The sequence below is a fragment of the Ammospiza nelsoni genome, chromosome 2 (genome assembly GCF_027579445.1).
Source record: "Ammospiza nelsoni isolate bAmmNel1 chromosome 2, bAmmNel1.pri, whole genome shotgun sequence".
NCBI classification, from domain to species: Eukaryota; Metazoa; Chordata; class Aves; order Passeriformes; family Passerellidae; genus Ammospiza; species Ammospiza nelsoni.
In genome coordinates, this window is record NC_080634.1 from 108,765,862 (window position 1) to 108,837,950 (window position 72,089).

General features: G+C 39.3%; 2 protein-coding genes across 5 annotated transcripts in view; one reads left to right on the forward strand and one right to left on the reverse strand.

Moving 5' to 3' along the window:
* The window catches only part of TASL (TLR adaptor interacting with endolysosomal SLC15A4), an 8,681-nt gene extending 4,004 nt beyond the window's left edge, over positions 1-4,677 (reverse strand). Inside the window, exon 1 of one of the 2 annotated variants that reach the window (XM_059466798.1) lies at positions 4,481-4,677. The gene's annotated coding sequence lies outside the window, so the exon portion shown is untranslated. The remainder of the gene's footprint in view (positions 1-4,480) is intronic. The other variant, XM_059466797.1, reaches the window with a different exon arrangement.
* Positions 4,678-25,720: 21,043 nt separating this feature from the next.
* Positions 25,721-59,959, forward strand: GK (glycerol kinase). 3 transcript variants are annotated; one of them, XM_059493620.1, is made up of 21 exons: positions 25,721-25,853; positions 33,457-33,530; positions 34,122-34,228; positions 34,775-34,852; positions 35,815-35,894; positions 36,874-37,011; positions 37,285-37,394; positions 38,033-38,099; positions 38,700-38,717; positions 40,567-40,602; positions 41,183-41,250; positions 42,590-42,632; positions 43,310-43,390; positions 45,225-45,303; positions 47,174-47,270; positions 48,814-48,898; positions 52,158-52,278; positions 52,467-52,610; positions 53,259-53,336; positions 54,756-54,842; positions 57,534-59,959. In XM_059493620.1, exons 1-21 carry the CDS (start codon positions 25,788-25,790, stop codon positions 57,539-57,541), a joined length of 1,665 nt encoding a protein of 554 aa, XP_059349603.1. In that variant the 5' UTR covers positions 25,721-25,787; the 3' UTR covers positions 57,542-59,959. The 3 variants fall into 3 exon arrangements, with proteins under 3 accessions (XP_059349603.1, XP_059349605.1, XP_059349604.1); XM_059493622.1 differs by lacking the exon at positions 54,756-54,842 and having other exon boundaries at positions 25,744-25,853; XM_059493621.1 differs by lacking the exon at positions 38,700-38,717 and having other exon boundaries at positions 25,744-25,853.
* The last annotated feature ends 12,130 nt before the right edge of the window (positions 59,960-72,089 follow it).

The following is a 72,089-nucleotide window of genomic DNA, read 5'->3' on the forward strand; positions in this document are numbered from 1 at the left end:
TGTGGCTGCAAATTTGTTAGGTTGTGGTGCTTGTAGACAGTGCCAATGTTTGCATCAAGAACTCAAATTACACTCTGAGAGCAGGAAAACAGAATGGGAGTTCTTGGCTCAGGATAAGCAAACACTTACAGAAAGCCTGAGAAGTGTGCACAGAGATATGATAAATTGTGTTCTGTTCAAAAACCTAAGCAAGATGAAAAGTTGCTAGAGAGAATGGAAAGAACATCATGCCCACTGGGATCACAGCTCAGTGGGGAAAGGGACATTCTTCTGCATTGCAAAAGGAAGGGATGGAAACTCATAGACGAGACAAGCTTGTGCTGCATATGTCTGGCTTTCAGATCCCTGAACTGGGCTCTGAATGGCATTAAAGTTGTGCTGCTGGGGACTGGAGCTCGGCTCTCATCACAGGGTATACATTGAGTTCTAGCTAATTTACTAGATAGGGTCCCCAATAACAGTCTCCCTGTCTTGAGGGAACTCAAATCCCATAGATCTGTCTGATTTTTTCCCTACTTTATGAGACATTTTTCCAGTTTGTGGAGATACAGACAAATCCCCTCAGTGAGGTATGGGATCCTGCTCAGATTGCCAGACACACATTCAAGAGTCCTGGCAAGCAGGATAGTCTGTAGAGCAAGCTTACAAATATTGCAGGACCCATATCTCACCTTTCCCCGGGGCTGGTGTGGAACAGCTCCCAGGAAGCCTCAGTGCTGCCAACGTGGGGAAACCAGGACAGTGAAGAAGGCAGTATAATGAGCTTTGCACATGGGTAAGCAGAGCCTCTCCTTAATGCCTGAAACCTACAGATCTTTGTTATCTGGACCTCATTTGGCTTGGGTAGAGGTAATGCTAATGACATCAAATTGTGTGGTGAGATGGACACATTTTACAGAAGGACCTGCACAGACTGGAAGGTGGGCCAGCAATAACAGCATCTGGATAACAAAGGCAAGTGGCAGCTCCTGCCCTGGATGACACAACCAAAGAGCCCAGCACAGGATCTGGGTGCCTGGGGAGCCTTGCTGAGAGGGACATGGAGCACAACAAGGGGACCCTGAGCCAGCAGAGCAGGGCTGCAGCAGTGAGGAAAATCAGATCCTGGGCTGCACCCACGGGGGCACAGCTGGCTGAGATAGAGACAGGATCTTCCCACTCAGCATTTGTCAGGCTTCCCTGGAGCATCCAGATCTGGTCCCAAAAAATTCAAACAAGATGTAGACAGACTGGAGACAGTCGAATGGAGGGCCAAGAAGATGATCAAAGGGCTGGAAGAGCTGCCTTGTGAGGAAAGTTTGAAGGAGGTAGGACTCTTCTCCCTGGAGAAAAGAAGACATGGGGAAGGGGACAACTCATCATAGTATTCCAGTGTCTACAGCTGCAAAGAATACAGACGCTCTCTCTTCACAAACAGCCACATGGAAAAGAAAAGTGGCAATGAGCACAAGTGGCATTGGAATAGAATCACAGAATCACATAGGGTGGAAAAGGTCTGTAAGATCACGAAGTGCAACTATTAACCCAGCGCCACCACGTTCACTGCTAAGCCATGTCCCCAGTGCTCCCAGGGATAAGAGGGAAGAGAAGGAAATTTTTACAGTGAGAACAATCAATGACTGGAACAACCTCACCAGAGACATGGGGGAGTCCCCTTCACTGGATTTGCAAGGTGGGATTGGACAAAGTTCTACATTGTGGGTGCCATGGGACAGAGAAAGAGAAACGGCAAGCGTTTCTCATAGCAGCTGGTGAGAATTTTTAGGGAGTTGTAAGGATGTGATAACTTGTTAAGTATAAACAATCTGCAGGTGGTGTTTTTCTACTTCGTCTGTCTGTTCTTCTCAAGGACAGTGTGTGAGGAAGATGTTTTTGTTAGTTAGCCAGTCAAATAGAATCTGTCCTATCACTCTATAAAATCTGTGCGGTTCTCTTGAATAAAGCTTTCTTTGCTCTTTCTACAATACTGCTTCCCACCTGTTCCTGTGTCATTCTCGGCACAAGAGTGACACTACATGATCTCATCTAGGCTTCCTTCCCTGTCGGGAGTTTAGTTCAAGCATGGCTTAAAGAAAAAGGCCACGAAGCCATGCAGCTGAGAGAAAAGTAACAGGTAGCTGTGAAGCAGTTTCAAAGCAGTTTCCAGCCTGACTTCTATAAACAATTAGTCTCTCTCAGGCATCCTTGCATAAACAATAAAGTTCTCAGGCAGTCTTCCCATAACAAAGGTAACATCCTCTCTGGGAAAAGATGGCACCCTGGGAACAGTTATGGAAGTTTTGAGAACCATTCGTATCACAGTGAGAACACTGATTTTGTTTGATGTAAACAATCAACGGTATTGTAGAACAAAAGGAGTGGTTAGAGTTTTCTCTGTTAGCCTATCATAAAGCTGTATTTTGGAATATGCATGAAGTTCGTTAACACTATTATTTAAGGTGACTGATCGATCAATAAAGTTGGAGTTCGATGCATTATAGGATGGTCGTTCTCCCCCTCACTTCAACACTTCCCCATGAAATGTTGGACCACATGATATTTCAAGGTCCTTTTCAACTTATGCTTCTCTCTGACTATAATTCTACAATAGCAGGGGCTGCTCTTTGATGTAGGAGTGGCTCACTTTGCCCACAGCAGAGGAGAAGATGAATATCCAGAGGGTGGTTTTGCACAAATATCAGAATGCTGCCCACTACATTTGTCATTTCCTCTCCCTGCTGCTGCTGCTCTGGAAGATCTGGGGCCCAGGAGATGCACCAACAAGCTCTTTAAGGAGTCACTGTGAGCCAAACCACTCTTGTCCCCTCCCCTCGTCTCTCTTGACTCTGATCTTTTGTTCTTCCCACAGGAGAAAACATAAGCCCTGTGCATCTTCTTTATTTACACATCAACAGTTGAAGATGCAGAAAAGCTGGACTACCTCACCCAGGGGGGAGGGTGGGCTGGTTTCAGGGGAACAAGTAGGTTTGGAAGAATAATAATCCTGTATATCAAGAGTATGAGGGAATCTGCTGGAAGGAAAAGCTAAATGAAGCAAGAAGGGAGATGTCTTCCCCAAGAAGCGCACTATACTGCTGAATGCTCTTGTAATACAAACGCCTACCAATTTTTGATCATGCTAAATGGATGGCAATGAGTTTCAGGAGCATTCAGCTTCTTTAATTTAGAAACAAATATGTTCTTAGTGCATTTTTGAGCACTGTTTATCTTTAAGTTGAGTTAGGAGGGACATAATTTCATAAAAATATAAAAAACTGTATGTTGGTAAATATAGCTTCTTGAGCTCTCAAAGTTTTCCACCCAAGTTTGTTTTCCACTCAGTTCAAGTTTCTTGAAACATCATACAGACCAAGCCTGGTTCATAATTTTTCCATTCTTTTCTTCATCATCTATGCCTGTACAAAGTTGGTTTAGAACCCCATGAATCTGGTTGGATAGCATTTTACATCTCATACCCACAGCTGTAAACAACAGCATGAAATCGGAGGCAGGAAAGAATCAGGCTCCACATTCATAAGGAAGACTTGACTACATAATATTTCTACCCTGTGCTTTTATCATTTTCTTCCTGGTGTGGAAATAATTTCATGTCTCTGGATATCTGTGTTAATTTTAATGGGTTGTTAGCTGTTATGACTGAACTACGTGTACTGCAACATTTTGAATCTAAGCATTTGAAGTAAAGAGGCAATAAATCGACATGAACTCTTACAGAAGAGAATACACTTTCTAGAAATTAAAATAATAAATGGTAAAGCAAGAAAGACAGAAAAGGAGGAGAATGTTTCCCAGAGGGAGTGAAGGAGTGGAGGAGGCATGTTGTGCATGTATACCCTTGCCGAGCTGTGAATTTGCAGAAAACCAGGAAATTCACTGAGAATTGGAAAAAATGCTTTTCTTTGTTTATATTTTTTAACATCATCGTGTTCTCAGACAAGTCTCATCTTTCTTCTTATGAACTTTTTTTTTTAATACGATGCCCATATTCATCTATTTTGGTGCCTATTTTTATTTATAATCTACAAATAGAGTACTCCAGTTGGAGGACATTACTTAGACAGTACAGTAACATGCACAGAAAATTCAATAACAATATCTTAATTATGATAAAAGCAAAACAGCTAGTAAGGCTCACTTTAAAAATATTCTGAAAAACCCGTTTAGTCTGATTTTACGAAAATCTTTAGAAGTATCAGAGGAAAATTTTTGTTTCCATTTTGAAGTCTCATTGCAACCTCAGTTGGTCATGGCTGTGAAGATGGCACCTTAGAAATGTTCTCCTCACTTTTAAGGCAGCAGTAAGTGTCTGTGGGCAGAAGCTGAGACTCTACAAACACATTTGCATTCAAAACAGAAAAATGTGCATTCTCATTCTACCAGCCATCAGCTGTGGTGCCACACAAACAGAACCAAGCCACTTTGATAAGCAAGGGAAACTGTTCACACATTTATAGAATGTACAGTATATTTTAGTTCTTACCTCCAAAGATACAGCAGCTGGCCAGGTACAGAATAATTGATGTCTTCTAACTAGTTTGAAGCTTCCTCTGAGTCTGTCCTACCCCAAAATGCAATGTTCTGTTTTTATTTCCTTTTTAATTACACTTCGAAGATAACATCTGTTTTACTTCTAATCCTCTATACCAAAGAAGTATAGAAAGAAAGTCCCTGAGGAGATAAGGGGGTTTTATAACTGACTGAACTGCAACACGCTGAACTTGCTTCCTCTTTTATGTCCAAATAAAACTTCATTGTGAAACTGTGTACTGTTAAAATAGCTGATTGCAAAACTCTCAGTCCAGGCAGATGGACTGTTGTAAGAAGAAAAAGCCCTGGTGAGTCAAACGCTCAGAACAATCTTAGAGAAACTGTTCATCTGTTGGCAGCCCACAGTGCACCCCATTTCAGCCATCAGTCTCCTTCTAGCTGACATGGCGAGACATCTTGATAGATCAAGATTGTCAGGCCAAATAGGTTGGAAGAGTGAGGTGCCAAAGCAGAAACGCACCTCACTCTTGCACAGCAGGCCTACTTTGTTGTCTGCAGACCCTTGTACATATAATTTTCCACCAAGCAGCACAGCACAGCTGCTTTCTCAGGTTTTGCTTTGGCAAACTTGACAACACTTGTCAGGACAAAAATTAGATCTAAAAGTTAGGCCTGATCTGTTTTAGCACTCGGTACCATACCCAAGAAGTTTGTCTCGGGAGGGACAGTGGATGAAAATACCTGGGGCAAGCAGGAATTCATCCAGCAAGTGTGAGGTGTGGGAGCAGTGAATATGCCTTTGAGATTGGTGTTGGAATATTCCTTATGGGCAGAAGACAAATACTGTTTGAAAAAAATAACTGGACTGTTTGAATTGATCCCAATAGGATAGACAGAATTTGCTTTAAAAGGCATCATTGTGCATCCACACATTGCAATAATAAGAGAAATATATTAGAAATATATTTTAATTCTCACTGAATTTTTACTTCCTCATTCAGTACCATGTGTTTTTCTCAGAAGCCTCCAACTCTGCCAGCCAGAAACAATACTTCTGTTAATGTCATTTTCCTAAATATTCACTATGATGCAACATGTGACTGGGGCTAATATCAGAGACTTCTTCCAAAGTCTTCTTAGACATAGGCATGAAAAAAGTACAAGTGTCATTCTGTCCCTACCTACATATTTGTAGCTAATTCATACAGCAGTTTAACAAGTGATATTGTACCCAGTCATATGCCATGCTGGGGCCAACAGCATCTAAAACTGGACCAGCACAAAAACTGGACAACACTGGCAGTTTAATGCAAGTCTCATCAGATATCTTTGCTGTAAATGTTCTCCCTGTGTGTCCTAGATTGCATGGCAATATGTATTCTATTTACCATCTCTTAGAGCTGTGGCAGTTTTCTTCTGTTAATTGGGCAGTTTTCTTTATCTCTTCCACAAATCAATCCTCCCTCTGGGGAGATATCTTCTCTTAATGGGCCATTGATCTCACTGCATGACTGATAAAATTACATCATCCCATTGGGAGAACCTCTGCCCAGAGAGAGGAACCAAGCATTCCTAACTGGATATAATCTGAGATTTTGGGAACAGCCTTTCCACCAGATTCCCCAAGGAAGAGCTGCCTTTTCCACTGGATCTTCACAGGAAGATGTCTTGGTTTGGAAAGACAGGAGTCTGCTAAAGAAGGCAGGAGCCTCCCCTGAAATGGAGTATGTAAACTTTCCCCACCCCTCTGAATTGCTATAAATTTTAAATTAAGGGGCTCTCAGGCAAAAATATGGGAGCAGAAAATAACAGTTCTTTAATAGGGAAAAGAAAAAAAATAAAGGATAAAATAAACGATGCAGTACACTAGAACAACACTGACAGAGTCAGAACCCAACCTGATACCCTGTTGGGTGTTGGTGGCAGTCCAATTGGAAATGTGGCTGCAGCCCTCCTGAAGTATCACATGTTGTTCTGTTGGAGCGAGGGGGATCTGTAGAGAAGGATGTATTCTTCCTCTGAAGATCCAGTGGAAGAAGAGACAGCAGCTCTTCCTCCAGGGAATCCCATGGAGAAAGCTGTGCTGGTGTCTCAAAACCTCTGGATTATATCTGGGTAGCAATGCTTGGCTCCTCCCTCTGGGCAGAGCATCTCACAATGGGATGTTATAGTTCTTATCAGTCATGCAGTGACATTCAACAGTCTGTTATCAGCAAAGTCCCCTCCAAGGGAGGTGTGAATGTGGTCACTCAGAGAGATAAAGCAAACTGCCCACTTGACAAAGGTAATCTGCCATACAGATGGTAATTGAAAACAACTTGCATTGCATTGCAATCTTCAACAGAAGACTACACCCTTCTACAGGATCACTGCTCCAACAGAACCACACCTGACACTCCTGGAGGGCTGCAGCCACCATTCCAATTGGACTGCTACCAACACCCTGACCCACAGGGTGTCAGGTCATATTCTGACTCTGTCTGTGTTGTTTTGTATTACTGCATTGTTTATTAATATTTTCTCTAATTTTTTTTCTTCCCTAATAAAGAACTGTTATTCCTGCTCCCATATCTTTGCCTGAGAGCCCCTCTTAATTTCAAATTTATAAGAATTTGGAGGGAGGGTGTTTACAGTTTCCAGTTCAGGGGAGGCTGCTGCCTTCCTTAGCAGACACTTGTCTTTTCAAACCAAGACACTGTGGAAACAAAGCTACTGTCGTAACAGACCACCCCTTTTATGCTTAACATTAGCATTAATATTAAACATTATTGTAATTTTTTCTCTGATCTCTCATTTGTACTGTAGACCAATCTCAGGCCTTGTCACACTTATACTGGCTCAACACTTCTTTTCAATGTTTTCTTACCTGGATGAAATGCATCAAGGAAAGCAATAAATAAATCTCTGTGAGGTTTTACCTCTTCTGTAGATCTAGGGAGCTTTATATTCACTGAAGCTCAATATTTCTAATTAGACTGTTGGGGAAAAGCTTTGATAGTATAAAAAAGCATTTCTGTAATGGCCCTCAGAGAGTTTTCAAAATATTTTTTTAATAATCTAAATCCATACAAACCCAGGAAGATACAAATGGACAGATATTTTAAAGTGCTTCTACTGCCAGAATAGCACAGCTATCCAGAAACACTGTAAAATCAATCTACTATCATAGATTTATGTAAGTATGGATTTAAAACTTATCTTCAGACACCTAGATTTGCATAAAATGACTTTTTTTGTCATGCATGTGGAATGTTTTCAGTTCTCTAGAAGAACTCAAACATTGTCTGCATTTCTGCACAGTACCTATGGAAGTGAGATATAAAACTGTAATTTGTTGTGTCACTGAAATTGCACATTAACATCCTGACAGTCTAGGCTCTCAGGACACCCACTTATTCTAATGACCTTTTCCACATTCACTCCTGACCTTGGAAGAGTTGACCTCAGCTAACAAGCACTGTCCTGTATGAATTTTTGCCATGTGGCTTATAAACTGCTCTGAGTGCAGAACTCTGAGGGGCAGATCCAGATCTGAACGGGCTGGGTACAACACACCAGCACCTGACCCCTTTTGCAGAGATCCCCACGTGGGCTGTGCCTTCTCATGCCCAGTGAAACAGATGTGAGAGAGAAGGAAGCTTCAGCACCTCAGGGAATCTTTCAGTCAGTCTCTTCATCTGTAAATGTAGCTCAGATTGTGAGGCCATGCCAAATTATTTTTGTCAGTGTAATTCACTACAGCAAACCCAAAATATCAAGACTCTGTAACCCTATGCCCTCCCCCCTCCAAAAAAAAAAAAAAAAAGGAAAAACATTTCAAGTAAATTACCATGTCTCCTTCTCTACCACATTATTCTACTCATAAGGAATTTCCTTGAGGAAATTGCTTTAATTTTGATCCTAAGCAGTTCTGATCCTTAGTTTTTTAATACAGTTCAGGAGTTTATCTTCAAGACAAATGTGCCAGTTGTTTGCCCTCACTCTGCTTTGGTTGGCCTCTGTTTAGGCTGGGCCTGTTGGGTCAGAGAGTGCAAAGACAGCTGCCTGTCATTTGCAGGTGAAATGTTTATATTCTAGAAGTGATAAATTGGGATCTTTTGCTAAGACAATATTCCACAGCTTTTTTTTTTAATTCAATAGTAGGAATAAGTGCATAAAATAAATCAATTTGCCTGTACATATAGTCAGGCAGGTATGTACACAGTAAGCTCTCTCTGGTTATCAAACTATTTTAGCTCTATTCTTAATTGGCATGTCTGTACCTTTACCCATAAATTTTGAAATTTAAAAGGTTAAAGAAACCACCTTAACATTATGACCTAGTTTATAAGTAGGTCCTATTTGTGCAATAGGACAAAGTGGATATTTTCAAACCTTTTGATCTTTGGAAGGAAAGATTTTATGGGAAGGAGATAAGCATGTTACCCAGTACTCCATCATAAAAACAATAATGAATGATTTACATTCCTTACAGCAGCAAAATCAGACATATTTCAAGCTTTCCAGGAAGTTTAACTTGATTTGAATTGAAAACACAGTTTTCAATGCATTCATTGCACCAGCATAATCAATTATTTGAGTAAATCAGCATTCTTTTAACAGGGAAGAACCTTCATCATTCACAGTTATTTTTCATTTTCCTTTATTGCTGGTAGTAGAAAATAGATCAGTAGAATTTTCTAGATAAAATGTGAGGATTCCTATCTTACAAATGAGTGTCAGGCAAGTCTGGTTTTGACATATCTCAGGCCAAAGGGAGTCTCCTGAATTAGTTACTCCAACCCTTTACTTGCTGTGTGGAAAAAAAAGTGGTTGTGACATCGTTCTCTTGGCCATGCATTTCCAAGGAGGAAAAAAAGACCTGTATCTCTCTGGATACACAGAGAGCCCTCCCATTCTAGAAAAGGTGAAGGAGTTTTGGTGCCCAGCCATATTTACTGTTTCCAGCTGTCCATGGCCAGTGATTGCCCACACAGCAATGAGAAGTTTGGCTGTCCTTGGGGCCCAGAGCCTCAACTCAGGAACTCAAGGAGCACAGCACCTTCCATGTAGTTATATCCATCAAGCCCTGCACCCAGAGTATGATACTTCAAAATGAAGCAATTTTTTCATCACACAAAAGTGACCACTAAATCTTTTCATTAACTACAGAGGCATTTGTAATTCAAGTACAAATAGGGTAATAACAGGGAACATTTGCTGCTTTTCATGCTCCTTCTAGTCCATTAAATATACAATTTATTCCTATTCCTTTTCTCTTCTGTGGATGACATACATATTTAGTTATATGCAGACATTGCTACAGGTTAAATCTATGTACAAATCAAGGAAACAAAAGCAAGGCCTTTGATATGAGAAAATTATAAGCAAGAACATTGCACCCTCTGATAAAATCTCCAAGGCCAAGGGGAATTTGCTTTGGGAGGAGATAACAGTATTTGATATAGCATATTGAAGCTGATCTACATTATGTTCCCAGCACTGGTGTTTTGTAGTAACAAGTAGCCAATTAGTGAAGTCTTTTCAGTTCATGTTCTTTTTTTCTCTCACTAATTTACACGAACTAGGAGATTGATCTTGCCACAGTTCAGAAATCTTTCTCTTCAGTCTCAACCTCTCTTCATTCATAGCCCCTTATTTACCTTTAGTAATCAAACTGTTCTGCCCATATCCTTTTGTTGTAATGGTCACAAATGGTCACAAATGATGTATCCTGAACAAAGTACATTATTGTACAAGTGATCCCACTGATGGCAGAAACTATCCTGAGGTTTCCATGCATAACCACACATGGGCACATAAGCCTTCAAGCCCTGCAGAGCGTGAATCATCCTGTAAAGCATCAGAAGGCAGCAAGCTGGGCAAGCTGCTCTCTTTCCATTGTCTGTATCTGGCCAGAAGCCAAAAACTTCTCTTTTTTTTATTCCCTTTAATTTTTTTTGTCTCCTAACTAGTACCATGATAACTTAGAAATGGATGGTTTTAAACCAACCAAGAATATCAACATCTAAATGCCACCTACTTTTTAGCACCCTCAAGTAACAACATGCATAAAAGGTGGTCTACAGTGAGCAGAAACATAGAAATATATTTACTGAAATCCTGATGCACACCACAGATACTGTGCATGGCTTGCTCTGTGCTGCTGGCTGAAATACCCCAGGGTCTGATGCACTTCAGTCAGCAGCAGAGAGGAGCCCAATTCTCAGCACACTGTGCAGAGTGCAAACCACAACTACTCTCAAGCAATGAAGCATATTATTCCCCAGCTCAGCAAAAAGCTTTATCAGCACCTATAACTCTCATGTTTGCACCTCCAGGTCTTGTTAGACAGTTCTCTGGGGTCACTTTTTAAGCTTCCCAGGATGCACACATTAGTTCTGATCCTTTCACAGAATTTATGGTAGGCCTCATCATTCCTCAAAAGTCGACTTTTAGACAGGAAGTTTAGCAATTACTTTTTTTTTGAGGGGGGGATGTGATTTTTGCTCAAGATGTATCATTTCTCTGCAAGTATTTAAATTTTCAAATTATGTCCTTATACACTGAAGGTTTGGTGGTTTATCTCAGTTTTAGATTTATTTAATGTTTTTCATACACTGAAAACTTCTTTAAATGGTTGAAATTAACATAAATCATTTCAGCAATGTAAAATAAACATTTTATAAACCTGAGTGTGCATAGCAAATAGAAATGACGAAAATTAGCATTTCAGGTATCACACAAACAAAACAGCTACCCCAAATCTCTGAACACAAGCATCTCCTGCAGAATAAAAAAGGACTTGAGTTCCTGACTATGGCAGATCACTTCCTACCATAGGAAACCTGCAGGGATGTTACACTGCATCCTTGGCATCTCAAGTCTGAAATGATCACTCACACATGATCACTTAATTAAATAGAAGCTAATTGCATCCTACTCATCAGATAGAAAGGTGTTAAACCTTTGGAAACCATTGGACTACTGATAAAACTAACTTGTAGGTTAGTTTTATCAGTAGTCCAATGGAAGGAAATATTTTTGCTCCACCTTTTATTGAAGGAGTGCTTTCACAGATGCAGTGTCTAAAGCAGAGATTCTAGCAGCCCACATCATCCTAGGGAGAGGGCAGCAGAGCTGAAGTGTTTTTACCAATTTTGACAGAACTTGACTTTCTTTCCATAAGAATCTTTTTCTGCTTTCTTGCCTCTGGATGAGCTCATGATTCCCTTCTCAGCAGATCTCTAGATCTAATAAACTCTAAGCCTTAGCAAATCCCAGCTGATGAGAGGAGGAGCTTGTTCTTTCACCTGGCTGCACCTTGAGGACAAGGAAGACCATTCATCTCTGCAGGACAAGTGCACTACAGTACTTGCAGTGTTCTTCCTGGCTTTCTGCCAGATTCCCACTGAGGCTGCACACACCCTCTGGGATAAAACAGGATATTCCTAAGGAGGAACTGGTTAATTATATTATAAAAATGTCAAATGTCATTTCCAAGAACAATAAAGATTATCTGAAAGACTGCCTACCTGTACAGAATGCTGACACGTGATACAATGCTTGCATTGGGTCTTTGTTAAAAATAAATCATGCATCCAGCTGCTAATGTACTTCTTGGTTCAGTGACAACTATCCACTAGTGGTCAGGCTTTACAATCAGGCAAAGAGCTGTTATCTGTAAAACAGGACTGAGCAACAGATAAGGGCTTTCTCTTTTAGTTTTTTTTTTACTACACATCTGTGTAACAATAAAATTGAAGGCAGTCAGGCCACTAAGAAGGGATTTTTTTTTTTTTTGTTAGTGCATCAAAATACCACAAAAATTGCAGAAATCCAAGAAGTATTACAGCACTCTGTTTTCTTTAGTTGCATTGGCACATGCCTGTAATTTCTAGGTAGAGCCATCCCATGATAATTGGGTGATTTTCATGGGGTTTTTTTTGCTCAAGTACTGGCTCTTAATTTGACTCTGATTTCTACATTCCTCACTTTCTTAGTCTTCCATCTTCCCAGCAGTCAACTTTTACAGCTGTTCTAAATTCTGTGTCAGTAACATTCATTTGAATATTTTGTCAGAGAGTAGCAACAGAATAAGCAATTGATCTGCTGAGTACTTTTAAGAAAATAATGTTTATTTACTTATAACAAAATAATGTTTACTTTTAACAAAATAATGAAAACCCTCCTGCACTTTGGTCCATGCAAAGCAGAAGCCATCACTGCCCACGGAGTTTTTTGGGTTTTTGAGTTAGGTAATTCTGGGCAATCATGCCATGAGTGAAGAAAAACAGGAAAAGCAGAAAATGTGAGGGTCTGGATCACTAGTGGACAAATTACTAGTTCTATTTGCTAAGAAATTATGTTCAGCACAGTTTGCTGCTGTTGAGCATTATCCAGGGGCAGAAGACCTGCCAAAGGAAGTGAGAGGGAGGAAGGTTTTAATAGGAAACTTTCTGAAAAGCAGATTGAAAGCAAAGGGTCATTTTTTTGTGATTTTTTTGAAAGAGATAGTTACAGGAAAAGGGCAGAAAAACATGAAATTGAGCAATTAGACAGACATGGAGAACCAGGGAAGCTTTTTCAGATGGAGGCTGCAACTGACGTTTTGCAAGGAAGACTGGTAGGGAAAGGTTATTTAGTTACATGAATAAGAGGAAAACAATTTCAGAAAAATTGATCCAGCATGGTTTCTGAAGAAAACAAACATATTTACTTTAAGATGGAAAAGTGTATATTTGGTGTGGTATTTAGGGGATTTATGGAAGATATATATACATATTCAGGAAGACTGGGAAGGAAACAATACAAAGATTTAGAAATAAGAGCATTTAAGAATTTAAATTACGAGCCAGCAATGTGTCATTGTAGAAAGAAGATCAATATTATCTTGTGCTGCATTAGGCAGAACATTGTCTACAGTTTGAGAGAGCTGATCCTTCCACTCTACTCCAGCCTTGAAGATACTCAAAAACAAATGAACACCCATCCTGAGCAACCTGCTCTCAGACTCGTCTTTGAGCAGAAATTTGGACCAGATGATCTTCACAGGTGCCTTCCTGCCTCAGCTGGTCTGTGATCCTAAATAGGAAGGAGGCAGAAAATACAGCATTTGGTACAACAGTCAACAAAGATTTCTCTGCAAATGTTTGCTGCTACTGCAGCATAAAAGAGCATGGATGTGTGAATACAATACAATGAAATACACAAATATGTGTGACAGTAAGCACAATGATACAATAGACAAAATCTCGATATAAAACTAGACAAAGTAGCAGAATAACCACAAAGGAAGAAAATGGAAACTAAAGGTAAAGAAAGTTTTTTCCTCAAAGCAGCATCTGATATTTGAGAATTGGGGCTGTATTGGCAACACTGCCAAAATCCTCTGTTTCTGAATGACATCTATAAATATTACATGACGAATTTTCTCAACTGGTTAAATCACTTAATAGCAAGCATGGGTTTACATAACACTTCCAGAGAAACAAGACAATTTCTTGGATTTGATTATACAAAAGGTGAAAAAATTCAAGTGATTTCAGTAACCACTAAGCAAAACATCAAAGACTTTGGCCATAGGCCATATAATTACATTTCCATAGTGAAAGGTATGAATGCTGGCATCAAGAATCCCAAAAGAGAAATGTCTGAAAACCAGTAAGAGGCAGGAAATATAGATCAGAACAACATGGATTACTCCTAAATCAGTATTAAGAAATGTCTGTATCTTTCTGGGCATTACAGAAATGTTGAAAAAATGTAAGGCTGTAATGTCAAGTAAAATTGGTTATTTTCTTTTTTTTTTCCCTTCCATTAAATTGTTTATATTTATTTTCATCTTAGGTAGTTGGCATCTTTAATGACTTGGTAAAGCTACTGGTGAAGGGAAGAATGAGATAAATCATCAGAAATTAGAGACGTTTAGTATTTGTGCAATTTCTTCTTTTTTTAAACCTCACTTTACATCAAGCTGCACAAACATCATTATTTACAACACAGAAATTGTAACCTAAAAATTATAGTGATCTATCAGATATCTGTATCATCATCAAACTCAAGAGCCATTTGTGCTAAGTCAGACAGGGCAAAGTAAAATAATACAAGAGGTCAATAAAATAATTATACATACCAGATACCATGATAAGGAGCACTTACAGGGCATAATTCACATTTTGCTATGGATTTACTATGACCAGTAAATGGGAAATATTTCACAATATCCTTGACTCACCCATGTGTGATACATGATGCAATCAATTTCCATAGAAATTTATATCTAGCTTTTTACTAGAACAGTACTTTGAACCCAGTATTATTATGCTCTGGCAAAATGCAGGATTAAGGCTGTTTGCTGTCAAAGCTGGCTGTTTAGCACCCACAGACTGGAGAGAAAAACGGGCACATTACTGACAATGATCTCTGGTAGCCCTGAGGAACTCTAAAATACAGGTGCTAAGGTCAGTGGTCCTGATCTCTGATGACTACCCTGATGTGATGGTGTTTGAGAGTCCCCAGGATGAGGGAAGAGATGAGAATCTTGACTCCATGTTTCAGAAGGCTGATTTATTATTTTATGATATATATTATTTTAAAATAAAATTATATAGTGAAACTATACTAAAGAAAGAGAAAGGAGACATCAGAAGGCTAGCAAAGGAATGATAATAAAAAACCCATGACTGACCAGAGTCCTCACACAGCTGGACCAGGATTGGTCATCAAGTAAAAACAATTCACATGAGACCAATCAAAGATGCACCTGTTGGTAAACCATCTCCAGACCACATTCCACAGCCATCAGATAGTCATTGTTTACATTTCTTTTCTGAGGCTTCTCAGCTGAAAAATCCTAGTGAAAGGATTTTCATAAAATACGTCAGTGACACCCTGAAGGGTTGGGCCTTTTTTTAACTGAAGTGTTTAAACCACTTAAGTCATTCTAAAGAGAAGCCTGGACTCTGGATACCATATTTGCACATCTCCCCAGTTACATCCCACAGCTTCTCTGCAGACCCAGCTGGTGAAGCACAAGCTCTCCTAAAGAGCAGAGGCTGCTTGGTCACTGCCTTGCTGCCTGTCAGTTGTGGTTAGGGAGAGGACAGAGAGGAGGCAATTTTGGCCATTCCGTTGTTGGCTTTGCTGCCAAGCAGTGTGACCTCTGGGATGAACTGAGCAGGTCTGAGCAGCCCTGCACAGCCATGGATGGGCACTTCCCATTAACTCTGTGAGTTCTTAGAGCAGCCCAGGGAAAAGGACAAACTACCAGCACCCTGACTCACAGCCCTGGCAGCTATGGAGGGCAGGGGAGGACAAACAAAGTCACTCCTTTTGCTGTTTTAAGTGTTTCATTCAATTACTTATGATCAGGACATACCTCTTACATGGTGGAATGTTTCTCAATGCAATAAATGTCAACCTGACATGAGGAACAGTGGGTATCTTTGTAGAGCAGGAGGAAAGGAGCTTTGTCCTGCCCTCTAAAAAATATATTCTTATTAAAGCACTTGAGGATTTTGAACTTGATTTACCTGAAGACTGGAAAGAATAATCCTTTTACTTTTTTTTCTTTTTTTTTATTCCTTAATTCTCCAGCCCTCAGGCCCAAAAGCACAGAATATTATTGGACTGACCTGCCTCAGGTGACACTGTGCATGTTTAAAGGCACAAAGGTCAGAAGGAGCATTTGAACCTGTTAACATTTGAATTAAGAGATAAGAATTTATAAGATTTGGTAAGAAATGGACACTCCACCTTTGAACTGTTTCTATTGCAGAACACAGCCCAGTTCCTCTTTCTTTGTCTTCTGAGGTGAATGAACTGAGCATTGCTCATGAAAGTGCAGAATGAACTTTTCACAACTGGTAAAATTCCCTATAATCAAGACAGCCTGGGAACTTGAACCAACAAATGAGGGGCAGAGCAACTGTGGGAAAAACACAGCATCCACCCATCTGCTGCTTTATGTGTAAAAGGCCACACCACATTCAAGGAAAGCACCTTCTCACCTTTCTTCCACAACAGCCTCTTCAGATTTCCTTGGGAAGCTGATTGTTTAAAGTTTACCTGATGAGGGCTTTTCTCACAGCAAAAAGATAGTGTGCTATTCTTAAATCCTCCCTTTCCTGCCCACAAAGCTCCCAGGAAAAATGTGCTTTGTTAGCTGGGACCACTTGTTTTACATACACTGTCTCAGTTGTCAAAATTACGAAGAAGTTAAACCTTCTGCTGATGTGTATAAGGAAAACAGCATTTCAGCCATAGAAGAACTCTGTGTTTTATATCAGGCTTCTAATTATTACAAAATTTTAAAGAGGAAGAGGCAAAAAGAAAATAGGAATCGGTCTTTCTGGAGAATATATCAAAAAAACTCCCTTTCATTTGGATGTTGTGTCATCTGCAACTTAAGGCACAGCATAACTGAATGTCTAGGCAAAAAACAAATGGTGTTTTCTACCTTAGAATAGGGTGATGGGGGGAATTTGTAAGTTCGCTCCCAACCTAAATTATTTTACTAAAATGGCATTGAACTATTAGAAAGCCACTTACTACTTTATGCTATTTGATGTATATTGTGATGTTATTTTAATGTAATATCTGGAATTATTATATTATACAAAACTTTATCTCTGTTTTTATTACATATATATATATAAGAAGACATTACTCAATCATATATATTATATCTATACCTATGTATATATCTATATCTATGTGTATTAACTACAATTATTTAGTGTACATACTATTTATTGTCAAAGTTCACATCATGCATTTATTGTGAATAAATAGAAGTGTATTTCCCTATGTTTCATATGCCTCCAAGATTTCTAATACCCTCAGTTCTCTTTTGTTTCAGCAGACTTGGGTGCTCCATCATCTGAGAAGTCTGTAGAAAATACATCAGGGATGTCAGTCTTTTCTATTCACTGTTTTCACGTTGCTTACAAAAGTACAGCAAACAAAACAGTAAGCGAAGATAACAGAAAGAAACTCATTTTTATGTTAAAATTTTAGTCTTTTTTATTTCTTAAGTAAGCAGTGCTAAAACAAAACAAACACACACATCAAGCCCATTTTAGGGCATCCACAGGAGAGAGGCACATTTCCTTGCCACCTTAAATTCACTGCAAAAGCTTCCTTTGACTGCAGGGGGAGCAAGAATTTTCCTAAAGTATTTTTGAAGCATTTAGTTGTGGTGCACTCACTGTGCAGTGTCTTGCTCATTGGCTAAATAATTATTTCTCCATAGAACAGAAAGAATTAACTACATACATAGCATATGAAACACTGAGCAGTGTGTTGCCTCAGGCTGAGTCTCTGTAGAAACAAATGTATAAAAGAGGCTAAAGTTAGTAATTTAATTTCTTTGTATTATTATACCAAAAATATAATTTCATACAGAATGAACAGCCAGATATAAATTTATCCTGGAATAACAGGAAACTTATGTTGTTACAAAGTTAATTTTTCTATTTCTGCAATAAATAGATGAATTTTACCAGTGTTACACTGACATTCTTCACCTGAATATGTAGCCTTATGATTTTATCTATGCTCCTATTATATTTTGTCCTAATATCATCAATAAGGAGTATATATGGACAAATCATTCTTTCCTATTCATTAGAGTCTTATTAAACTGTATAGAAGAATCAATGCAGCTTCTAGAAGTCAATGTACTCACAGGGATGACTCAGAAATAAGGCAGCTGGAACAGTTTCCACCCCAGCTCTCTGCCCCTAAGAAGCTTCTGTTCCCACAGAAGAGCACTGTAAACTGGAAAGAACCAAATGCTATGAGTAAGCTCTCCTGATAATGGACCAGGAGCATTACTGCAATTAGAAGTTGATAAGGAGTTGTAATATGAAGATTGACACACATTCTGTTAACAAACCACTGATAGGTACATTGAAATGGCAAAGGCCCTGAGACACAGTTATCAGGAGCTCACCTCAGGAAACCCGGGCAGGAAACTACATTTTGAGGTACATTAAAGACAAACAGGAACCTGCTGTTGGGAAACAATTCAGACAATGTATAAATTCAATATAAATTTGACCTCCACAATAACCTACTGAAATAGCCATAAGTGATAGCAGAGGTGGAGCCATCTGCAAATATAAACCTGTAAGAAATACCTCCTGCTGCACAAGTGTCTGTGCTTTAGAATCCAGAATGCAAACCTGAGCACTCAGCCTGCCTGCAATGCTCCCACTGAAGGGTTACCTTACGGTCATCCCTTATCTTCACCTCTGCTCCAGCATCCTGCCCAGCAGGTCTGGCTGTAAACCAGCTGGGTCTGACAGAGGCAGGTGTTAAGCCCAGCATTACCCTGGGTTTCCAGGAATGACACAGGCCTGGTGTCTGTGCTGGATCAGGACAGTAAGGTCAGCAGTTCATCCTCACCTTCCAGGACTGGAGCAAGAAGAGCTGAACTGGTCACTGTTTCAGAAAAGCGTCTTCTTTTTGTGTGTCAGGCTCCTCCACCAGTGCACCAGGAAAGTGCATTCTTAGATCAGATTTCCTAATTACTGCTTAAAATATGTGGTCTCAGCAGATGCTCAGAAAGCAAACAAAAAATCAAATTCAGTCTATGAAGATCAGTCCACATATCCACTTTCTCTTTGGGTGACAGGGCTTTCTGCCTTAATGATATCTACTAGATATGTCACGGCTTTCTCATACCTTCCCCAGGATACTTTTGAGTTTACCTCACAAACTCAGTTATCCTCCACTACTAAAGAACCTTTTTCTCTTGGGCAGTTTCATTGATAGCTTAGTTATCTTACTCTCTGTGTTTTGCTGGGAGTTTATTTTAGTGGATTACATCTGAGTTTCTTCTTTCTAGAGCAGGGTTGTTACTCCATGAGGACAGCTTTGAGGTTCTGCTTTGGCGACCACAGAAAGAAATATATGTAATATCTCTCAGATTAATTTCAAATGCAATTTAATTGTCAATAAAACACAGCAAGGCATCTTTTATGAAGCTCGGCAAGGCTGGTGTTCATTTCAGTGTTCTTGATGAGGTGTATTTTCCAGCTGTCATGGGTTAGGAATACTATTCCTCAATTTAGTATTCCCACTGTAAAGACAACCACAAGACACTCCCCTCCCCCACTCCAGCAAGAGAGACAAAAGGCAGAGATTACAGGTTAAGATTTACTGGGAACAGCAATGAGATAAGAAAATGAATGATAAAACAGTATTAATAACAAAAGCATACAAAACCTGGGTGATTTACATAAAACAAGATGCTCACTGATATTCCAGGAGATCCATCTCCTCTATACTCTCCACTAGGTAAAGTTATAGGCAGCAGTGAGATGTCCCCTACATTTTCTCTTCCCAGGGCCAAGCAAGCACATCTCTCTCAGCAGCTGTCTGTACATTACCTGTGAGTCCCCCAGAACTCCACCTGCAGGTAACTAACACCATTTTGCCTTCTGGTATAAGTGGAGCATAAAAAATATCCAGAAGACCTCAGTGTAGCTGAGCTCTCCCATCAGTTTTATGAGAGATACACTTGTTTTGTGATGTAAAATTGAAAACAACAATGTATTAAAGCTGTTCTCAAAAGCAGACAGTACAGTCTAGTCTTCATGATAATAATGCAGCCATTAACATCTCCACAATTTCCTCATAGATGGCTAACATTTGGTTTGATGATATGGAGGCTGAAGGTCTGTCAGCAGCTGAGGCAATCTAAGAGGTTGCAGCTGCTGAATATTTCATGCTGTCCCCAGTCTCCTCCACATCATCTCCTACTTATTCTTAACCTTTCCCATGCTCCTTGCTGTGGTAAGCTCTGCTTTTCCACCAGCTCTGGCACTCATTACAGCAAGTGAGTCAATTCAGCTTCTTGGCAGAGAACAATCCACTTTTATTTTGTCTGGGTATGTTTTCTGCCATATTAATGAGCTCAGAGGACTCAAGAAAGGATCCAGTAAAAACAGACCCCTTGCACAACAAGCAGAAATTGCATGGCCAGGATCAGGATGGTAGTGTAAAAACATCATCCTTTAGGATCTGTGTGAGGCCAGATCTACTTACCCTGTGGAATCCTGCCTCTGCCAGTTATTAACAGTTTATTCTGTCCTGTCCTCTCTGTGGGCAACAGGAATGCACTTAATGATTCCTGAGAAAGGCAGTGGCCAAGGAAAGCAATGCCTTTGGACCTCAGAGAAAGCTGTGCTTTACCTCTGCTCTGCTAAGCACTTCCTAAGTGACCATTGGCCTGTAATTTAGCTGGGCCCACCTCCATATCTGTAAAAAAATGCCATAGGCATTACATTTTCACAAGAGGTTTCATAGAGATGATACATAAAAACCCTTTGATGTTCATAGATAATGTACAGTTCCTGAGGGCATCTAATTAGCTAGAGTAAACGACTAGATCACTTTATAATAATTGGTGCTGAATTCTCAATTCTTATCTGAGGGTGTTGCACAGTAATTCAGTATGCCATCACCAAACTGAAACAGAAAACCAAAAAGACTGGATATATTTTCTTTACTAAGCATGTATTTTCCTTAGCAGAACATATATTTGATAACATGCTCTAATAAAAACTGTCCTTCTGTACTCCCTATAGACATATGGCATCTCCCACTTGAAACTTTATATTCTATTCCTTTGCTTTAGTTCTTCTGCATGATGCAAGAGCCCAGGTTTGTGTAGAATTGAGCTCAGGTTTGTGCAAGATTAACAGAATTTAAACCCATTGTAGCAACAGTCTCAGAGTCTTCATGGAGTTCCACTGCTGCTTCTTGGTTTTAATCATATCTTCACCACATACAAAAACCAGAGTCTGGAGCGTACATCACTAAATTTTCAACTTCCAACTAGGATGTAGATCTGATCAAATATCAGTATTTGGAGCAATATACAATCCTATTATCATATGCAGCAATTTCACAAAAGCCTATTTTTGGAAATATCCGCTGTGCAGTGCAAAAAAAAAAAAAGGATGTGAAAAGATGCCCTTTATGACCAGCAGTTGCCTTGCCTCTGCTAACTTAAGGCTAAAGTACAGAATGAGCCTATGAGAATTGGCCTTATCATCATCTTATGGAGCACTAATTAGATTAGCTCTTTTGATTAAAAAAAAAAAAAAAAAACTAGCAAAGTACAGTTGTTATGAAAACAGTAGAAAGCTAACTCATTTTTAATGTGTGTCTTCAATGCAGTGTATAGTTTCAGGAGAAAATTTTGCAGTAAGTTGCCATGATTTTTATGGAAGCTAAAAGACCAAGTATCTCAGTTAAGGATTTTGAAGCATGGAGTAGTAACTATACCACTAATGAATATTTATATTCTCTGAATTATTCACTCAATAATTCCCAAGAATATTTACTTTTATCTATATAAAATTCTTGTAGGGTGTTTTTTCTGATTTCCCCATTTTGATTTGAATAATAGGGCTTTGAGCAACCTGCTCTAGTGAAAGGTGTCCCTGGTAATGGGCAGTGAATTATCACTAGATGATCTTTGATAAGATAATCTTCCAACCTAAGCCATTGTGTGATTCTCTGACTCTTGTAAAGACTTACTGGCTTAATAAATGCTTTTCAAAGGATTTAGTATTAGCTGTCTTCAAAATGTGAATTTATTTTTATTATTTATTTATTTTATTGTCCACCAGAAAGGCAGCAACTGCAACAACGATTACTCGGGGTTTGAGCACTGTGAGAGTGATTCTAAATATAAAATGTCATTCAGGGAAAACTATTGTCTAATACCAGGTCAGAAGTAAAACATACCCTGTGAAACATTCATTGCATCACTGCAGTCATGGCTTCACAACAAAATGGTTCCTGCCAAATGGTGACAGGGTATTGTCATGTACTGTTTGGTGTGTGCCAAAACAAATGTAGGAGACAGAACACAGAATGGGTCACCACAATCCTGCCCTCCTCTGGATCTATAGAAAGGTTTCCAGCACACAAAGGGTGCTGCAGATGACCTATAGAAATGTGAGGGCACTGGCAGCCAAGGTCACAATCTGTTTGTGCTGGCTCCCTGCTCCAGAGCAACAGAGTTTATCCACTTGTGCAGGCCAGGCACCCTCACACATACCACTCATCTTCCCAGTAGGCAAAAGGGTGCAAGGGGCAGCGTGACTCATTACCCCGGTGCCCTGGACACGTCACAGCTCCACCTGTTCCAGCCCAGCTCCAAATCCGTGCCCTCTGTCCCTGCTGGGGGAGCCCAAGGATCCCTCATCTTTAAGGAAGTGCAGGGTTTGACGGCCGAGCCCTCTCTGGCACTGAGGAGCAGAAGGGAAAGACAGGGACCTCTGGCACCCACTCTTTAATTCACACTGTATCACATGCTTGGAGTAGCCTGACACGGTCACATTTTGTCCTTAGCTTGAGGTCACTAAAGAAGAATCAGCCAAGAAGAGCAGAACGGAATTGCCAACTTAACTCTGCTGAGATTAAAGACAAAAAATCAAACTGAAACTAAAAAAACCTGAACCAAAAGCAAACAACTGGGTTTATGTGCTATTGAAACTAGTTCTGTAGGAACTAAATTATGTTGGCTCTGAAAAATGCACCACAAATATTTATGTGCTTAATTAAAGTCTTCCAATGTGTCCACTACCTTAAAAATATTTTTTTAAAAAAGCAGTGGGGCTGTATTCAAAGATGGAAAAACCCTCCATTTGAGTACAGTTTACAGAACAAGAGGTCAAAAAGCTCCATGTGGAACAAGAGCAGCATTTACAGGAATCTGCATTGTGTGGGCAGTTGACAATAACCAGCAACTTTATAAATGTTACATTTTGAGGAACTGAATTTAACTTTCTTATAATTAAGTCGTCTAAAATCAATGAGAGCCTCCATTATTTCTACCAGGCTAGAAATTGTTACAGCAAGTCTATCTAAATTCCAAAATCTCTTCTTCTGTCAAGAATAATATATACAAGGCTCTCAACTAGCACTTGAGCTTTATTTTGGGGTTTTTTCCCATTTTGCAAGTTCTTCAGCAGGAGAATAGAACAGCAAACAACTTGATTTGCACTGTGTAGACTTGCCTCAGTGAGATCTGAACCAGAAGCAGAAGAAATTAGTCCACACGGATATCCACAGTCCCTCCTTTAAAGGAAGCTGATTCCTTTAGAAGTGTCTCAGCCAGGCATGGCCTCACACCATCTTACTGTAAAGGTACGGCCAGAGCTCCTCCCTTCCTTCCCCTGCAGGCTTCCCTGGGATAGCACCCTCTATCCCTGCTCTACAAACAGTATTGCATCATAAATACTACAAGAAAAAAATGTTCTATTCAAACAGGAATGTGAAGGAAGCGAGAGCACACTGTTGAATGAGCTAGGAAGAATAAACTATTCTCCCTGAGTCAATATTTTCTGGTTTTGGACTAAATTATTTTCCCCTTCTGCCTGTCTTGCCTGTCTGTTGAGGGTTAAGAAAATATCACAGGTTATTGCTGTCACCTCTCCTGTTCCTGGTCTATAAACATTCACAGGAATTGCTGAAGAACACCTGAGGAAATGTCACCTTCTAGAGAATTTCTGTAACTCAGTAATCCTTAACAGTACAGTGGCATTTCATGTTTTGCATAAATGTCTGTCATGATATTGCTTCCTCCCTTCCTGGATCTCTAGAGACCTCAACCTTTGCTGAAATTGTCACACCCTATCTTGAGCTAAAATACGCTCAGAACACAATACTGCAGCTTTTAAAAGAGAAATAACACAAACCTCACACTTTTCCTAGGAATTATACTAATTAATTCAGATTTAACTAAAATCCCATGGGATTAATTCCTAATCTACATGGAGAAGATGTAGCCTTGGACAAGTTTTCCTGATGAACTGCAGTTCTTGGCTTTAGAGTAGAAGCTCCCTGTGACAAGTGAGGAAGCAGAGGGGGGATCTCTGACAAAGAGAGGGATCATTATGACCTTCTAGGATAAACTCTGTGGATCTTTTTCTAAGGGCTGCAGCAAGCTCTTGAGCAAGATGATCACTAAACTATAGCTAGGTTCCAAGAAAAAAAAAATACCAGTCTTGGTAATAAGATTTAAGAATAATGGAAAATCTTTGATAATATTTGGCAAGTGGCCCACAAGCTACTTCACTGTCAGTTTTGAAAATGCGGATGTGGGATGTGGATCTTACCACAAGGCTGTATTTGTCTCATTTCAGATGCTGTAGTTAAGGGCTGCAATGAAATCCCTTGCTATTACACACGAGCAGTAAGTGCTGTTCACGCCCCATCCAAGGCTCCTCCAGGCCAGCTGAAGCACTAACAAACAAAAAAATGAAAGAGCTGGGTAAGGTATCTTGCAAAGCTTTCCTAAGTGGCAGCAATCAGATTGTGCTCATCACGGAGCAATTGCAGCAAAACACCCCAAGTTTGTACAACTACTAGTAACGTGAATTAATGGCAAAGGCAAATCTTTTTAATGGTGTCTGTGGGGGCTGGTTTACTGGCACCGTGTGTCACTAGTAACTCTTCAGGCCCTTCAGTCAGCATTGGTGGCTTTTGCAATTCCGGCCCGGCTCTTACAACACCAGCGGTTTTTCTGGAACCTCAAGTTCCAGGAGTACCACAAGGAGTAAGGAAGGAAGACTGAGATTCCATTTCTTTTAAGCCAATGAGTATCTCTGCATGACGCAGGGTAAATATTCAAAAGATAAAAGAAGCCGCTTTGGGGATGTATCATGAATACATAGCACACATCTCGGTCATCCACGATCACTCAGCCTTGCACAGTTCCTCAGCAGCATTCGCTCTGGGAATACCCAGGATTGGCACCTCCCCAGCGGGGTCCCGCCTCAGAGAATGGGGGGTTTCTTTCCCCCTCTCCCCGAAAAGGAGCGAAGCACGTTTCGCTCCGTGAAACGCCGCCTCAAGTCACAAGTGATCCGAAAAAGGGACCCGAAAAAGGGACTCGAAAAGGGTTCCTGCTGCTCTCCCGCAGCGACCCGGGCTGACCTCAGAGCCAGCAGCGCTGCTCTCAGCGCCCCCGGGACTCTCCCTCCTCCCCACCCGCGCGCCACCGCCACCTCAGGGACTCTGGGGCGGGGCGAGGAAGGGGGCGCGCCGCGCGCCGCTCGTCACGTGACACGCCCCTCTCGCGCCCCTCCGTGAGCCGGGCCCCGCCCCCTCCGCTCCGCCCCCGCCGCGCCCCGGGCTCTGATTGGCTGCGGGCTGACAATGCGCGAGGCAGCGCCCCCCGCCCCGCCCCCCCCGCCGGCTTCACCCCGGCAGCCACGCGCCGCCGGCCGCGAGCTGCCCGTGCGGTGCCGGCGCGGCCGTTACGGGAGCGCAGCGGGCGCTGAGGGGGCTCCATGGCCGCGTCGCTGGGGCCGCTGGTGGGAGCCATCGATCAGGGCACCAGCTCCACCCGCTTCCTGGTGAGCACAGCGCGGCGATCGGGGCGGCACCGGGGGCGGGCGGCGCCCCCGCGGCCTGAGGGGAGCCAAGGCTTCCGCGCCTTCGCTCCCCTCCATCCCGGCGGGGGCCTCTGCCGTGCCCTTGGGGAAGGGCAGGGGAACGGGCCCGCAGGGCTGGGCTGCGCTGCGCTGCCCGGCTGCAGCCTCCTGTCTCCCGGAGAAGCGGCGCCGCTCGGCCCGGGGCTGCCGGATCCGCCGCTGTCCCTCAGTCGCGTTCCCGCCGTGGCGCCGGGGGCAGCGCCCGTACCGAGGGGAGCGGTCCCGGGGCGAGCCCGACCCCGGCGGCTCTGCCGCTGCTCCAGGGCAGGCTGCACTTGCGATCTGTCAGGCTTGCAATCTGTCAGGCTTGCAATCTGTCGGGTACCTCGCCGATACATTTGAATGGAATCAAATGGACGAGGTCCTGAGGCACTGGGGAAATAGATCCGTGCGAGATCGGTGATGTGATTAGCTGGTGTTCAGACAATGCGATGACTCCGCTGTGTTCCCCGCTAAAACCTGCCCGGGGCCTGCTGGAGGGACTGCTGCAGCTCCAGCCCTCGTGTCAGTGCATCTTGGGCACTGTAGCTGTTCAGGTGGCTGAACCTGCGCACCTTGTGAAACACCGATTTGTTTAAACACTAGAGAAAGATAAGTTTAAGGATAGGAGAATTAATATATTAATCATATATTTGACCCTTTAGTTGAAGGATCTGGTTATTTCTGTATTATGCAATAGGCTGTAACTAATGTTGTTATATATGAAACTTACTATAGATGCTTCTGGTTTGCAAATCTCTACAAATGTACTGTCCCCTAGTCAGTTAAGTCATGGTAGTTTGAATTAATTAAAGCCCTATGACAATTTCCTCCATGGAACAGAGATATTTACAAGGTATAAAATGTTGTCAAATGTGCAAAGTATGAATTGGGAAGATGAATGTTTTAGTCTGCTCTTGCTGCCTTTTTTTTTTTTTTTTTAATCCTTCCCCTGTGTGAAATGTTCCTTCATGAAGCAGGAGACTAGAATATCTTCCTGACCTGTGTTACCATTATTACTCAATATCACGACCTTCATGCGATTGTCAAATGAGAAAACACAGCTCTGGGGGCGGAGAGAAACTCCAGACTGACAAATGACACCAGTGGGCTGTCTTGGATGCCAGTCAGGAGTCCTTTTTGGGAACAAACTTGAAGAAGGTCCCTGTAATGCAATAAGATCAATTCTGTCTGCTTTTATGTATATAAAAAGTTAGCTTTTTTCTTATCCTCAAAGGATAACACTAGTAGAAGTAAAACTTAAGCTCTTTTTACAAGTGTTTTTACAAGTTCCTCTTAGGAGGAATTTCTTACACTTCACACATTCATCAATGGTTTTTATGCAGTTGGGGAGATTTTGCCTGCCTACAAGAGGATTCAATTGCTTCCTAATTTTTTCAAGAACTATATTGTGTCAGCCACTTTTAAATTCTTGTATCCATCTCAGTGTCTCTCCATTCATGTCGACATACAGCACTGTCTTAAACTTGGCAGTGTGATCATGCCATTATGATAATAAACTTACATTATGATAATAAAGTTGCATGGGCTTGAGCAAATAAGATGCATGATCACTGAGTTAAATCCGAACACAGGGGAGAGGGAGAGAAGTGGGCAAAATGTGCAGAGATCTGTTACAGCTGATCTCAGTCATTCAGATAACAACACCTGGAGAATTCTGTGCTGGAAAGGGATTGCTGCAGTTGGAATAGAGACTTTGCCTTGAAATATTTTAAGCCAGAATGTAATGATGTTGTCTGTGCCTAAATTATTTCCTTGGCTCTGTTGATCTTTTGCTTTTAATTGGTTTTGTTACATTTCACTGTGATGTCTCTACGTTTTCTTTTAACTGTAGGGTTTCCAACAGTTTTTGTCTTCACCAAGTCACAAGTCAAAATCAACCTGCTGCTTACTTTTTGCACTTGTGTATTCAGTAGTTCAGTGCAACTGTTATCTAACTTTTTAAATGGAAAACATATGATTTTGAGCAGGTTAAAGAGTTCTCCTGGGTGAAAGGCTGTCTGGTCCAATGGGGCCAAAGAGCAGTGTCAGCAGTCCAGAGTGTAAATTTACAATTACAGGTGGCAGCTTTACCAGTGGTGTCCATAGCAGTCAGTAGTGAGGGCTGATACCCACAGGATTTTCCTGCACAGCCATGGGGATGGGTTGGGATGTTCTCTCTGATGGGGGTGGCCAGCTGGCTGAAATTCCAGTTGGACAAGGGGCCTGCCAGAATATTCATACAGTTAAACAAAGTTTAGCACTCGAGACAGAATGCTAAGAAGCTGCTTAGTGAAAAAATTCACACTCCTGCTGGACATCAAGTTGGACATATGTGAGCAATGCATCTTGGTGGTGGTGCACATTAAGAAAAGTTCAGACAGCAATTGTTGCCATCTGTGCAGCACTTAGGAAGCAGCATCTGGAACACTGGGGCTGATGCTGGACCCTGCAGAGGATGAGAGCTGGAAGAACTGCATTTCATCCAGCCAGAGGAGTCCCTGTGCTGCAGCACAGGGCCATGGAAGGAGGGTTGGGAGATCAGGGGTTCTTTCTTCACAAGAGAGGCTCAAGGGGTGTCCTCAGCTATGTAACCACAGTTTGTGAGCCGTTTCTCAGACATGCACAGGAAAAGACAGTGGGCAGTGAATACAAGCTGCTGCAAGTGGGATCTCCAATAGATGTAAAGAAGCAATGTTTCACTATGAGGGCTCCAGATCAGGTACTGAGAAAGGTGTGTGGAATTTCCATCTTTGCAGATGCTCAGTGCCTGACTGAAAAAGGCCCTGAACAGCCTGGTTGTAAATTCAGGCTTACCTGAGCAGTGAGTCAGGCTAGGTGACCTCCTGAGATTCAGAGTGAATTATCCTGTGTGCAGACACAAATTTTGTTTCTCCTGCTTGTGAATGAGGAGGCTGTATGAGCACAGAGGCTGAAGGAACACCAAAATCAGGCGCATTTCTGTTACCGTCACTCCTCCTTTAGCCTTGCCTCTCACACAGCACACATACAGTGGTACTTTTGTGCTGTAGCTTTATCCTCCACAACCCTATTTTGGATCTTTACCTTTATTAGCTAATTTTGCAAAATGAACTACAATTATTTTTGAGATTGTAACTTTTCTGTTAAGTTGGGTTGAACATGAGTAACAGATTCAGAGTTACCGGGGAGAGCACAGTGCTCATAAGACAATTGCTTAAGGCTCATTTTCTTGAAAATATCAAGCAGGAACTTAAATTGGATAGGCTAAATAAGTGTACCCAGATGACTGAATTCTGGCCAAGATGTTTCATGGAATATTTTCATCAAATACTTTCATCTCTTGTGTTCCATCTTGTATTATTCAAGAATCATAAAAATACACTATAACTTCTTTTGTGAAAAGTCTTGGGATCAGGAGCTAATGGCCAGCTGAACCATTGTTTGATCTCTTTAAAGGTATTTGCTGGATAGTGTTTCTGTCATTTTATCCAGGAACAGCAAGAATTGAAAGAAGTGAAGTCCCTACACAGTACTTCAAGTTATAAGTTGGTCAGTTAGACACAGGACAGTTTTTTTTCTACCTTTGCAAAATATTTATTTTTTCCTATACTTTGTCTCCAGAAGAAACAATCAAATAAAGCTATATTACACTGCAAGCATTCTTTCAATAAACAAAACCTGATTTTAGGTAAGGAAGACATTCATACCCATTGAGCTTTCGCTTCAGAGGGGCATTCATTTTACCCCTCTTCTGAAGTAACATGACCTTTTGGGAGAAACTTGATTGTATAACTAGCAAGAAGGGTTAAAAATACTGTAAATAAAGTTTCCCCCCTAGGTCTTATCACTTAAAGTACAGTGTAGTTTTACTTTTAAATCCCATAATTGTAAGCGCCTCCTAGAAGGCGCGAGAAATCCGTTCATCACGAGCCTTCCAAGGAAGGTAATTTCTAGGAGGCTTGTTAAACTTGGACTTTTTCATAAATTCTGATTGTGCTACTCCTAGTTAAATACTGGAGAGGGAAATGATTGTTTGTCTCTTTTTCTTGCCCCAGCTGTGTTGATTTCGATGCAATTTCAGAACTCCAGCTCTGAACTTGTTTGCCTGCAAAGCCATGACTGTTCCTGCTTGCCAGAAACTCATGAAGAAACAGCACAGCATAACAGAAATAGCTTTTCTGCAGGCAGAGTTACATGACAAAGCTTGAGAGATGTGAAAAGCCACTTCTAAAATCTATTTTCATTATTGTCTTTTCAGCTGTGCAGCTTCTTTCATCACTTCCATGAGCCTCCTATTTCTGTTCATTCCTTGAAAATTGTTACAACTCATTGATATTAATTCTTTTCCACTAAGACAACAAAACATAAATGTAATACACAATAATATGTAATAATATGTAACCATACCCCTTTATGTGATGTAATGTATTATTATTATATTAAAGACCCTATAAAAATCTTCAATTAAGTGACCAGCCCCTGTGCCTCTCTGCTTGTTCACATCCAGGACACCTATGTAGGCCTTTCTTCTCTGCACTCCTGAGACTCAAGGCTCCAGCTCTGATTCTGCATTGGGAGTAGAGGGAGGATGTTATTTGTTCCTTTTTTTTAATCTCTCACTAGAGAATTTGGTACACATCTGGTGGCTTTCACTTTCATCTCTGTTCAAGACAGCTGTACAAGTCCAAATAGCCTAGACAATTCTTCATTTATGCTGATGAAATTAGGGCAAAAATGACTTTGGCTTTCCCCACACACAACTGAGAGGTCAGGAGCATAAACTTGAATCAGTTGTAAATGAATATGAAAGGTTTGAAAACCTCTAGTCCCAACAAATTACAGAAATACACTTCAAACCTTTTTCAACAGGGATGTATTGACCTTATCTGATTTATTTGTACTTATTCTCACTTAGTTTCTATCTCTCCACTGTCAAACAGGGATGACATAGGGAATTTTTTTGACAACGGTAGTGTTTTTTTGGAGGGAGTGGGAAAGAAAGGCTTTGAGGTCCCATATGTTCTATTTATTCCCTATGTTATATATAATTTTGTAGGTTTAAATTTAGTGACTCATTCATTTTTCCACGTGTCAGAATTCTGTCTATCGGTGTAGAAGTCACAGAATCATGGAATGATTTGGGTCAGAAGGGACCTTAAAGATTACCTGGTTCCACCCCCCCACCATGGGCAGAACAGCTTCCATTAGACCAGGGTGCACAGGGCCCTGTCCAACGTGGCCTCAAACAGGGATTGCTCCCAGTGAAACTTTTTAGTCCCTTGCCCTGAATAATGGGGAGTGTCTGTTGCTTTTGTTGAATGTCAGAAGCTTGCAGCTTGTTTGTGATGGATTAGCAAAGTGTTTGTCTAGTTCTTCTCTATGGATATGAAAAAATGTGTGCATTCATAGTGTTACTGCTTCCATTGAAAATGTATTCCTGTCACGGCTTATTGCTGTGTCTGCAAGCCACACACTCCACATTCGCTTGATGACTTTATCTAATGGAATCTGTGCTTCCTGCTACCAGTAGGAATCCTTTGCATTTTCTGTTTCAAGAAATACTGAATGATTAGTGGTGAATGATTACCACATGATATTTAACATTACTAGTATGTCAGATACATAACTTAATAACATACAGGTTAAATAAAGTCTTCTATCTCTCTGTCTTTATTGTAAAAACCTAGTAAATTTGAATATGCTTTTAGCAGGAAAGCTATTTCAAGTAAAGAAATCTTACTGCCTACATGCAAAACAACCTCTCCATTAAGTGTCTTGTGTAGCATTTTGAGATCCATATCCCATTATGCAAGTTGCTTCCTAATGTGCAGTACTGACAGAGCTTTCTCTTTAATAGGATAGACTCCTGTCAAGCCTGAGCTGATAGATGGAACACAGATAAGTAAATAAAGTACCAATAATTCAGTGGTGCTCTTTCTATGCTCTTTTGAGCTGATAGCAGAAAAGAATGATCATGTACCTTTTAAAGACTTCTTTTCTGGGCAATGAAGTTTTCAATGTTTTCCAGAGTTTGTGCTGTTTTCATCCTTGGAGGTTTTCAAGACTTGCTTAGAAAAGTTCTTGAGCAATATGATCTAATCTCATTGCTGATCCTGCTTTGAGCAGGAGGTTGTACTAGAGATCTCTCAAGGTCCCTTTTAGCCTGAATTATTCTGCAATTCTAATATATAAGTCCAATGTTTCTAAACATCAAAGTTTCACTCTAAAGATGCTCTTTAAGGTTCTGAAGAAACTGGTGAATCAGAACTTCATCTCCTTTTTGTCAGAGTTGTTCTAATAGTTTCAGGATAAAGTGTACTATGTAGATGATACCAAGAGTTCATGGATTAAAAACTTTAAGAGAAACCCCTAAAATTTGTGGTATGAGAAGAGAGCATTAACAAGTATAGAATACATTCAGTTGTACCCTAGAGGGTGGACAGATATAACTGAATTTTGTTTCTTCAGCATGCCAGTGGTTTCCAAATCTGGCTCAGCTCTGCTTGCCATGAAAAGGAGGATGGTGTCCTACTGACACGTTCTGCAGTTCACCTGAACCTGCTGCTAGATTCTCCTTTCTAGGTCCCAGAAGGTTCTTCACACAAAAGATTCTGTGTGGTGCTGTGGACAAAGAGCCCTTCCCCCAGGATTGCCCCCAGCCAGGCCTCTGGCTCACCCTCTGTTCACTTCAGTTGAACGTTTCACCGGTGAATGTTTCCCTCAGCTTGGCCTCGGCAGAGATTCCTTTTGGGAACAGTCACTGCTGGTTAATGAGGCTTGCTGTGCTTTCTCCATGAGCTTCTACTGCAAGGCACGACCTCTAACTTGGGATTCCTTGAGCACACCCCATTCAGAGTCCTCGTGATTCTCTACTCTGCTGGTTCTTATTGTAGAGTATCCAAATTTAAGTTACTTTTCTGCATGTTCTCTTTTTTGATGGGTTGTGTTGCTGCAGTGGCATTCTTTTTTGTCAGATTGTTCATGAGCTCTGTACTTGTAGTTTGTTTTGAAACAAAATGGGTTTTGCTTAGGTACTTTCTTGTTCTTTAGTTTGATAGATTTTGTCATAGATTTTCTCACAGATTCACATATATCTATTCACATAGATGTCCCATAGATTTTGTCATAGATTTTCACTCTTCCTAAAATGTGCTAACCCAAGAAAACACACAGATAACTCTGGCAGTAGAGTGGCACAGCAAGAGGTAAAGAAATGCTATACTCAACAACAGTGGGTATTTTACTGAGTAATATTCTAGTATGCATGAGGAGTTTAACTTCTGTAACCACCACAAGAAAAAGATCTGATTCTTTTCCAACCCATTAAGGAAAAAAAAGCTGTTAAAATTGACAGAGTGACAGCAAAGTTTGCCAAAATAATCTTTGCCTACCTTAATTTTAAAAGTGTGTATCTCTGAATCCTTGTTATATAGATATTGGGGTTGATGATAGCAAATTACTATCTGTTGTCACAGCACTGCATTTGTTCAAAATAATAAATGTTAATTATTGTTGTATAAACTTCTGTGTTCGTAGAAAATTCAACTGTGTAATTTATTTGCAGGTGTTTAATGCAGGAACAGCAGAGCTCTTGAGTCACCATCAAGTGGAACTAAAGCAAGAATTCCCTAAAGAAGGGTATGATAATTTTTTATTTTCATTTGTGTAGAGTTTGGTAGAGCTTATGAATTTTTATCTATGAGTCATCAAAACTGAAGCTGATTAACAATTCTTAGAAGCACAGCAGCTGCTGTAAAAGCCTGGGCAGAAAAAATGGCGTGAAATAGCTCCCACTGGGTGTGCAGAACGTGCCTGAGTTACAGAACTAAAAGTACTTGGTGTTTGGCTCTGGTCACTCATTTACATATTTCACATCTAAACTTTAACGTCTAAACGTTGAAGTTTAAAACTAAAGTTTAAATGAGACTTTAACATCTCATTTAAGGTAATAAAATTGGTAATTTTTACATTTGAATCACAGTCTTCACCTTGGTGTAGAAATACCTTCCTTTGTTTTCTGAGGTTTTGTTTGTTTGTTTGTCTGTTCCTAAATGACCTACCAGTTGCTGCCAATGCCCTCTGTATAGAACAAAACAAAACTCTTTGTAGATATGTAAAACATGTTTTGTAGCTATATTTGTATTAAAATCATCAGCTTGTTTTTCAGACTAGTATTATTTTTTCTTTTTATGTACATTTTTATTAACTGGTGTTTACTGTTTGTTAAAGATGGGTGGAACAAGATCCAAAGGAAATATTAGACTCTGTCCATGAATGCGTGGAAAGGACCTGTGAGAAAATGAAAGAACTGAACATAGACATCACTAACATAAGAGGTACTTATGGGTAGAGGGCTTTAACATGCTATGGTTGAGCAATTCAGATACCATAGTTTTTAAATGAATAAATAGAAAGGTGGCAGCATGTGCCAGCCTCAAACAAAATGTTAAATTGTATTTGAAAGTAGTTTTTTGGGGAGGAATAATGAGAAAATAAGCGTGTGTATTAGCAATGCAGAATCTACAAATAGACTTAACCTAATCTTGTAAAATCACTGAGACGAGTGATGAAGAAATTCTGAAATTAAGTTTAGGACTTTAATTTAGGAAAGCTGTTTTCCCCTGTCAGTGTTGTTGCTGTCTCAGTTTGTGGCTGAAAAAGAAAGAGGTTTAGAGCATATAGGTTAATCAGCAAAGATGAACTCATAGAAGTAATATTTCTGGATTATGCCTTGAAAAAATTGGAAGCTTTTTATTTCCCATTTACTTTGCTCTTCTGCTTACCTGTTCCTCCCTCCTCTCCACCTCTCCGTTCCCTCCCTCACCCCCCCAAAAGGGGAAAACAAACCTTCTGAAAAGGATACTTTCTGTTTTGTCCTGAAGCCATTGGAGTCACCAATCAGAGAGAAACAACAGTGGTTTGGGACAAGACAACTGGAGAACCTCTTTATAATGCTATTGGTAACTATGCTTTCTGAATATGTAATATCATAAAATGATCATGTTGTGGAAAAAAAGCTTTTGTAGTTTCCTGTGCAAATCTGGTTGTGGCCTAGCCTAGTAATTTCTTGGATTTTTTGATATCTGTGTTGTAAGATATGTGTTAGCATACATACCAGTGCAGTTTAAAAAAACTCATTCCATAAAAAGTGTTACTTAATAAATCACTTTATTGGTTTTCAAAAAACCTCACTATGTTCCTGAGGGGTTCCTGGCACAAAATACTCTGATTTGCACCCAATCACTTTCTTTGAAATTTTCAGGATGCTGGTGATTACACTTTAAAGGAAAATCCTGTTAAATAGGTTTAATTATTGATGACTTAATGAATACTTATTAATACTCAGAGTTTTGTTTTTAACTTGCTTAGCTTTTCAGATATTGTCAGCTGAAAAATGATAATTGTCTAGAGTTGGTTTTTTAGGTCAAGTGCCAGATATAGTTTGACATAGTATGACTGTAAAACCAGGACTTGTCTATAGTCAAATAAATTGTAGTTAACAACTTTATCTTTAACCCAGCTACACCTTGATAACTACAACACAGTCTTTTAGTAGAAAGTTTACATAGAAATAGTAAATAATCAACCTGCTATTTGTTTTAATCTCTTAGTTTAATCACAGTCATCTGCTGCATTAGTCACTTGCTTATATTCTGATAAAGTAAATACCCTACTTCTGGAAAATCCTTCTTCTTTCTCAAATAATTTGTTCTTTTAAATCAAATTGATTTATCCAACCATTTTAATTTTTACAACAGTGCCTTTAAAATACAATGGCAATACAATATTCTTTCAACGACATGAAAAGATAAAAATAGACAGGAATTCATTGGCAAGAGCTGTGGTTTCATAGAAGCAGGCTGAACATGTCACTTTTTGTGTATTAAATCACATGATCAATTGATTTTATTCATGGTTTTAGTGTGGCTTGACCTGAGAACCCAGTCAACAGTTGAACGTCTTCTTAAAAGAATTCCTGGACAAAACAAAAATTTTTTAAAGGTAGGAGACATTCCAGAACATTTTAATGGTACCTGCTGCAATCTATAATGTTTTGGATCTATATGTTTAAAATTCTCCTAAACCAAGTTACTTGTAGTTTTTAGTCCCTTCTTAGCTTGTCAAATAATAAAAAATGAGCACAGGACACCAATCTGAGACTATAAAATTTTTCATTTCCTTAAAATAAATGTTTAACACTTATTTAATATCTCACTATGGAAGTGAGATAATAGCATAATCCTATGCTATCTAGCCAATATAAAATAAACATTACACACAAAAATTAAAGTCAAGTAGGAAAAAAAAGGGAAATAATTTACTGGTATGAAATGTATTATCCATTCTCATGCCTTAATATTGAAATTAATTGCATCCAATCTGAAAACAAGGAAGATCATTCATAAAGAGCAAGATCATTCTTTTTTTGTGAGCATATGTATAACAAATTGAAAACTAAATGCTTGTAAAGAATTGTCACAATTGTTTGATTAATGTTGTCCTTTACTAATAGAATAAATATTATGTACTTTTTATATTATATGTTTCCTACAGGCAGGAAACAGATGTCAAAAAGTGCATAAACTTACTTGATTTTCAAGTTCTAGTAGAATGCAATTTTCATCTTTCCTGTGTTGTCCTGCCCATTTTTGTTGTTGTTACTTATTGTCTAGTCATATGGAGATGTCCTAGATAAGACAGGCCTTCTGCAAACAACTTTTTCCACGTAGATGATCTTTGAACTGCATTTAGATCAGCTTTGATCTTTATCTGTTTTTGCACTGGTCATTTGATTTTGATGTTTTCAGACTTGTGTGTTGTATGCTTAGTACTTATTTAAATAATTGCAGAAGTTCGTGGAATTTTTCTGAGTTTTGTATATTTTCTTTTTCCCTTACTATCACCATTTTTACATATAACTACAGTATTTATGGAAAAGATACTTGCATGATGTTTAAATTATTTTTTTTAAATTTTACAGTCTAAGACCGGTCTTCCACTTAGCACTTACTTTAGTGCAGTGAAACTTCGGTGGCTTTTGGATAATGTGGAGGAGATTAAGAAAGCAGTTGAGGATGGAAGAGCTGTGTTTGGGACTATTGATTCATGGCTTATATGGGTATGTATTTGTGAGTGTGTTATCACTCTTCTTACAGTGAATTCCCATATCATGTAAATCTCCATGCATGTGATACTTGATGCCCACTGATGACACAGTGATAAAAATCAGTCAATAAAAACTACTAAAGAAATTCCAATGAGGTTCCTTGCAAGATGAAATACCAGAGTTCCTAATCCCAAGGTGAAAACTTTTTGATTTTGAAATGTTTTTGTAATTTGTTGGAGTAAGCCTGTATTTCTCCTTGACAAATGCTGTGATTTTTTTGTTTAGAGTTTGACAGGTGGAATAAATGGAGGCATTCACTGTACAGATGTCACCAATGCCAGTAGAACAATGTTGTTCAACATTCATTCCTTGGAATGGGATCCTGAGCTCTGCAAGTAAGCTCAGTTTTTCAGTAATACTATAATTTAAATAGTTTCTAACTAGTTTAAAGGTAAGAATCTCTTATCTAAACTAAGATCAGCAGGTACTGTTCTATTTGCTGTTGACATTAATAACTAAGATTCATTGTTCTCCAGATGTCCAGTTTATAATGGTCTGGATTAAATAAAAGTAGCAGAATCTTTCTGTAGGTGGAGGCCTGGTTCGTGGACACAGTTTAGCTCAGTTGATTAAAGCATGATGCTAATAATGCCCAGGTTGTGGGTTCCATCCCTGTATGGGCCAATCACTTCAGATCCTTGTGGGTCCCTTCCAACTCAGAATACTGTGATTTAATAGTGTTTTTATTGCTTAATCAAATTTGTACAGCAGCTGGAATGATAGCATCTCTATTTGAGACTTCAATTTACTAATAAGTGTGTTATTAAGATACTGTTGGAAGAGGCATGAATTTCTATATAAAAGAGTTGGATAGGTCCTCAAAGATAGAAATATATGCTGTTTTCCTCCAAAATTCAGGGTCCACTGTAGCAAGTGGAAAAACATGTAGATTAAAAACTAGAAACAAAAGTTCCTTTATGCTTTCTGATTTAGCACTGACTACATAATATACATTATTTTTTGTTGTATTCAGGTTCTTTGAAATTCCTATGGAAATACTTCCAAACATACGAAGCTCCTCTGAGATTTATGGTGTGATGGTATGTTTTCCAATATTTGTGTGAAATTCATCTTGTAAAAAGTATAGCTGTATCCATTTGGATTGGACAGATTCTATAGATTAAGATTAATGTTTTTTTCTTGACCAGTATTTTTTGGTTTATGATTAGTAAGCTATTACCTACTATTATATAATGTTATAGGAAGTTGAGTATTTGATTACTTTAATGCAGCACCAGTTCTTCTGACACAGTGGCATCTAATTAATAAACTTCAAGATTGGATAAACTGGATGTTGGGATTTTGCATTCTTTTTTCTGGTAATTTGAGCTATTCTAAATAAGAATACATGTATTTTGAGTGAACACAAGTTACAAGATGGATTTTTTTAAAATAGAATTCTAACTTCCCTGAAATATTTTTGCTAATGTGTTAATGGAAATGCCACTAGAATTCATTGTTGATGTTTATTTATGTGAAGGTTGGATAAGAGTGAGTTGTATTAAGATGAATGAGCAAGGTAAATGGAAAAAGATACTGCCTGACCACCAGAACAGAATTGCTCTTCACTTTAAATGTGAACTTCTGTTTCTCTTCCCCTTTCCATTTTTTTTTCTTTTTCTTCCTTTTGCTGGCTGTAGAAAATCTGTCCTAGCCGGGTGAGTAGAGGCTTCCATTAGGCTGACCACCTTACTCATTCTGCTCAGATGCTGTGCATTTTCATTGGTTTAAGGATTAGAAAAAGTGCACTCCTAGGCCAATAAATTTGCTGTGTGTTTCCAAATCTGAGATAAAAAAAATTAGATAAAAGAAATAAGTTCATGCCAAAATTATTTCTAAAACGTGATCTCAGTGTATGTGTTTGTCCTAATTTCCACACTGTTGAATATTTATTTTATAGTGAGATAAAAAATACAGCTCCTAGCTAATAAATGTTAGCTATAGCATTTTATAAATGAGAAAAAGTGTCCATTCTCTCTAAAAATATTAATCCTATGGTAGCTAAACATCAGATTCATGTAGAGCTTTTTAGTGCATTTATAAACACAGTTACCTTAAATACAGTTAATTAAAATGTGAATTAATTCAGATTGGAAATACACTTGCATGGCTTTACTGAAAATTCATTTTCACAACTGCACAAAAAACCAATTTAAGGAAACAAGTAGAAATTGTCAGGAAATAGTTAAATAATTAAAATTTTCAGGATACCCTCACTAAGTTAGCACGTGACACTGAGTAGGGCAGAATGTTGATCTGCTGAGAGGGCAGGAAGGGTCTGTGGAGGGATCTGGACAGGCTGGAGTGATGGGCTGAGACCAGTTCTGTGAAGTTCAACAAGTGCCAGGTCCTGCCCTTGGGTCACAACAACCCCAGGCAGAGCTACAGGCTGGGGGAAGAGTGCCTGGAAAGGCCTGGAGGAAAAGGAGCTGGGGGTGCTGGTCAGCAGCAGCTGGACATGATCCAGGTGTGCCCAGGGCACCAGGAAGGCCAATGGCACCTGGCCTGGATCAGCAATAGTGTGGCAGCAGGACCAGGGCAGGGATTGTCCCCCTGTGCTCGGCACTGGTGAGGCCACACCTCAAATCCTGTGTCCAGTTTGGGGCCTCTCACTGCAGGAAAGGCACTGAGGGGCTGGAGTGAGTGCAGAGCAGGGCAGCAGAGCTGGGGAAGGGTCTGGAGCACAGGTCTGATGAGGAGCAGCTGAGGGAGCTGGGGGTGTTTGGCCTGGAGAAAAGGAGGCTCAGAAGGGGACCTTACCACTCCATAACTGCCTGACAGGAGACTGTAGCCAGGTGGGGGTCAATCTCTTCTCCTAGGTAACAAGTGATAAAACAAGAGCCTTCACAGCTTGTCAAATATTGGAACAGGCTGCCAAGAGAAGTAGTGGAGTCACCATCCCTAGAGGTACTTAAAAGACGTATAGATGTGGCACTTATGGACCTGGGTTAGTGATGGACTTGGCAGTGATGGGTTAACAGTTGGACCTGATAATCGAAGAGGTCTTTTCCAATTTAAATGATTTTATGATTCTGTAACAGGAATGTAAATGAAAAACTCTGGTAGTGTTTGTAAGAAATCCTACTTGAGACTTAAAATGCTAAATCTTAACATCAGGCATCTGCCTTTGATTAGGATGTCATCACAGCCATGTTTTTTTCGTGATCACTTTACCATTTCGCACTTTTGCATTTTACACTTGGCATTTACTGCACAGATTACACTGAACTGGATTTTCTGTATAGTGTTATTTCAAGAAAACTTATACTAAGAACTTTTGAGGTCACATGAACTATATTTGTAAACTTCCTGCTCTTCATTTCTTAGTGGTTTAGACATGAGCTGCATTAAGCTGAAACAAAGTGTACGCCTGAGCTAAGCCGTGTTGCTTTCATGACCCTTCTTTGTTTTCCTTTGAGCATTAGAAGTTTAGCTTATTTTTCATTGCCTTCAATTCTAGTCATGGAAAGCTAACTCTGAGTTTTTCTTTCACTTTTTGCAAAACAGGAATCTGGAACTTTGACAGGTGTACCAATTTCTGGGGTAAGTCCTACTTCAACGTAGCTTTTGGCATGACAGCCTAGAACTGCATGAATGTAGCATCACAGGAAAAAACTTTAAGGATGAGTGAATCCTGCTGTGAATTAAGTTTTTAGTTTTTTTCTTCAGGTTAAACAGGAAGTAAACTTTTGTAGATGAATCACTGTTTGGCTTGATCCATTATTATTAAGGTCTGGCTGTGGAAATACAAGTGAGAGCTTTAGCTGGAAACTTGGTATCTCTAAGTAAATGACTAACATTACAAAATGGAAGCAAGCTCTGCTTCATATATATAAAAAAAGTATATACATAATCCAGAAATGCTGAGCAAATTCTCAGTTTTTTCCAATAACGTGTAAAGATAGTAAATTTTAGTTTTTATTTCTATAAATTGCTCACCATAAGTAGCACAACACATCTCATTTGCAGCTCTTACAGGGAAGAGTAATAAAAAGCATAGCTTTCCTCTGTAGGTTTTTCCTTGCTTTCAATTATCCATGTGCTACTAATAGATTAGAGTTATAGACAAATATGAAATTCATGTGAGGACATTTGCTAAAGGAAAAAAATCTTTCACTTTCAGTGCTTGGGTGACCAGCATGCTGCTCTTGTTGGGCAAATGTGCTTTCAAGATGGACAAGCAAAAAACACGTAAGTTATTAGGAAAGTAATAAGATAAACACCCTGCTCTGTTTTGAATTTAGCATTATGTTCTCTTTCAGGCAACTGCCAAACTCTTTTGTAATTAACGTTTAATTACACATCTACCTTTTGAGTGTGTTGACCCACAAAGTAAACCATGTCCTGACTCTTACATAGTAAAGATATTAAAGTTACATGGCTTGTGAGGTATATTTTGTAACACAGCCACTGTGAGGAAAATCTCTATGTGACAGTGGGGTTTTCATTTTAACATTCTTCAAAACACAGATTAAAACATTTGCAGTGTCATTTAAATGGTGACCTAAGGTTAAGCAAATACAGTACGGTGAGTTAGATTGCATAGACTTGAATGACACTTTGCTAGATGGGAAAGGTCCGTTTCAATTGCAGTGCTTAGTTTTGCTTTTATGTCTCACTCAGAGTGGAGAATTTTATGTTTGCTTTTTCCTGTTTCTCAGCCTCTTAGTGTCCTTTGTTTAAAATAGCTGATCAGTTAAATCAGGCAACTGGTATAATAAAAAAATCATGGGAGGAGAAGCTGTCTGCTGAAATGACTTACTGTTCCATGTACAGCCAGGTGCTTAGCTAAGCATGTAGGGACATACACACTCAAGTATGGGAGATTCACAGGTATGGTTACATATTAGTCTATCTTGTTTTAATTCATTTCTGTTATTGCTTTACTATTTCTGTTTCCAAATATAATGAAGGCTATCTCAGGACTGGTTTAAGGTATTAGTTTTGAGGGATTTAAAAAGGTAAGGAATATTTTTCTCAAAAATGACTTCTTAGAGTAAGTTGGAGTGGTTTATAATATTTTTGTACTCCTTATATTAAACTGTGTTCCTGTAGAAGTGTGTATGCACGCACATAGATGATTTGGTCTTCAAATGGGAAACATGCCATTTTTAGAAATTTTTGAATGGGATATGTCTAAAGAAACCCCTCTTTCTGAAAGGAACAAAGTTTCTTAAAATTTCCCATTTAATATTGTGAAATATTTATTTTATAAAGTTGATCTCATAATCAGCTTAAATTGAAGTAGGTAAACACTGCCACCAAAGAGGAATTTACGCTTAGTTTTCAGCCATATCTCTCCTTGATTAAGTGTTAGACAAAAAAGAGAGAGAGAGAAAGACATGTGACTAGATTTTTCAGGCTGCATTCAGATCAACTTTTTGAGGATAGTTGTATCATCAGTTAATGGTGGCAAAACCTTCAAGGGTCAAAAAGTGGTGTCCTGACTCTTCACGGGGGACTCATGGAGTGCAGTAACAGGTTATTCTTTAAACATTGTGGTTTTAACTTTGCTTTGTTTTCATGCTAGGTACGGAACAGGTTGTTTCTTGCTGTGCAACACAGGTCAGAAGGTCAGTTGCATTTTTGAGTTGTTTGCTTTTTTGTTTTTCACAATCTATTTAACTTCTGAAACACAATTCTATGTTAGCCATTCTTGGACTTATTAACAACAATTATATTGCGAGCCAAAGGGAAAAGCACATACTGAAATCTGAAAGAATAAAAGTAGTAATTATTTTTAAGGTGTTTCTGTAAGATTCCATTTCCTATCTCCTTAAGTTTCCAAACAGAACTTTTCTTAACAAGTTTCATGCTCTTCCCTTGTTTCTTGTCACCCAGACAGGATTAAGTGTTATATTATTTTACCATATGCCTTTTTCCTTGTCTTGGCTGTTTTATTTCTTCTCTTCATTTTCTGTCATCATTTCTTTGTAGTTGGAGTTGAATAAATAGCACAAAACTTCTGTGGCTTCCTTCTCATTTACATCTCCCCCTGAAGACCCCCAATTCTTTTCTATAAGGAAGATGGAAAGATCTGCAGCAGCTTGTAGAAACAAGAATTAGCACCAGCAATCTGAGTACTCTATCTTAGGTGTTTATTTAGAGTCGCTGATAATTTACTTTGTTTAAACTTTGCATATTTCATTTGAAAGTTTGGTCCCTTGTTTATTATAATTTGAATGTTTTTATTTAAGTATTTTCTGCCTCTGTTCATGCTTTACCTTTTCTTTTCCCTTTCCCCATTTAGTGTGTGTTTTCTGAGCATGGTCTTTTAACCACACTAGCTTACAAAATGGGCAAAGACAAACCTGCTTTTTATGCACTGGAGGTAAGTTCAGTACTTTCTTCCTTTTTGTAATGATGTATGTTCTTATTTACTTCTGTTATCTGGTACTTTTATGGTGTCTTCAGCTGTGCAGAAATGAAACTAGCTCTGTGTTATGCTTGTGTGCCTGAAGGCTTCTGTGTGGTTTTGGTTATTCCTGTCTCAAATCTTTATCATGAAATCTAATAAAAAATATTTCTTCATTGCATCATTTATACTTTCAGAGCTAGATGGCTACAACATTTTTTCTGTTACTCAGTCTCTCAAATCTTTAATAAGTACTATAAATAAAAAGCCATACATTTTGTAATACTAAGTAAGGTTTAAAAAAAGAAGGAGAAAGTACTAATGTTTCAGTTATTACCTCGTAATAAAGTCATAGCTAATTTTTTTTATTTTGTTCTAATGGATTTTACTTCTAACTTCTAAAAATGTGAATCAAATTTCTGGGAAAAAATCCTCTAATCATTTAGCTTTTTTACCTCTTTCATTTAGATGCCTACTTACAGAATTTAGTTTCTCAATACTCCAAACAAGCCTAAGGGTATCCAAATTATATAGAAAATTGTATTTAGCTTAAACTTTGGAGTTCATTGTTCTAAAGCTCTACTTCTGAAACACAGATCAACTTAGCACCTATTTGGCACCAACAAAATTATTATTCTTCCATCTGTGCTGCTTAATGTGCTAAGTATTGAAATATAATAATTATTCTCAAATCACATGCACTGAATGCTGATACTGAGCTTTTGTAGACAGACTGTGTTTTCCATGTGAAAGACATCACAGGATTTTCTTCACTCTGAGAATAGTTTGTGGCTTTATTAGGATGTGGGAGGCTGAGTTTATTTCCGTTTTCTTCCCTGAGGAAAGTGAATCTTGCATTTGCCATGACCTGGCAAACTCTGAGATTTTTGTTTTGTGTGGGTGTGTGAGAGGCTTGTTTTATTTTTAACCCTTGTTCTTAAAGCAAGAACTGAAACTGTCTTGAGAGTGATTTGAATTCCTGCATGTTGAAACACCTGCACTTTGCTTCTTCTTCACCTCCAAGTCTTTAATGATATTATCTGAAAACATGGCTTCAACGGAAGCCATTAAGTGTGCTTTGTCCTATATCCATTCTAGAATCATCTACAGTCTGCTGGTTGAGACACTGCAGAGAGACAGAAAATGTGGATTCAGCCTTTTGCTTTAATCAAACTGGTATCTTGTAATAGCCAGCTGCTTAGAAAACACCCCTGCCCCTTCTAGCAGTGGCTTGGAATGAAAATATAAAGCTGCTACTGTTTTACTTAAAATTAGTCTACTGGACTTGGCTTTGGGGTTAGATGGGAGCCATGCCATCCATCTGTGATGTGGTGAAGCCATTCAGGGCCATTTGCTGAGGCAACAGAACAATTTTGCTGGCAAATGCACAAGTGCCTAAATTTTCTGTCTTTCTGGATGTTTGTATTTAGACTAGACATAATTAGTCTTTTTTACATCAAAACATAAAAATACTGATGTGTCAGGAAAAGAAGTCTGAGGCTACTGAACCTCATAACTATATATTCAGAAGACATAAATTAGAAAGACAAGAAGACTCCTTAGGAAATGTCACTGTAACTTCCCCTCATGGAAAAAAGCATACGGTATGCACCTTTTCTACGTGGGTCTGTGTAACAGGCTGCCTTTTTTACATGGCAGTTTCCAGATGCCAAGAAACTGTGCTTTGTTGTGAGCTGTGACTGTGAGCCTGCTGGTGGAGGCCACAGCCACCTCTCCTCCCCAGGCTTTTTAAAAGCAGCACAGAGCTGCCAGGTGCTGTCTCCTAAAGGAGTGGCTTTGTTTCCTTCAGGGATCCGTTGCAATAGCTGGGGCTGTCGTTCGCTGGCTGAGGGACAATCTGGGTATTGCTAACTCTTCCCTGGAAGTTGGTGAGTATGGAGCTGTACAGTTTTTTTAAGTTTTCCAATGTCATGATGTCTCTATCGGTGAATGAAAGCTCAAAATATTTAAGTAAAAAGCTGGAAGGTGCATATATTTTGCTGTGTTTAAACACAACAAAAATTTACTTTGCATCCATGAGCTCATTGTTGTTGATACATGTATTTCATAGAGCCTATCAACACAGTCTTGGAAAGGCTTTGTCATCTTTTTTCTGTTGCAATCTGTACTTTTTAGTAGTTTCCCTGGTAATCAGATATTCAGGAAGATACTATACTTACAGAGCATCTCCTGGTTTTATGCAGTGTTGAAGTTTCCAGAGCCAAGAGTATTTAAGTCTATATTACAGAAACCAGCATATATTTGATGCTAAACTTACATATTCTTGTCATAAACATGAGAACCTGAGGCCCTGCAAGTGTATGTAATATTCATGTAGTAGGTTTCATATCCATTGAGTTAGGGATCTCAGTTTGCAAAGTTGCCTCTTAAAGAGATGTGGAGGAGGGTAATCTGTTTCTACAGCTGAGAATGCAGTAATCCTTTAGCTTTTGTGTAGCTGATATTTTCTAATTCAGATGAACTGAAACAAACTAGATTGTAAGATAAAAACTAGGAACATATCAAAATTTGGAAAATAAAAAATGTCAGAGGCATACAAAGGCAAAAATTTGAAAGTGACAGATTAAATGAGATTTAGGATTGAAATAAATTAACTACATATTTTTAATAAATTGATATCTTAGTCAAAGGTAGGAAAATTTAGAAATAAAATTTAATATAAAACTTCAAAGAGTCAGGAAAAACTTAGAGCATCAGTCTGTTTTTCTGAAAGAAAGCTGTGAAGATCATACAGAAGAATATAAACTAAATTAGCCATAAACTAAATCACATAATTAGCCATTTGTTGAGACTACAGTACCTCTTCACAAGTATGTCAAGACCTTTGGGAGGTTTAAGTTTCAGGACCTTTAACTTTATCAGTGTTGTTAAAGTCAGTAGGGATTCCATCATCTCTTCCTGTTTCACTGAACTTGTCTTTCCTTCTGCCTTCACTCCATTTTTTTAAGTGGAGTCTGTATGAAAGAATCAATTTAGAATGACTTCTTGGAGATGTTTTACTACTCCTTTCCTATACTGCTATGTTTCTCTGATCAATGCAAACAAAAGAAATTTGCAAAAGCAGAAGGAAAATGCTCCTTTCTTGTTATAGGAAAGAGCTGTTCATTAGCAATATCTCTTTTGTCATTATAAATGTCTTAATTTATTTTTTAACTACAAATATTTTGGTATTGAGGAGTTCATATATCCACAGTTATTTTTCTCATATCAAGAAATTTCAGATTTCCTTCTAGCTGGCTTTGTGATTAAATACATAAGCTGACAATTTGGAGCTCTAAATCCATTTGAAATTAATGGGAATTTAGTTCTTAACTCCCTTTGGTCTTGATCCACTTTCACTTGCTTGCCTTGACTTAAACGCAAGTAAAGTGTGACCTTTTGGACTGCTTTGAAGGTTGCATTCTTTATCCACATGATAGATAACATTTGAAAACCTCACAAAATCTAGGTCAGAATATTGAGTACACAGTTGTGGGTTTCAGTTTTGATTTTTCATTTTGCATTTCCCACAACTCCTTATGCTCCATCTTCTGTTTATATTGTTGCAAAAGGAAAACTGGCTAGCAAGGCACAGAGTGCCAGCATTAGTTTTCTAGTTGTATACATGGCTGGATTAAATTTGTAGCTACCCAAGATATCCTGAATATTTTTCTTGATTAAATGATAACACTTTTAGTGATGTATTTAAGTGTTGGTATAGTTGTGAAAAGTTAAGTTAGTGTTTTGTGTGTGCTTTAGAACAACTGGCTGCAGAGGTGGGAACTTCCTATGGCTGCTACTTTGTGCCAGCATTTTCAGGACTGTATGCACCATACTGGGAACCCAGTGCAAGGGGGTAAGGATCTGACTGAACACTGCACTTGCAGGGGGATTTAATAATTTTACAAATATTCCTTCCAGGTATGTGAAATTTTCCTTTTTGTTGCCTTGATGTGTCGGGATACATCATTCTCTGTGGTATTTTTGTGAGCTAATGTGTTTCTGTTCTATATTTAACCTGATCAAAACAGCAACTGCTACTGGGAAGAAAGGAAGGATTAGCTAGCCCAGCTATTGATCCTCCTCTCCTCTCCTTGTCCCCCTCCTCAAAATAAAATAAAAAAAAAAAAAAAACAACGAACCAAAACCAGTGTGGGGCAGGGAAAAAAATTTCAGGTTTTGAAAGGGTTTTTATCTCACTACAGTAAAAGAAGAGGTCTGCATTCCTGTGAACTGTCAGGCAACAAAAGTAGTAAAGAAAGAACTTTGTGCTGATTAGTATTTTGAGTTCAGTTTCAGGCCATGTAATTCCTTCCCACTTGGCCTCCTTCCCCTTGTATACTGTGTTCTTTCCAGTCTATTGAAAATTCCTTTCTAGTCCTTTTTCTACAGCCCCTTTCCTGGTAGTTCAGCCTCAACCACCTGTGATATTTCAAACAATAGGTTTTCACTTGTCTTTTCTGCTGTTGTGAGCTTGCCTACTGTTGCTGGAATCACAACATGCCATAGCAGTCATGGAAGCATAACAAATATAACAAGCATAACAAAATTAAAAAGTAACTTTCCTAGACTGGGAAAAGAAGTCTTAAAGGCTAGCTTATTCCCAAGGTTTTAGGTAGTTCCATCTTTAGAATTCAGATGCTTCTTGTATGTATCTTTTTCTTTAAGGAAAAAGAAAAATCTCTGAATTAGATGTTTTTACAGTTTTTCATATCAGAATACTTAACTTTTAATGGTTAAAAACTGATCTTTGGAATGGTAACAATAAAAAATGTCCTTTAATATCTATGAGCTTGCATGTATCCAGCAGTATTTCTGTGTAGTACTGTGCTGTTCCTCAGCTGTTGAAATAGAGTAAAAGATGATTATTTGCTCTGCTCTTCAGAGTATATTGGCAGAATTCAGCTTAGTTAATCATGGTTAGGTGTAGCATAATTCCCATACCCAAAAATCTCTTTGAAAGTTCAGAAGCAACGAATTATCAGACTGGACCTGAAAACAATTTCAAACATTTAGAGAACAGCAATGAGCCATATAGGCTTTTCCTTAAGAACTGAAAACATTAGAGAATTCTTTAAGATTTTATTGATAAATTCTATTATTTTTTAAAGAGAAATCAACCTCAATCAAGCCTTTTTTTTTTCTTAAAGAGAGACTAGAATTTGTGGGGCTGTTTGTGTGTGTGTATGGATGATTTGTGACAGCTCTATTGATTGGACTATTGAAAACACTTTGTCAGGAAAATTAGTTTAGATTTTAAAATCCAAGCTTTTTAATATTAAAAAAGTAGTCTTCATACAATAGAACTGAATGAGATTTGAAGAGGACCTAGGTGTGAAGTATAGGTTTATGTCTGATAAAGAAGAGTGTCCTAATTGGGTTTTTTCTCTCTTCAACAGTATCATCTGTGGCCTTACTCAGTTTACAAATAAAAACCACATTGCCTTCGCTGCACTAGAAGCAGTCTGCTTTCAAACACGAGAGGTAAAGACAAATTGGGTCCTAAATTCATTGTAAATTAGTGTGATAACAGGAACTGTAGCTCTTCAGGAAAAGAGGAGATTTAAAAAATTTAATGAAGATTAGTCATATGCTTTATATTGTACTTGGATGCTATTGTTGTCTTTACTTGTTGCTAATGTTGAAAAATTGCTCCTGTGGACTTAGCTAAAATTGTGTGCCACATTTTTTTGGAGTGGTAATGCTGCTTTTTACCAGCATGTAAAATAAGGTGAACATATTTTTGAATATTTTGAGGGGCAAAACACAGAATGTTTAGAATGGTAGGGCCAGTGACATAGCTACAAAGCTTCATTGGTGTAGGAAACTACACTTTATGGTCTGCTGTGACAGAGATGGCTTATGTCACTTTTGGTACACAAGAACAAAAAGGAGTTAAGGCAAGAGAGCAGCAAACATACCAAGGGAAAGCTGGCTTCACTTCCTGCCTGTTCCATCCTTCACTGCCTCAGCTGGCATTCAGTAACAGCCAACCAAAATTCTCACAGAGGAAATTAATCCTCCAGCCAGATTAAAGAGGTTGATATCAGTATGAGCATTGAATCCTTATATCACCAGTGTTTGCAGTCCCTGGGTTCTGTGCAAATACAGGAGGAAATGAAATCCCTAGACCTTGCAGGATAACAGTCAAGCCTTAATTTGATTACCTGAATTAAACTGGTGGTATTTAAACATAATGATTTTTAAAATAGCATCCTGCTCTAACCATGTAAGATGAGGGAAGCAGTGTGCTGTTTCTGTAGTGATATAGAATAAATTGCTTATTGGAAAAGACTGACAGAGATTTCACTCAGGCTTCTGCTTTTGAAGCTGTGCTGACAGTCTCTGAGCCCTCCGATGGTTGTGAAGGAAATTGGAAGTAGCATTCTAATTTTCTAATTCTTGTACTAGAAGTCAGGGTAAAGTTACAGGCAACTGAACTGATTTGTTGTCTGCTCCTCTTTCCTTGTCCATCCTCCCATCCATTCCCTCTCATGTGACAACTCAGTGAACTTTCCAGCAGAAAATTATCCCTTTTTTTGCTAGGCTATTTTTCTGCTGGATTAATGACCTCAGCTACCTCACAGACACATTCAGCAAATGTCAAAATGCAAGGCAGGGCATGTGGCTGGAAGTAGGATGGAGGGGGAAAAAGCTGTCAGACTGAGTGAGGGTGAAGTTCACTGTTTGAACAGACCTAACACTTCCCCATACTTCAGTCACTCTGATTTTATCACAATGACAGGAGTGCCTAATCAGGCACTGGACACTCTCAAATGAACAGATTAAATCCTAGCGACACAGGTAAAATATATTTATGTTTTTCTAAAGATACATCATTAGTTCTGCCTTGTCAAAAACAAATTTCTTTTAATTCCAGTGAAAATTGAAGTCTTCAGGAAAACCCTTCATTGGAGGTCACCTTCACTGGAGTTCTTGCCTGTTTGTGACATTTACTCCTTCTGAGTACCTTGTTATCCAAAAAGCTTCTTCCTTATGCAGATAGATGACACTTGTTACATTTTTTTCTTCCAGAAGGAATTTTGGAAAAATAAGCAAATTTTCAGTTCTAAGAGCTGTACAATACTGTCACGAGGCAAAATCTGCATATTTGTATCCTTGCTCTTCATCCCACCTCTGTACAATAGGGATAGCAGCAGCATGACCATGATTTGTTTTGTTCCTTCATCCCTTCCTGGCTTCTAGCATTCTTTTTATTATTTTAATCTCTGCTGAGTGCATGCTGATCCAACATGCTCTTGCACAGTGGTAAGCAAACCCAGAGCCTCCAATGGTGCTGAAGTTCTGAATGGTAAAAAAGGCAGATAATATCACCTTAGACAAATGTGAAGTGATGTATGTGAAAGAAGTAAGTACTAGTTTAGTACTGCCAGCAAACTTCATGCAAGAATCCTGTTTTCCAATTTATTTCTAGTGTATTGAATAGTGTGGGCCCATAGGCAAATGCTGCCACCATGAAAACTGTCCTTACTCTTTCTACCTTGTAATTTTTAACCTTTATTTATCCTGGGCAGTTCCTTATGTTCCTTTAAAGATTTTTCTGGTAAGGGACCTTGCTGGCTTACTTTCTGGAAACTGGGAAGATCTCCTGGATAGTTCATCTCCACGTAGTTTTCACTATCTTGCAAGCCTACAATTTTTCTGTTCTTTTCTAAGCAGCATGTTGACTATTCCTGGTAAATATTGTATTACTGGGTACTTTGTGAGCTACAGAACAGGGCAGAGTGCACTGTAGTTTTAGTCTTTTTTTGTGATCTGCGTTGCTTTGTCATTTAAAGCTGAGAAAAACACACCTCTTTTTTATTTAAATACACTGAAAAATTACAGAGAGAAAACCATACTGTACTTGTTAATGCCTAACTTGTGCACTAGCCTTATAAAAAAATGTAAATGAGACATTTAACCGACTGCTTTTACAAAACCCCACAGAAACCACTGTTCTGTATTTATTGGTGATTATGAGGCAGTGCCATGGTGTTACCAGTAACTATGGTTTGAGGCAAGTCTTAAGTTTTTAGGAAAGCTTCTAAAAACCATATTGAAAGGTATCAGTGAATTAAATACTCCAGCTTAGATAATTATCCTGTGCAAACACTTCAACATTTTTTAGCTAGAGACTGTGCCCAAACGAAGGAAACATAATTTTATTAAAAATTGCACTAACAGTTTATTTTTGCTCTGTCTTGTTTGATATAAAATTCTCAGTTTTCAACAACTAATTGAAAACATTTGAAGAGGCTGCTCTTTCAAAACTTTTCAACATTCCTCAGTTCTTATTGAAGAGTCTTCCAGATTGCCAGTTCAAATGTTTTAATTCTTCAATTCTTTAATCCATAAAATTAGAGAAAATATCTAGACAAAGGATGATCAACTGAAGGACTCCATTTATTATTGCTGCTTCCTTTGTTAGCTTTGATAAACGTTCTCATCAACTTTTCTTAAAATTCCTCTCAGGCCACACAAGCAGCACATAACATACATCCAGAACACCTGAGGAGAAAGGTGTCCTACACTAGGATTTCTGTAATGAAGAGAATGCTCGTGCTGTGTGTTAAACAAAACTGTGTTGTCATTATATCTGTTTTGCCTTTTAATATATAGGAGAGAGGATTGATCTACTTAACCCTCTTCAGCAAATGCTGTAGTATCAGTGTTTTACCCTCAGAGGGTATCGGAGCATTTCTGTGCAATTAAATTGTAACATATATTACTCTTATTTAAGATTCTAGATGCTATGAACAAGGACTGTGGGATTCCACTAAGTCAGTTACAAGTAGATGGAGGAATGACCAGTAACAAAATCCTCATGCAACTTCAATCAGACATTCTCTGTATTCCAGTAGGTAAGATGAATTTACAGCTCCTGCTTTATTTTTAATGCTGAAAACATTAGTTTGTAATGGCTGTTGAGAGCAAATTGGGTAGCTTACTTTGTTGTTGTATCTTGATAGATATGTCAGTCTTTAGTTCTGATGTCATCAAGGGGACTTCCATTACAAATCATTATGGTCTTCCCTGTGTTTTGCTCCAGTAAAGCCATCAATGGCTGAAACAACAGCTTTAGGAGCTGCTATGGCAGCAGGAGCTGCAGAGGGTGTTGAAGTTTGGAGTCTGAGTCCTGAAGATTTGACAGCAGTGACATGGGAACGATTTGAACCACAGATAAACCCAGAGGGTAAAACCTTTTTGTGTTATCTGAGTTGCAAACTTACTGTTTTTACAGATGTTGATAGGACTGGTTTTGGGTACTCTTAATTTTGGCTTTAAAAATCCTATATTAATTATTGCTTTTTATCTAGCTATCTTTCTCATCAGTTCTTAAGTGCTTGTAGAAGTGGAAAGTGTGCACTTGACATAATTAATCCCTGTGCAAGATAATTTTTTTTCATCTTTTCAATTATTTCTTTATTTTTGGTACATATTTTTGTCTTACCATTTTGATTATAATTAATTCTAAAATCTCTTACTTCAAGACAGCATTTGAAGTGTTTCTACGTAAATATCAATTGTTTAATTTTGTCCTGCTTGTAAATCTTCTTATTGGTGAACATGAAGAAAATTTCTTTAAATGAATAACTTATAATAAATAAATAATAATAAAGAAAATTTCTTTAAATAAAATTATTTATTTCTTCTTACTATGCATAACTGTGGGGTTTGGGGTGGAGTGTTTTTGTATTCAGAAAAGGATTTTATATTACTTTCTCTGTGCAAACAAATGATACTGTGCAAAACTCATATTGCCAGATCTGGTTCTTAAATATTTGTGGTTGTATTCCTATGCATTGAGAGGCTTTTCTGTTTTCTGATTTCTTAATTTCAGAAAGTGAATATCGCTATGCCAGGTGGAAGAAAGCTGTGATGAAGTCTATGGGATGGGAGGCATCTGACAGTACAGATGGTAAACCAAAAATTAATGCAGGTCAAGTGTTACTAATTAGCCACTTAACCTAGGGAGCTCATCTTGCTTTTGTTGACCTTTTCTGTTCATGCCATCTCTGGACTATTATAGTGATTTAAAGGTCATTATTTAAATCCACTGTGGAAACAAAGCAGGAAAATCTGGGTCTTCCTCCCGAATAGCTGCAGGTTTTGCAGGATGGCACTGGTTTGCAAAAGAAAAAAATCTCACCTGCAAGACGAGATACAGCACAATGCTTAGAGCACAGGGACTTTGTAAACCTTCTTATACCATAACCTCATGCTGCAAAGGAGAAAAGTTCCATCCTGTGGTTTTGCTTGCTGTATCTGCCTTCATTATTTGCTGTGTAGGAAGGAGGGATTCATATCCATATTAAAATCTATTTGACCCATAGAGGGTAAGAGCAAGGAGTTATCATAAAGTAAAGAATTACACAGACCTATTGTTTACATACAGAAAGTATGAAAACACTTCTGAGGGACTGAACAAGAATTTTCTTCTGTAGTACAGGGCTTTCTCATCTGTCACGTTTGAATTAATTAAACCTGCAGTCTTCCTTTGATCTATAATTTGAATGTTTATTTTAGTACTATTTTGGGATAAGTTTTTAGTCCTGAGTAATAATATAATACATAATTTATGGGCTTTATCAATTATATTTAATTTCCCTTTTATTGGAAAAACTATTAAAATGAAAAGTATTAAGTAAAGAATCCTCAAAATTTAAACTCCCTTCACAATCCATAATCCACAGTTGGAGCCCTCAAGCTGCATGTGGCCACTTTCTTCTTGAAAGCTAAAATTTTCCTTTTGCCATCCTATATGTTGGTTTAAATATTTTACTTAACACTGTGGTTTACAAACAATTCTGCCAAGGCTATTGGGAAGGGAAACAGGTGAATTAACATGAGCAATATGATTTTCTTCAGTATTGACCTTTATGATTTAGTACCCTTACATCTAACCTGATGCTTATCTTACTAGGATAAAAAATTCTGCCTTGCACTAAATAAATCTAGATGGTTTTTCTTCGGTTTATGTGAAGAGATATGTTTATCAAAACTTAATTTAGTGATTTTTCTGGTCTAACACCTGGGGGGCAAATGTTATTTTCCTTAGTTCTTTGATACTTTAGGGCTAGGCTGGGATTGGAGAATACTAGAAATGGGCTGAACCTGGATTGTGCTGATAGTGAAATTTGGACTTGAACTCTTACAGAGAGAACCTATTTTTAATTATTATGGGGTTTATGCAAAATATTTTTTTAGTTCTTCTGCCAATGTCACTACATTTGTTACTTTTTGCTTTTCATATATATTTAACACATATGCTGCAATTTATATATATATTTCTCTTTTGATTTCCTTGACTGGAAACACCATCCCTGGATGCCATCAGGTGACAGTAGTATCTTCTCTAGTCTGCCTTTCAGTGTTTTTGTTATGAGTAGCATGCTAATGTTAATCGGAGCAAAGTACCTCTCAGGTTAGTTATTATTTGAATTAGATCACTTTAAAAACTGTCTACACTATTTTAAGTTTTGGGGTTTTTTGTATTCCATCTGTCTGTTTCTAGCAAAAATGACTGATGCTTTTTGTTGTTCATGCACACAAACGTTTGAGGGTGTGAATCAGACATAGTGTGCCTAAGGGAGCCAAGGGAATGCCATCTCAAATCCATCCTCATGTGCCATTTAATTTGTACTTGTTGGATGCACATGAAACCTTGGATTCTGTCTGTCTGTACAGATTGCACAGTTTATAAAAGGGATACAGGTTGGAGCAGCTTAGCAGAGTTATGCATTGCCTGCTTTACAGTGTTCATGGCAGATAGAATAAGGTTCCATCCTTTATCCTGCGTTTCTTCTTGCACTGTTCTTAATTATTTTGAGGACCTTGTTTAAATTAAGTGAAAACTATTTCTTCTGTCCCTGAAAGGCTTCATGCACCCATTTGATTTTTCTGACCCCTTGAAACTATTGTATTGATAGAAATCTTCATCTACTGAATCTATAAAATGTTCTTCTTGTATTTTGCTCTTGATGGATAAGTTAATTAGTTTAGTCTAAAAAGAAGAGACCCTTAAAGGCTTAACTGCAAAACCAGGAAGGGACTGTGTGCATATGCAATGAAGATGCATCTTCAACCTGTTAATGTGCAAGTTATTCTAAAAGAAATCTCTTAATGTAGATGACAGTTACTTATGCCAGAAGTAAGACATTTCATAAAGATATTCTTACAGGACGAAAAGGAAGTTTGTTTGATGATGTCATTTATTCCTTATCTCAGAATTTCATTGCAGAGATACTGTTTTACAGTATAGGCATTGCTGCTGCTCAGTAAACTTGGGGATTGTTTAGTTTTCTTTTTTTATTTTGGTTTTGGAGGGATAAGCAAGGAGGTGTTAATTAAACAGACAATTGAGGACTCTAGCATGTTCCTGTGGTGATGTGTTTGTATTTTGTTTCTACTCATTCAGCCTGAATTAACTATTCAATTTTCCTTGCATGGAAGAGATGGTTGCAGCTTGTAGGAGAACTAAAATCAAGCTAAACAAGTGCTAGGCAAAAATCAAAATGAACAAATGGATTTTCAGTTATTTACTAACTCTGGAATGTATCTGTGAGTGAGAAATATCTATATTATGAAGAATAAAATAAAGCCAGCTGTGAATAAGTGGGTAAATTTTTAACAAGCTGAACAAAGTAATATGAATATAAATGAATATAAATTCCAGGTCAGGTGCTTCACCACATAGATGGTACTTAAAATAATATGGAAAATCAATGATAAATGAACAAATAAGCAACTTAGACACTGCTCTGGTAAATATCCTTTTGCTTTTAAAAGGCTTTTTGACCAGGCGTTCCTTCTAATTCAGTGCAGAAATTCCATTTAATTAGTTTGTTACATTTTATATTTTAGTGAAACACTGTAACTCCAATGCAGTCGTCAGAGTAGTAGGTTTGAGGATTGAATTTAGGGAGGATTGAATTCATCCTTCATGTGCTGAAACAGCAGTAAGTCTCACATGGCAGCAGTGCTGATGTTGAACATGTCTCTCTAGGGCAGGGCCATGATTTTACAGCTACTGAAATGTGAAGGAAAAATCTGCTGTGCCAGAATAGAGAACACTAGCATAGCAAAACCCCATTTACAGAACTGCTAAGCTGCCTTTTCATGTGGCACCTGATGACTGAACAATACTCTGTTAATGGTATAATATCATAATATCATCAAAATCATAATCTTGTACCTTATTTTATAATCTTAATTCTTTTCTGCTGGAGAGAAATGGATGGTATTTTTCACTATTGAAGCAAGGTGCATATAACAATTGGAGTCCTTATGCTAAGATTTTTTTTAAGTTTTTCACACTTGTTTTGGAAGTGGACATCAGAGAGATTTCAATGTATTCCATAGTTGTAGATTTTTGGTTTTGTGATTTTGGGGGGTGTTTTTTGGTTTTTTTTTTGTTTTGTTTTTGCAGGGGTTGGGTAGGAGTTAACTGAAAATGATCCTATATTTTATTAGATTCAAATTTAAATAAATGCTTTTCTGGCATTTATTGCTTAAATTGGCATCTCTCAAGTGAGGTATAGTTGGGATTGGCTATATATGGGGTCTTAAGAGGCATCTGGGGTATAAAGTTGACTTTATTCTCACAAAATGAGACATCAGTGCTGATCAGCAAAACTATATTGTCCCTGCTTAAATACCCTGTGGTTTTTTGGTTTTTTGGGGTTTTTTTTGTAAGATTCTGGTTTTCCTTTTTAGTTTCTTTTGTTGTGATTGTTACTGCCAAATTGCATACTAATTTATATATAGGGATCATTGTGCAATTCTGCAAGATAGTTGCAATAATATTTTCCAAATTTCTGAAAGTTGAACTCATATTTAGAAGAAAATAAGCTTAAATTACCTTCTTTCATTCCTTCTACTTGTTAAAAATTTACCCATCTTAGTAGTGTGGTCTCTGCTCCCCCTACTGTACACATCCCACACACTTAAGAGCTGGCTTATCTGGTGTCACAAGACAAATCTAATTTATAATTGCAGTAGTTGAAAACAAAAGTTGGTTTTACTGAATTCCTCTTATAGCTCAGTTGTGTTATAGAGTGTTACTAATGTTTTAAAATAAGTTCTGTATTCCTAATACACACATTTTTTATTTAAGGTAAATGAGGCTACTTCGTGGACTCACCGGAGGCAGCTGATTTTTTGTTTTGGTTTGTTTTGTTGTCTGAAGAGATTCCACCGCCAACGTGATTATGCTGCTTTTGTGGTTAAATATATTCACGAATCCATCTGTCACCTGTCTCTGCATAACTTCCCTGTGTTGCACTGAAAATTCAGTCTTCAGCCCTTCATTACTCTGTTCCCTTACCCAAATCAGCTCCAACTGCACTGGAAGCCTTTGTGTGGATGATCTCACATCATCCTCTAAAATCTCTCAAGCCCTAGCTTTGTCTGAGAAAGTGGTATGACAAAACCCTGCAGTCTCTGAGGTAATGATGGCAGATGTTTAGCTGTCCTTTTCAGGAGTTTGGTACTTCATGCAACATACTTCAGAAAGTTAATGATGCACTATGGAACTTTATAAACATCCTACAATTCTTCCAGCTGCTGTGAATTACTTTTCATATGCCAGTGGTTGCCAAAGATGTTTTATTGTAGTTGCCACTGTTGTGAAACATATTCCATGGTACAAACCTTTTGAACACTAGCTCAAGATGGATCACCATAGCACACATTGCCTCTGTTTTGGCCATGAGAAGTTTGCTGCTATGATCCACAGAGTATTGCTGAAACACACAGTTGCAAGGTTAAAAAGTAGGGTTTGGTTCTGGCACATGAAGTCACTTGGCCCATCGTAAGTATTTATGACACTAAATTCTGTAGCTGTACCTTTAAAGAGATAAGAGAAAATAGTGTTTTGGTTAAGGCCATGTTTCATCCTGTGGTTTTGGGCTAGCTTGGAAAGACAAGTTTGGTACAACATGCTATTGACAGGACAGCTGCTTGATAACTCAGCAACTGATAACTTTTCAAACTACTCTGGACAGTGCACTTTCCTTGACCAATACTGCATATATCCTGTCATCCTGCTTAAGTGACTATTTGTTAAACTTTAGAAAGGTGAAGCTAACTTAGTTTTCATTAAAGAGGGTCCACTCCAAACTAATTATCAGTGCTTTAGTTCTTGATTTCATTTAGTATATCTCAGGGACCAAAATCTCCCTTTCAGTTTCCTTGTCCATAGTTTTAACTGCAAGTTGTTGCAAAATATGCTGGGACAATCCAAAACTCTGACTCAGTAGACTAAGTACTGGCACCTGAAATGGGCTACTGGAATTTACAGACAATGGTGACAGCTGAATCCCATCCACTTTGAAATCCTTTGTTTTCCACATGAAAGGAGTGAGGTAATAATCTTATCTTCAGCTTTCCTGTTTGTACCAACAGCATCCTAAATGCCAGACTTATTGGTTAGGTCAAGGACAAGGTGTTCTTGTGTAGTGATGTTAGACCAGTATGGAATGGCAGCAAGGTTAAATGTGGGAACAACACAGAGAATTTCAAAGATGTGTTTAAATGCACTAGGAGTTAAAGGGAGAGGTTTTTTGTGTGCATTTGTTCTTAAAGATTTTTGTCTTCAACAAAGTTTTTCTTTGATTAGAGGCTTAGTTTTTAAAAGGATGTTATATGTCTGAAGCAATGAATTGCACAGAAGTTCAGGTCTGTACAATATAGTTAATATCAAATGCATATTAATTGCCTTTTTATTGTCAAGTGCAATGACTTTTGAAAATGTGACTTTTAACTTAGAAGATAGAGATGGAACACTTTTTTGTCCTGTGGTTGCATGTATAACTTCAGCAGAGAGAAGGGATTTTGTATACAAGTGAAAATATAACAGCATCCTTCAAATCCTGTCTCTCCTGTAAATACTAACATGTGAAGTGTGACAGCCAAAATTTCTGGTGTTTCCAGTTTGTATTGGAGAGGTGAAGAGTAAAAAAAGAATGTGATTCCATAGAAAAAATCTCATATTCCTTACCTTTACTCTGAGCTGTTTCTGATCCCACTGTACCCTGAGGAAGAGGAATGGAGCAGCTGTGGAGCACAGGGAGCAGGGGCAGCACACACCTCAACCTCTGGACTTTGGAATATGACCTCTGAGTCTTGCCAAAACCACTGAAGTGCTGGACCTGGGAACGAATAATGCTGAAGTGTGGCCTTTGCCTATGACAAATGTGGCAGGGCAAAGCTTGTACCTAACAAGTAGGAGAGGGAATTTTTGCTGCTTTTCTGACTTATCTTTTACTGGGAAACACAATTCCTATTAATTTTTCACTGAGTAAAAATTGTTATTTTATTTTCAATTGCTGTTGCAAATGTTTTTTAAGAGTTTCACCACTGTTAACTTTCTACCAACATAGTTGAAATTTATTGTAAACTGCTTGTTGGCAGGGAGGGGACAAACTGTTAAAGTTAGCTTTTTCTGAAGCTGTGATTTATTTTTTTTTTTTTATGAATTACCAGTTTATAAATTCTTAATTGAGAAATGCATTAACTTGGTATTAAAGTACCATAAATTAATTGATGGAAGGTGTCCGTTTATTCTTGCGCATCATCTTTCAGACACATTGTCACTAATATTAAAATATTTATATTAGTGACAATAATTATAAAAATAATATAAAACAAGAGGCACGAGTATACACTGATTTTATGTAAAGCGGCCACTCTGAAACATGCTTTAAGTTGCTCAAATATACAGGTGAAATACATGCAATTGTGCATTCTGCTCCAGTGATGCAAGGACTCAAGGACTGGATTAGGAATCACATTTCCTCAAGTCCCTCCTTGTTCAGGAAAAAGCAGGAAAACACAAGTAAAACAACAGAAAGGAACATGGTTGTAGTACAGGTTTGATGCAGAGGTGGGGTGGGGCCAATGCACCAAACAGGTTTTGGTCTTATGCCATGGTCTGGCAATTGCTACAGATTCAAAAGCCTTTGTGAGCTGTGGGGAGAAATGTTCATGAAATAGCAAACCTTGCTGGGTGGTAGCTGGGAGCAGAAGATGCTTCTGTTATTTTACAAAAGGAGCATGGGGGATATCTGATGGGGTTTTAAAATGTTCTTTAAGTGCATTTAAAGAGTGCACCTGCTGGATTCTTACTCTTCTTACTCTGTCTCTTTGTGGCTTCCAGCTGCCTTCTACACATCCAGTGCTCCATGATTATCCAAGGCTATGGCCTTTATCCATTGCCTTTACAAATCCTTAGTCTTTACAAATCTTTAGTCTCCTCTATGGAAATCAGTTGTGTGTGTCAGAAACAAAACACACACCAACACACACCCTGGAAACAAAAATTTGTTTCACATCAGCACACAAACACTTATCACTCAATATCAGGCTTCTCCCTCTGCCCCTGAGACTCCAGTGTCTTCCTTTCACACAGCAGAATTGCAGCCTTGCCCTTAGCTGCCCTGCACAGGAGCGTACTCATATTTCATGACTCATCAAGCTGGACTACTGTGAAATTGCAATTTTATTAATTTAATTAGTTTCAGAAGCTTATAAATATTTTTTTTTTCAACAAAAGCTAATACAATGTCTGTTACTGGGACTCTGTGCAGTATAAGCAAGCTTCTTAATATCCATGTCAGCATCCAAGCTCTAATCTTTCCATCTAAAGAGCCCTAGATCTCTATCAGCTCTTGCAATGCTGTGCCTTTATCAGCTGTAGCTGGGCCCACTATGATTGCTGCATGTACATGTATGGTTTTTTAATTGCTATATATATATTTTATATAAATTACTGGAATTTATGGAAGCAGTACTCATCAATCATGGAGATAAAGATGGGCAAATGAATGGCAGCCCTTTAAAGCTGGGAAGTGGCACAGGAGCACTGCTGGAATTATTTGTCCTGGGGGATCTCTGCAGGGTGGAGAAGTGGGCTGGCAGGGACCTTAGGGAGCTCTGCAAGGGGAAGTGCCAGGTCCTGCCCCAGGAGGGGCAAACCCTGGGAAGCAGCTCTGCAGGACAGGTCCTGGGGGCTCCTGGTGGACACCAAGTTGAACCCTTGTTTCCAGCAACCAGACAAAGAAGGCAAAGAGCACCTCGGGCTGGGTCAGGCAGAGCACCAGCAGCAGGCAGGGGAGGGATCCTTCACTCAGCCCTGCTCAGACACAGCTGCTGCCCACAGAACCCGTGGGTGCCCCACCCCAGAAATGTTCAGTGCCACGTTGGATGGGGCTTTGAGCAACCCGGTCTAGTGGAAAATGTCCCTGGCCATGGCAGAGCAGCCAGAACTATGTCATCTTTAGGATCCCTTCCAGCCCAAAGCATTCCATGATTCTGTGGTACCTGGAATGCTGCATCCTGCTCTGGGACTGCCAGGATGAGAGAGACACAGACATAACAGAGGGAGACCTGTGCCAGGCCACAGAGATGGATGAGTTGTTAGAGCATTTGTCATGGGTGAGAAGTTGAGATGCCTGGGCATATTCAACTTGGAGAGAGCTCAGATATAAATTCCTGGCACAGGGACTGAAAGCCAGACCCTTCTCAGTGATGCCCAGTGATGGAACAAGAGATAAAGGACACAAGTGAGCACAGGAAATCTCATTCAAACAAAAGAAAACAATGTTTTACTCTGAGGATGGTCACACAAGGGAGCAGGTTGCTCAGAAAGGTAGGATCTCATCCAAGATATACAAAACCTGATGGGACACAGCCCTGATCTCTCTGACCCTGCTCTGAGCAGAGGGTTGGCCCAGACAGAGGCGCCCTCCTGCCTTGGTCCCTCTGTGGGGCTGGTTAGATCAGCCACAGCTGAACCCCAGCACAGGCTGGAGCCTTGAGCCAGTTCAGAACAAAGGCTAGGGGAAAGTCCATGCTGGTTTATTTGGACAAAACCAGTTCAGTTTGCATGAACCAGCTGTCACCCACTGTTGTATTTCAACATTCTTCAGCTGGCAGTGTCACTGTGTTACCCTGTGTATGTATTTGCTTTGGAGGAGTCAGCCCGACTGTGTGGGCTGCTTATCTTGCTTGGTTTACTCCTGAGAGACATTCTCTTCAGCAGTTGCAGTGGGAGTTTAATTAAAATTACTCTTTTTCAGATTTCTGCTTGCTTTAATCTAACACCCTATTTTCATAGGGAATTACACCACTAGGTGGTTCAAAGGAGCCTAGAAGGCAAGCATGGGATAATGTGTTTCCAAAGACATCACAGTTAAATTGCTGTTAGCAAAACCTAAAAGGATGGGTTCTTTAATTTTTTGTAACAGGAAGACATCAGTATGGGAGTAATAATTTTTTTTCTGTAGTGTTTTTTTCCTTCAGATCTATGGGCTGCTGCTCCAGGAGTTCCTTCTCTGACTATCCTTCAAAGTACATTCACTTCAGCTGGAGGGATCTCCTGCACAGTTCCTTTTCAGTTCTTCAGGACCATGCTGAGAACTGAGGCTCCAGCAGCTCCAGCTTCCAGATCTCCTGACACACTCCCTAGGTCTTGTTCAACTAGAAAACAGACAGGATGGCTCTGGCCATCAGTTGTCACTATCTAGAACAAGCATTTTCCCTCCCACCACTACAGCCAGTTGCAGTTGTATTCTGTTTGTTTTGGCAAGAGGATGAGTTAATGTGCTCAACAGCCCCCACAGTTCCTTTGATACTCATAAACACCTTCAGGAGTGGGGGCTATGTCGCTTCAGCTATTTATTTTTGCTAAGCTTTCAGTGCTATCCCTCCTTCTTGCATAGGTTGTCTTGCAGGTGGAGCCACTGCTAAAAATGTTGCCACAGAGCTTATTGTTTGATACAGATTCATGAACTCATTAGCTTTTATGAGCACAGAAATCCCTTTGTTATTACTTCTCACTCTGGAACACCAGGAGTCAGTTGAGAGGGTACATAACACAAATATTAATATCCTTCCCTGCATGATGTTTCAGTATTAAAATACTTTCTTCCACAAACACTAAAGTCGGGTGCTGCTTCAATATGAAGGAAGGTTACTTGAAAAACTGTGTAAACTGCTTCAAACTCTATCAGCTTATAACTAGACTCTAACTCCAAGTCTTCTGTGGACAGCAGAAGGTACATTCATTTTCGGGAAATGAATGTACCCTGCAGCTTGTCAACCTTGATTTCTCAAGGGCAATTGATTCTTCTGTTGTACAGTTCTGAAGAACTGACTCTTCAGCAGAAGAAAGTGCTTTAGCAAAATGAAATGATTTTAGAGATCTCACAGTAGAGATACTGGAGGCATCAGGTATTTTCCATTTTTGGGAGGTTTTTAAGGAAAAAGAAGAAAAGGGGAGAATCAAGAATCATGTCACTGTGAAAATACAAGATGGTAACTATAATTTTGTTCTCAGCTACACTTCAAGACATGTATTTTTAAGTCACCCCGCAAGGAAATAGGTATATATCACCAACACAAGCTGTTTTTATGCGGACACTAGTCCTCTAAAAGGTGCAGACCACTTCAAGTGCAGCACGGTGCCTCTATCCTGTGACTCTAATGCATAAACCTTAAAGAAAACAAATTACACCTTGTCTTGCTTTGGATTTCAGCTCAAGTCAGGAGCTGCCATACCCAGTGACACATTTTGGACCATGCCATCATTACTTTGACTCTTACCAGACTTTTTTGTTTGACTTCTGATATCACATCATCAAAGAACTGCACACAAGGCAGGGTTTGTCAAACTTGGAAATGTTAAGCAACATTCAGCAATGCTAAGCACAATTCATGTTAATTTAATTAATGATTAAATTAAATGAAACATAGTTGTGCTGAAAGATTTTATTTGCTAATCTTGAAATAGGTCATTTGCTTATTCATGAGGATGTGAAATACTGAGTCACAGCTGATGTGCAGATGAGCTATGCTGTACATCAGAATATGCAGGTAGGGTTTTATTATTCAGTGTGTGAGGTAAACACTTGGGAAAGGTAGAAAAAAAACACCTGGATTTTAGCAGTTCAGAACACAGTGTAACACAATAGTAGATCAATATAACAAGCAACAGGGTGGTTAAAGGTCATTGCAGTAGGATGACACTGGTTTACAGAATATCCTTGATATATCTGAAATTGTTGGAAGAGTTCATTAAAGCTTCATTAAAGAAAGCCAATCAGTTATTCCCACTTGCTTTTCAAAATCTGTTGAAACTATCACAGCAGCATTTGGCACATTATTGTCAAAATGAAAATGTTGAAATCATGATTTAAATATTTATGCAGAAACATGAGTCACAGCTGCAGTACCTTACAATAGAAACAGAGATAACATCAGCATGCAGGCAGCTCACTTACACACTGCAGATCAGCACTGCCAGACATGTTTGCACTAAACATGTGGCACTAAACACTTATGAGGAAAGACAGTGAGGACTTTCATAATAAAATTTAAAAAAATAAGTGGTGTGGTAATTCTTGTTTACAGATATTCCCTTAAGATTGTTCATATTATGGATTTCCACCTAAAGGTCAGGAAGTTCCAGCACCAAGGTTACACACAGACCTAGCTGTCCATATCCATTGAAGTATAATTAGTAATTTCTTTCTCTCAATGGATATTTCATTTTGGACACTGCCTAGACTTTGAAATGACTGGTGTTCCACAATGAAGGAAATGGATGTGAGATGCATGGATCTCTTGCTTCTGTTTTATTTTGAAGTCAGAGGTTGTGTAGAGCATAAGACATGGGACTGAAATGATGCTGAGCCACGACCTTTGCAGACACACCTGCAAGGGACCTCTCCCTCTGTTCTGGCACTGTAACCCACACTGACATGTTCAGAGGGCTGCTGGCAGTTGTGGTTGGTTATTTTGGGTTTGCTTGTCTGCTCCATCACTCTGTCTGGACTTGGTGTCACTAAAAACATTCCTGTTTCAGAGCAGGAACAAGGAGCTGGGGTTTCTCCATCTGTCCGCTCACCCTGCTGCTATACTGATATAATGTGTGGCAATCTTAGGGCACATGGAATCACACACAGATGCCAGGTAACATCCTACTTCCAAAGTACATTTTTAGACCATATACTCCTATTTCCACCTTTGTCACAGACATCTTTTACGAAAAATCCTTTCCTTAGGATTTTTCCTCCTGAGAAGCTGAGAGGCCTCAGGAACAAAACATAAACAATGATTATCTGCTGCTGTGGAATACAACAGGTGGATCTTTGATTGGCCCATGTTGGTTGTTTTTGATTAATGGCCATTCACAGTCAGCTGGCTCAGACTCTCTGTCCAAGACACAAGCCTTTGTTATCATTCCTTCTTTTTCTATTCTTAGCTAGCCTTCTGATGAAATCCTTTCCTCTATTCTTTTAGTATAGTTTTAATATAATATATATAATAAAATAATAAATCAAGCCCTTCTGAAACATGGAGTCAGATCCTTGCCTCTTCCCTCATCCTCAGATCCCTGTGAACACAGTCACACACCTCTATCATGTATCCCTTCTCTTGCTGGACATCCCTGTAGCTCCAGCCCAATAGAAAGAGGGATGAGCTAAACAAGAATTCTGCCAAAGTCCACACACTGAGTGTTCACTGGGGTTCAGGGTGGTTTCTTAAGGATTTTTTGACAGGTCTGGCGGTCTGGCTTACATCATGCCAAGAACAGAGTACTGCTTCTGGAAAACAGCATTGGGGACTGAAAAAATAAGTGTTTGCTGCACTGCATTTGTATAAATTCAAACGCTCCCTCTCTTTGCCAGGCTCATGCTGAAGCCAGGCCCACACAGCAGAGCTGTGCTGCCCATGGCCAGGAGGATGCTCTGCTGGTGGCTGTCCTGGTGCCTGCACACCCCACACAGGATGGCCCTGCTGTGCTCTCACTGGTTTTGGGGTGGGCACTGATAAACCTCTATATCAGCACCACAAAATTGCTCTGCTGCTGTTTCTCTGCACTTAGAAAGGCTCTTGCAGAGCTGCCCTTGGCATCTTGGGCCTGAACTAAACCAGGCTCTTATCAGAGCAATTTCAACAGCTGACTTTTCAGGGCAAGTCACATAATGCTTCTAATTTAAACAAATAAGAACAAGCAAAGTCTATTCAAAACCAATGTTTGTTCAGTGAAGACAAACTTACAAATCGTGCAAGAAAATAATTAATGGTGAGAGTTTACAAAAGCCCCCAGTGACAGAATCCCTTCATTTTGGGGTGTGTGCACAGGTAAGATCAATCAACTCCTCATTTCCCTTTGTCCTAACATTCAGCTTGAGTAGCATCCCACATGGTGCTAACAACACCAAAGAACAAAAAATAGATTTGTCGCCACTGTCATTTTCTTACCAGAGCAGATGTAAGGAAATGTGGTCCTGACTGAAATATGAAAATACTGTTTGATCACTCAGATAACTGCGTTCCTGGCCCAATGTGTGTGGCTTATCATTTAGCAATGCATATTTCTTACACAGAAGTCATTAGCATAGATATTTATTATGTTACTATGTTCATTTTCAACAAGCCAATATTCGTGTAGCTTCTTTGACATTTTCGTCATTTGCTGGTGCCACCTGGGTTAACATTTAGTTAATGACACAACTGACTTGAAACAGTAAATAGTTGTGCAATTTACAAACTGCAATATAAACAAAACAAAACAAAATATGTTGACATGGTTATGGTAAGTTCTGCTTTGAATCTGAAGCTTTTGATTGATTAAAAGTTTAAAGCACAAATTGTATTCTCTGAACAGAGGAGCTTTCTTAATCACATTTTGCCTTTGCTGAAAAGTACCATCTGTTTATAATTTAAGAAAAGACACTTGTTGATTGTGTTAATTTCTCAAGAAAGCTCCATTCACTTATAATTAAGGGTGCTCACTTGGCAGTTTGGTGAACAGAAGTCCTTTGTTTATTCACAAAGCCAGCCATGTGCAGGCAGCACATTAAGTCTTGCTCTCTTACCCTCGTGCATCACTTACCCAAGCAGATTCTTGCTGCCAATTAAATCTGGGCCATCTTTTTGGGCAGAGGATGTGTGGTGAGATTACAGCTTGTCCCTGTGTAAATCCTTTTGGATGGATATGGAGGAGTGTTTAACACCATCATCAGTGAGTGGGCAAACACCTCGGGCTGTGTGTCAGTACCTGTGGCTGGATCTGTCAGGCAGCAGCTTGGCATCATCCTGGATCCCATCCACTCATCTTCCTTCTCTCTTCTCTTCTCTTCTCTTCTCTTCTCTTCTCTTCTCTTCTCTTCTCTTCTCTTCTCTTCTCTTCTCTTCTCTTCTCTTCTCTTCTCTTCTCTTCTCTTCTCTTCTCTTCTCTTCTCTTCTCTTCTCCCTGTTTTTGTATGGGGCACACCCTTTTTGAATGACTCAAAATGACACTGACAGCAGTGGGATCAGCAGCTGGCCCTAAACTTGTGCCCCATGTGCACCACAAGCTGGTGCTTTGGGAGGACTTCAGGATCTTTGAGAAATGATTTTGGGCCTTCAAAGACAGCAAGGCCCTGGGTTTGCAGTCGGACTGAATAATTCACCAGGGTTCTTTTGCTCAGGGCTGTCACTCTCAAACAGAAGGATCTAAGCAGATGGGTGTAGTCTGATCAGACCAAGTCCTCAGTCCAGCAGCCACAGGCAGATTCCACTCAGCCATTCATACCATGTCAGCTTTGCCCAGGTGACATTCAGAAACCTGCCAGGGTCTTTGACAAAAATAAAGCCTGTTTAAAAATCCAGAGTACTGCAATTGCTCAGGTTGATCAAATTTATCAAATAAATTGTGTGAAGGAAGTGGACTGAAAGCACTACAAAGGTTTTAATTAAAATTTATTTCAGTGCGTAAAAGGAAACCACCAACTTTTATAATTAAATCTTGGCAAAAGGATTTTAATGAAAATGCCAGTGCACAAATTGCATTAATTGTGTAAAGCTACTCAATATGGCTTTCTCTGCTGCTTTGCTGATAGAGTAGGAAGAAGGATGAAAACACCATGCCAAAGCCTCTCTGCACAGGAGTGGATATTAGTCACTTCAAATTCTTTCCTGTTTAATAGAAGGCATTAGCTTAACTTTCAGAGGGAGGAAAGTAATGTTCTCAGTGGTGAAAAACAGCTGGGTATCATTAATGGCTTGAAAGTGGGGGTGGTGCTTTCAGCACTTCCATTTCACTTCCTCCTCCCTTCTGCCTCCTTTTCAAAGCCATAGTTTTATTTTCCCTGCTCTCGCTTAACTGACTCCCAATTACAGCTTTTTGGCAAAATGAAGCTGGATTTTTGGAGGTTTCCTTCTATATCTTGTCAAGCAAGGCACTGGTGCATAATGTTCAACAGATTTGCTTTTCCTCTGGGTTCTGTTTCTTTTGTTGTCTGAAGCATCTCACAAAAAACGTGAGAGAAGATTTCTACATCACCTATGCTCAAACCCCCTCACTCCTGACTCCTCCACAAATGGAGCTGTAACTTTGATGTCAAAAGGAAGGACATTTATTATGTTCCCTCTTGTTCCATCAGTGACTCTGCCCCCACAATGGTGGCTGCATCCCCTGTGAATTCTGCTCTGCAGAGCCCTGGCTCTCCCCAGCCCTGCCCCAAAGCCACAGCTGGAGCTGTGACCTGCACATCCAAGGGGACATTCTCCTCCTCTTATCCAAAATCTGTTTATCTTCCTTTCTGTGATCCATCGGCAGGAGGAAGGACAAATAGATTTTTTTTTATGTGGCCTAGTCTTTCTCTCTACTAATTTTTTGTGCTTGTCATTGCAGATAAAGAAATTTTGATGTTTTCTGAGAAATGAGAAAGGGAAAGGTTCTGCCTTCTGCAGCAGGAGTTGTTGTCAAGCAAAGAGGAATTTCTTTGGGGCAGTCCAATAGCTGAACACCAGATTGTGCAGGGTTAGCTCCAGTCAGAGACAAAATGCCATCATTAAGGATAAGTCTGGAAAAGGTCACAAAACAGAAGAATTGCCAGCCTGTGTCTATTTGTCCCCTCCCATGGCCATGATCCAATGTTACCTGGATATTACTGTTCAGTCTTATATTAAAGATGAACTTCCCTGTTCCCTTCCATATTCCTCCACCTGGTATGTGCTTTTCTCCTGATTCCTTTGGCAATAGGAGCCCCTGCTGCCCTTTGTTTTGTGCATTAGGAAAAGCCCTGGGGGCACTCCTGGATGGTCAATAAATGAGTCACAGCCTGGGGCACTCAGTCATTTCGAGCTGTGCCCCAACAGGTTTCAGTGATGCAGCTGTGGTGAAAGGTAAAGCTCTCAATTAATAAATGGCTGTGGTGAAAGGTAAAGCTCTCAATTAATAAATGGCTCATCCCAGAGGGATGGGGGTGGATGTTCCTCACTGGCAGCAGCTCCCCTGTTACTGCCAGCCTTGGATTGGTGAGGAAAGCCAGGAGGTCTCACCACTGCCCTAGGGATGGAGCATTTGCCAAATGAGGCAGGTGCACATCCCAAGGAACACAGGCAGGATAAAAAGGGTTCATTCCCTTCCTCCTACAACTGGTTTAGGGGACTACAACTGGTTTCTCACCCACTGAGCCTTTGCTGTTCTACTTTCTCCTTCCCTGGGGATCCCTTTTCCACTTAAGGGGATTACCCTTGTTAACTTTAATTATTTTAATACTAGTTTCTCAGTGCTTAGAGTCCTGGATTAAAGGTATCAGTTGCAGGTACAGTTATGTGTATATGTATGTATTTTATAATTTCTACTTTTCACCTCTTTTCAAGCTTCAAGGAGAAGATAAATATAATTCTATTTTTCAGATCATGTAGTGTTTGTATTGTTGGACTTGGCAGCATGTTTATGTCCTCTAATTGGACTTTGGAAGACAACTCTCAGACAGAAGTTCTGTTGGGTATCAAGGGATTGTCTTCTCTTTACAGAACTTTTCTTTTTCTCTGTGATGTAGTGTGAGTATGTTAGGATTGAAGTTTATTATCTTTCCATTGCCTCTCTTTGTGATGTGTTGAAAGAAAATCTTAGTTATAGTGTTTCATACAGTTGTAATACGTCAAACAGGTGATTTTTATTTTTGACTCCCTTTTAAAATTAAATGGTATCTTCTGCTTTTTAGGATTTTATCTGTAACATAATGAATCATTGGAAAATTGTAGTTTGATGTTTTTATTTCTCTGGTGGGGGCACAGGAAAGTGAATACAGCAGTTCCTTGTTAGAATGCAAGAAGTTCGCAAATTATTCTAAAATCAAAATGTGAGTAGGTGGATGAATATACAAACTCCTGGCAATTATTGTGCTTTGCAGACTGCATGGTGGGACTTGTATTATTTATATTCTGTCACAGATCTATTAACTGCTGACTGTGATGAGCCATCAGCTCCAGATGAACTTTTGAGCCAGTGTGATTTTCCTTACATGATCACTTTTATTTCAAAAAAACCCTCATTCTCTTCCTGCTGCTCCTGGTGGGGCTAATGAGCAAAGCTTGTCTAAAATACCCCAAATGCAGGTAAAACCCCAGAATTTAATTGCTGGTTAGAAAAAACTTCTGCTGAGGACATTTCTATTCCAAGCCCTGAAGAGTCATTTAAAAATCACCCAAGTGATGTTTGTGAAACTCCTTTGGGATAAATATTTTATTGTGGGCTGTTGATTGGGTCCCTAAATGTCTTTGGGGTTTGCTCAGGTCTTCTTTGCTCATGAGCAACCGAATTTACACCTGGATAACTTTGCTCATTTTTCAAATGCTGAAGCTTCATTAGAGAAAGTGGGCATAAGTGGGAATTAGGGACAAGTGGGAATAAGTTTTGGGGAATGAGGGATAAGTGGGAATAAGTTTTGGGGATGTGGGCCCATGCCTGGGTTCTGGCTGGGCCATCAGCAGATCCAATGAAATGTTTGCCCCAGCAGTTATCAACACTGTGAATTGGGATCAAGACCTATTTTCTCCTTATTTTCCTCACCAGCAAGAGCAGTTTGGCAGTGCCCAAGAACAATTTTTTTCCTCCTTCCCACAACTAAATGTGCTGATTTGAAAGTAAACCAGCGGGAGAAATGGACCCCACACAAAAACCTTTCCAAAAGCAGAGATGCTCTTGTGGAAGGTCTGGTCCTGCTCTGGATCTGCCCAGTGGTGGCTGTTCCAAGTCCCCAAAGTGCCCAGATTATAGATGGCCAAACTCAGTCAGGAAGGTTCAGTATCTTCCCCAGGACAGGGAATTTCACAGTGGAATGATGTAATCCTATGGGTCACAGGATATTCTGGGGGCTCCCTGATGCCCTCAGTGGTTACAGCCACCCACTGGGGCCATTGGCAGAGATGAACCCCTCAGGCTGGGGGGAGCTGTCACAGCTGGATAAATTTGTGCAGGCAAAGAAACACTGCCCTGCCACAGGGTTTGGCCTGTTCCCTTATCTGACACCGTGCTTGCAGCCCTGGGCAGCTCCTGGAAATGCCATTGGGAATCATCAGGGATAATGCAGTGGGGTTAAGAGCTGTAGTTTGGTTACACCCCAGCTGTAACCCAGAACAAGAAACAATACATGAAGTGCAGAGAGTGGAAGTAGAAGTGATAAGATTAATCCACTGGAGGTGTCAGTAACTCTGCTTCCAGAAAATCCTGTTCAGTGGCCACGGGCACAAGAATTGCTGTGTGGGTTATGTGAAACCTGGGGTCACTCCTGGCTGGTGGGGCTGGGGAGCTGCTTGCAGGGCTGACCCTGGTGGCATTTCCCACTGCCTGGCATCACCAAACATCCTGCAGGTTTCAGCAGGTTGGGGG

Bases quoted from the DNA above. Each gene is read 5' to 3' on its own strand.
- GK (XM_059493620.1), top strand. From the start codon at position 25,788: ATGGCCGCGTCGCTGGGGCCGCTGGTGGGAGCCATCGATCAGGGCACC. The intron at 35,895-36,873 runs GTAGGAGACATT...TAAATTTTACAG, and splicing joins AAAACAAAAATTTTTTAAAG to TCTAAGACCGGTCTTCCACT. The intron at 48,899-52,157 runs GTAAAGACAAAT...CTCTTATTTAAG, and splicing joins TCTGCTTTCAAACACGAGAG to ATTCTAGATGCTATGAACAA.